This window comes from Corvus cornix, chromosome 2 (assembly GCF_000738735.6).
Source record: "Corvus cornix cornix isolate S_Up_H32 chromosome 2, ASM73873v5, whole genome shotgun sequence".
Lineage (NCBI taxonomy): Eukaryota > Metazoa > Chordata > Aves > Passeriformes > Corvidae > Corvus > Corvus cornix.
The window spans coordinates 112,391,321-112,452,268 of NC_046333.1; the positions used below are offsets into that span (position 1 = coordinate 112,391,321).

The following is a 60,948-nucleotide window of genomic DNA, read 5'->3' on the forward strand; positions in this document are numbered from 1 at the left end:
ATAAATTTAAGCAGAAACATTTTGATTTCTGTTAAGAGCTGCATATGTCTGTATGTACCTGCAAGCTATTTTGAATTGCAGACAGGTATATTGAGATTCCTTCCCCTTCAGTTTATAAGTGAAGAACTAAATGGATATACTACATTAACCTCAGAGGGAGTGCATTGATTTTTCAGATTTAGGACAATTACAAGGTGTTTAGAGCATTAGAAAGATGGAAGCTTTTGTTAGTAGAGCAGAATTGTGAAGAGATATACTAGCTCAATGCTAGCAAATTACTTTTTAATACAGAGTAGTGTAAAATAGATTCTATTTTGAAAAAAACAGCCTGAGGAAAGAAAACAATTTACTAATAGAATGCTGTGCCTTCTTTCTTATTTCTCAATATATTCTAAGAATTTAGAAAATTCTAAAGACCTAGAGCTGATAAACTAACTTTATATCTGTTGAGAACATATTCAGGAATAAAATCTAATTAAAAATCATGTTGCATGATTTTATAGAATAGTTACATGACTTACTTTCTCTTTATAATTTGTTTGCAATCTGGCTTTTGTTTTATGGCCAGGCTGTGTGGCATTTTTCATCAAACTATGAGAGTTACGCCGTTATTTTTCAGTGAGATAAAAAGAGGACTGCAGGTAGCTCACTGGCAGAGTGAAGTAATGGATTGCTAAGTGATTCTTTTCTGCATGAAATATTCAGACTCAGTTATGTCTCTTTCAGTAGGTAGTGTGCAGAAGATCTGACGACGGAATTGTTTTCTATTGGTTTCTTTATCTCTGAGTTATGCATAAGGTCATACACTCAGAGTAAAAGCATTAAACAAAGAGATATCTTGTCCCTCACTTGTAACACTCTAGGCTAAATAATGGACTCAGTACTGGCTTCACACTAGATCCTCGTGCTTCCTCTGTGCTGGACCAAACTATTTGCTGTGTTTCCCACAAAATGTCCAGCAGGTCCTGTGAAATTTGTTGTTCCCTGGTAACTTCACCCAGAAGGAATAAAAAAAGTTGCAGAGACAAAACAAAAAGGCAGGGAGAAAGCCAGGATTTCTGCCCCAAATTAAAGGGCATTTACAGATATGTGAAAATTTTAGTTACAGACAGCTTTTTTTGAATGATCCTGTAACTTAAAAGAGATAATGGCCATATGGATGACTTGAGAATCATAGGATATCCATCAACTAAAAGTTGTCATTTTTGGTTTTTTTTTAATCTTACACTTAGAATAGAGAATTCTAACTGTAGTGAATATATTCTATACAGATAATCAAGAGAAAAGTTTGATAGCGAAAGAAGATATCAGAAATACATCTGAGACAAATAATAGCTACTTATTTTAAGCCCAACCTGGTGAGCTGATTACAAATGCCATGTGTCCTGAAGTAACAGTAACAAGCACCATTGTCAAATGACTCAGTGAGTGATCTGAAGTATAATAATTTTTTTTCCATGTTTCAACAGCACAGCTCAAAATGATTGAATTTCAAACACTTAAATTTATAACCTGGATCACAAAAAAAAACCCCATTTTTTGGGGGAAAGGTTAGATTGATTGGTGGAATGCCATGAAACATCACTTGGAATAATATTTTATTAATTCTGATGCCTAAATTCTGTTTTTCATGAATCTTCAAAGAGATAATTATATTGAAATGCAACAATTGACAAATATTTGTTGGATATATATATTGATCATGTCTGAAATACATTTTATTAATGCCAAATTTTGGTCTATGAAAGTAATCTGCTGGTGAAAAGAATGCCCCCAATTTTCTTTAATAGTTTTACTGTGACAGTTCTGTCCCTCAGGAAAAATAATAGATTGGAATATCCAGATAGGAAAACACTAACTGTCTGTGTCCTCAGTCGTGTTGTGTGTGATTGTTTCTGGCTCATATCAATATCGACATCACCTCCATTTGCTCATGTTTAATTACCATATATGTGTTACAGTTGTCATCCACACTGCTGCTTCTGTATTGTAAGAACACAAGGTCTGCATTTTAAGGGCTGTCTCTGATTTCTTATTTTTGTAACACATTATGTCTTTTTAGAAACTATATTATGCTTATTTCTACATAAGGTAGAAATCTTTCAAGGCTCTAAGTAATGATGATACTTCAGAAGCTATGATGGTGGGTATTCTGGAACTGCAAGTACTTGACCACTGTCTCTTGGTTCTAACTAACTGGGTCACAATTTTGTTAGATAAAACTCTCCTGATTGAGGGCCATTTGTGCTGGGCGTGGTTGAAACTTGTTTGGGTTTTCTTGCCTTCTGAAACATGGAAAACTAGTGATCTCAGAAACTGAGAAATATAAACTAGACTGTGTAGACAGGATAGAGGCTATAACTGCTGCTGAAACATAATCACTACTGCAACATACACTTAAATTTTCATGATAAAACTGTATTATTCATAGAAATTTTGGGGTAAAGAATTATATGAGGAAATCTCAAGTCCCTCTTTTTGTCGTACATCATGCAGATTTATTTTGATCAGTTGGACCTTGGGAAAGAAAATACAATTACCATTGCCTCTTGTGTGCATTCTGAAAAATGAAGATAATGTAAAAATATCTTCACACTCACTGAGAGTCAAATAGGTGCATTCATATGAACCTGGCTTACTTGTAAGCACATTTGAAATTTGAAGCAAGTTTTTCCTAGGAAAAACCTGTTGTCAGGTTTTCTAAGGAATCTATACCAGCTCAAGGAAGAGAGAGTGTGGTTAAATATGGCATATGTGCATGCAACTTAGCTATGCAAGAGGATGTGAGGTAGTAACTGACTGCAAATGTTTGTGTTCCTTTCTTGATGATGCTTAATATAGAATCATGTGTATTCATTTTTTATACTTTTTGTAGATTTAGTTGTGAAATAAGTAGAGTGCTTAGGAGGACAGAACCATTGCAGGTTTTATGATTATTGTTCCTGGTTTATACTCTGGTCTGTCCAGGCTATAAATTTTCTTGATTTATATATTGTTTTGACAGTCATCATTTTTAAGGGAGTATTTCTGTCCTTGTGAGTCCCGATCCTTTGGAAACTCATAATGTAAGCATTAAATTGATTTGATCTTTCTATACTTTCATAAAACCTTCTTGCACAAACATGTCTATGTAATTCCAAGCAAGATATATGACAGCAACTGGGACTGCCTGCAAAAACAGCAGCTGTTTAAACATCAAGTATCACGAGAATACAAAAATTGTGTATTCAGAAGAGCTGATTGTAATGATTTGTGCAAATTTTCATGCTTTTGTGTTTTTGTGCTCTTTGAATGTAAATGGAGACACCAGCTGAAAAAGTTAAATAGGGAGAGGGGTAAACAGCTTTCACTCCTTAAAATAAACCTTGCTGTAACAATATTTGTTGCCTGTGGTGCTCCACTTTTTTTCCTTCCCCTTCCACTGGATGCATCCCATGTTCTACGTGATTACTTTACAGATGGAAAAATGCATAGAGACCATGGCACTCACGAAATTAAAAACATTTGAAATGGGCACTGTATTTTTGTGCAAAATAAATTATGGAACTCTAGTTTAGCTTGTAGTGGGTAGTCTGTAATAATTGGTTGTTACAGAAGGTGGACAAGAGAGCCCCTACAAATAGCAGTTCTGTCTTACCATGGTGCTTCAAACTAAAAATGAACATGTGATTTTATTGTCAAGAGCTACAGAATATGTACATGTCAAATTGGTGCTACATCTGCTACAGAGAAGCAAAGCTGTGGTTGAATGAGGTTTGATGAGATTTTGAGCGATGGCATAGGAGTGTCTGATTTCTCATGGTGTTTCTTTTGCTATTCTGGAATTCTTAAATTTTGTCAAATCAGGTCTTCCTTTTGATTTTATTTTTCACTGCTTTCTGTTCCCATAATCCACTTTTCTGTGGTTTATGCATGTTCTGCAGAGCTCATTGAGTCAGAGGTTTTATCACCTCATGTTACCACATCTCCCACAGACAGCCAACAGTCACTTGATGTTTCCTCCTACTTGTTGCAGACTTCAGACCATTTCAGTGTGTTTTTTCATCATCACTGAATTGGATCAAAGGCAAGTATCTAATTCTTTATAGCAAGGGCAAATTTTTAAAAAATTATTTGTCTATTTTGGCAATTTTCGTGACTGGGTTTTGGAAGGATTTAAAATGCTTTCTGAATAAAAATTCATCCCTCTGATTATGTAAAACAGATTGCAACTGGTGATGGCTACAAAAGATGTTAGGAAAAAATAATTTTAGCCTTGTGATACTGCTACAGAGGCTGTTTGATCCATTTTAAGCACTGGAGGCTAGTTTGTTGACCAATTCAATATAGAGCTGATATAGTTCTTCATTCTCTAGATAAAATTATGGTGTAGGAACATGTCCTTCAGATGTTCCTCCTTCTGGCTGCCGAGTGTGAATGTTCTTGTTGCTTGACAGAGCAGGGCTTAGTTGTATTTTCAGAGCCTAGGGCAGTGCAGAGTGAAATGAACAGATAAAATAATATAAAGTGCCATGCATTTTGCAAACAGAATGCATGGATGCCCATGGGAGCCTTGTTACTTCCAGCAGTATCTCAGAACAATCCACAGAATCCACATAAAGTTGTGAAAACTCTAGTGTAACCTACAGAAATTTAATAAGCAAATGCAAGGAAACGCTAAACAAGTTCAGAAAAACAATCTATGATATTGATACTGGAAAGAATCCAGAAAAGGGCCATGAAGATAAATAAGGGCCTGGAGCATATTTCCTATGAGGAGAGGCTGGAACTGCTCATCTTGGAGAAGAGAAGGCTCAAGAGGGGTCTCATCAATGTGTACAAATGTCTGAAGAGAGGTGGTAAAGAAGGCACAGCCAAACTCTTTTCAGTGGTGTCCAGTGACAGGATAAGAGGCACAAACGGAGAAACAGGAGGTTCTCTCTGAACATTTTCTCTGTTGCCCAGAGAAGTTTTGCATGCCCCCTTTTTGGAAGTGTTCAAGGCCTTGTTGCATGGGGCTTTGAGGAACCCGGTCTAGTGGAAGGTGTTCTTGCCCGTGCCAGGGGGGTTGCAACTGATGTCCTTTAAGGTCCATTCCAACCCAGGTCATCCAATGATTCTATGATCATCAAGCACTATTTTACTGTGAGGGTGACTGAGTACTGGCACAGGTTTCACAGAGAACCTGGGGAGCCTCCCTCTTTGAAGGTATTCAAAAGTTGTCTGGAATTTGTCCTGAAGAAGTGGTGCTAGGTGGCCCTGCCTAAGCAGGGTGTTTGAACCCTATGACCTCCAGATGCCTCTTCCAGCCTCAACCATTCTTTAATTCTTTGATTCTACTTCTACATTATTTTTCCATATATCATTCATTCAGTGTCAATATGCATACATTGTTAATATCTGTGAAATTCTGTTATGCCTTTTATTTGTGAATCTCAGCAGAGGGATGACGGGCATTGATTTATCTGGCTCACAATCACTTTTAGAGTTTTTTTAATTATACAGATAAAAAGCTGAAAAACCATACAGTAGAAACTGAGGGATTTATTTATACATCAGTACTCACTATATTTGTTAGAGCTTTGTTCACATGCCCTGACCCTCTATCTCTGTTGTAACCAAATATGGGTGATCTATTATCATGACTGCTTTTACTTGCAAAGTAGCAGAATAAGGGGCCAACATTCTTCTCTTTAGTTCCCTTTGCTTCCTGAATCTGGTGAATTTTGTAAGGTACAGATCAGTACAAATGTTGCTATTTTATGAGCAGAGGCATTTTTAAACTATTAATTTGTTAGGTAATTTTTTTTACTGTCAGGGTGCTAGAGGGAAGCTACAACATTCTTCATTTCCCTTTTTCCAGTCTGGGAGATTAGGAGATATAAATAGAATTTCTGACTTTGTTTCACAGCAGGTTTAAATTGTATCCCCAAATGATCTTTTCTGTTATTCATTCGTTCATTTTTCCCCCACCACTTCTTAAAAGGGAGCCCCTCCACATCCCTCATGTACATCTGATGGGAGATGGAGCATTTTTAGTTCAGGTACATGTTATTTATCTGTCATTACATAAACACACTTAAAAACATTTACCTTCCCAAATTTGATGATGAGAGCAGTTTTCTTAGCTAATTGTCTTTTTCCCTTATGAGTACTGGTAACTATATGGCCTACATATCTTTGAAGTCATGGGCTTTGCAGAAGACAGGAGAGTGTCATGGGATGCATCTATAAAAAGGCTACAGAAAGAACAGTTTTTGACATTTCCTTTTTGCCTCTAATTGACTGATAGCCTCTAAAAATGAGGCAGAGTGATTGATGTTTATGTAGCTTCTGCTGCGGCTTCAGAGTTTCTCCTCAATGAATACTTTACTTTCTGATCTTTCTGTATTTTTAGAGAAGATATTTCCTTCAGATGGAATGCAAACATCTGACATATAAAGGTTCGTCTCTCATGTAACTGCACTTATTTTTCTTCATTATTCCCAATGAGCAAAACTGTAGACAGCTGAAGAGTCTTTCAGAATTTACTGGTGACTCTTGCTCTTTTTTCAAGGTCCTTTATATGTCTCACCATCAAAAAAGAAAAAAGGTGTTTCCAGTAACTGCTGCCTTTTATCTGAGAGTCTTCATACAACTTCCACAAAATATTGGTTCTCTTTCTCTCCAGGGGTAGCTTTGACTTCTTCTGGCAAAGTGACTATAGCACAATGTAGTAGCATTTGAAATTCACTGTAGAGGATGTGTGAGGAAAATTAATGTGTAGTTTCTAAAAGTAAGCCTGTTCTTTACATTCCCTTTCCCGGGCAAGTATAAGTTACTGGCCTTATTCCTTGTCTATAAGATGAAAATATAAATCTAAGTATAGTTTCATTGCAAGGAGAAATTTGAGGTGTTGTCACAGTTTAAGTTTTTTACATTTTGCCAGCATAAAAAGCATGCCATATAGAGACATGTCAGTGTGAAAAAGGTGACGTGATACAGCTACAAAGACCTAGTTTTTCATAAACAAACATTGAAAAATGCAAGCCAGACTAAAACTTTTGCAGAAACAAAAGATTAAATTACTTTTTCTCATATGAAAATACAAGAATTACAAACAAGCAGTAATGCATACTTCCTGTCATAGAAAAGGCAGTGTTATTATATTGAATTTTTTGATGTATAAAAGTACATTTTGAGGAAAATTATATTAGTTTTTGACCTCTACTAGTTGTGCCATGCTATTCAGGTGCTAGAAAATAAATACATGGTAGAGTCATTTGTAGTCCAAATAAGGAAGTTTCATAGCACAATGTCCACAACAGAAGCAGTGGATTTCATATTTTTTCAGAATCAGAAGTACTTATTACACTGGCCAAAATAGATGGAATTGTTCTGTTGGCTATATGTTTTTCTCATTTAGGATTAAATATTTATCCTCAGAGTTACAGATATTGCCATATCCCAGCAGGTTAAACTGGTAGTGCTGCACTTCTGGCCAGTTAACAGAAGAATTAATCTTCAGTGTGCCAGAGCCACACAGTGTTTCAGAGGAAAAGTTTTCTGAAGGCATTATATTTGTTTTTTAATAAAGAATAAAATTAAGTCAAATCTTTCGGACAACTTAAATGAAATGAAAGAAGAAAGAGTAGAAATTACAAATGAAATAAACCACTTGCTGGAAAAGTTGAAATATTAAACTTTGGGAAAAGGAGACATTGTAGATGGAAATTCAGACTTCAGCATTTACATTTTAAATAACATTCTGTCAGACCGACTGCTTAAAGAAAGTTCTCTTGAGTCAATGGATCCTGGAAAGGGTCGGACCCACTGGCAGCCTGACATTAGGACTTGGAGACTATAAAGTCTCATCTTACTCTGTTATATATGTCCATAAATTTTAGGTCATATAAATGCCTAGGGAGGGCATATAATCCTTACTTTAATTACTAGAGCAGGTGAGTAATTCCACAAGATTGAAGACCTCAGAATGCATGTAAAGAATTATAAAAAGCATATAAAAGGCTAAGGTAAAGGAAGTACACTTACATCTTAAGGCATCTTCTCCAAGTCATATACTGGATTCAGAGATAATTAATGCATTACGAAAACTCCTGCTGTAAAATGGTGAGAAAAACCATCCATTCAAATCATATTTTAACACATTAAATTTTCACTCGGTTACTATTATAATCTTTATGAAGTTCAGGGTAAAATTTCAATGTCAGGTCTTGTCCTGTTTTATAACTCTTTTTTGCATATGTGTCTGGCAAAGGCATTGTCCCATTCTCTAACTTGTTTTAAGAAGTGTTCTGTGTTCACTGCTCTGAAAGGCTCATACTCTTTTCTTTCCAGGAGAGAGAAACCCTGCTCAATCCCCAATTAGCAACTGAGAGCCATTCTGCAAATGAAACAATTTCATCTTGTCTTTCTCCATAATCTTTCTTTTAAAACTCCTGATTTCATTCTTCCTTTTTTTAAAAGTCACAGATTTTGCCTCTGCTGCCACCCAAACTGAGGGTGGGATTTATCTGTTAAATTACATCTGTTACTGTGATATAACGTAATGTACAGTGTGAACGCCTAATCTATTGATGCCTTTCATAAGTCACTTGCAAAATGTCCTTTATTTGAAAATATTCTGACCAGAAAGTATGTCATTTTATTGGAGGAATTCTTGTCTTCAAGGAATTCATGCTACGAATTTCCACTACTACAATTCTGCAATTTTTTAGATATTAAGTTATATGAAAAAAAAAAAAGTCCAAAATTCTTCTATAAATTTTGTAAAATAAAAAGTTAATCTCTGCTATCCCATCAGAAGTATGTCAGGTCTAAATCTTTCATTGTCTCTGAAATTTTAGCTTCCAGCTCTTCTGTGCACAATCCAGTGTGTCTGTTTAAAAGCTTGGACAGTTAAAATCCTCTTCACAAAGAGCCTGAAGATTGATTCAACAACCTCATCATTAAATGCATATATGCACTTAAAATACATTTTTAAACTATATATATAAATATATGCAAATATATTTATTATTTTTCTCAATTATTGGTAATGATACAAATATAAGGTTTTATTAAGGTATATCCACTTTAATATTTAAAGGATCCTTAACATCTGTCATTTTTTGGTACTAGAAAGATGTGATTGTAAACATGCTTCTTCAGCCCTTCAATTCTTGGAGTCTCCTATATAATTTTCACAAGCATTGTTGCAACAACTGATGTTTGTATATTTAATTGCTCTGGAAAAATATTCTTGCTTTTAGAAAAAACATCAGGCGGCTATTTGAGAAAAAAGAAAAAATAAAAATTCTCTTTTCTTGCCTCTTTCTGGAGACTTTTACAGAGAATTCTTGGCTCCCAACACTCATCAGTTTGGAAAGATCTGTCAACTTTATGTGTAGGGCTTGCTTTCAGTAGGGAATATAATCCAAGTTAATTAGCATGAAATAAAGAAGAAAAAGTAACTGTAGGTACCTGCAACAACAAAGAATTCTCTTGCAGTCCTAAATCTTAGTGAAGACAAAATCATTTGCTCTTCCAATGGTGTGATAATGGCTGAAGGAAACCAGAGGATCTACAGTGCATTCCTGAATCACAATGAAATTGCAAATTGTTCTTTATTCACTCTGCTATTCAGTATATATGTAGAATTTTTGTCGTCATAAAATAAGCCTTGGTTTCTAAAGAGCCCACAGTCCCTGAGAGGAACCCCTCCTTGCACCTGTGTCTGGGGACTGCTTGTTATCCTCGGTGGTGCTGAGGAAAATTCACACTACAATTAGAGAATAAGAAATGCATGCAATGGAAGTATAACTGTTCATATAGCTATTAGGCTGTAATGGCTTCCCGTGTAATCTGCCACAACTTTGTATCTCTACCCACAGAAATTTGGGAGTGTTTATCTCCCAGACTGCATTTTTGTTCAGCAAGACGCAAGATTGAAGGCACCATCTGTAAGAGACGGTCTGAAGATCCCTCATCTGCCTCACGATCATCGCCAAGGACAGAGACTGAACACAGGAGTCCTGGCCTGGCTGAGGTGGGGTGTCTGCCAAGTGTTGCCTGCAGGTGTGCCCCTGGGAACTGGTACGCATTCCTGAGGAAAGTTAGTGCAGGTCACAAAGGACTGCGCCGTTCTTGCTGCCAAGGTGGGAAGGACTGCGCTGAAGCGAAAAGGTGTACCTGTCCTGAACACCTGTCCTGTCCCTGTTTCCCAAAGCAATGGGCCCCATAACAACGGCTGTAGATTTCCCCACCTCTTGGCCAGCTGCCCCTTGCTTTTGAAAAGGACTAAAAAGGGACTTTCTAAATTAACCGAGATGAGATCTCCCCACAGAAAGAAGGTGAATGCATTGGCAGAAGACCATGAGGACTTCATCCCATCCATTGGTAGCTATTCCCCCCCCCCCCTTTCTTCCTCTCTATCCTTTTACTTTGTTTTCTTTATCTCTCTCTCTCTCTCTCTCTCCCCTCTATCACATTACTGTGTTGTGGGCACTTAATAAAGGTGCACTGTTTTGATTAAAACTGAAATCTCTTGTGTCCTTTTGCACTCTGAGATCAATAAACGAACCATCACGACCCTCGCTTGTATTAGCGGATCGTGACACCATCAGAGCACCCTGAGGGCCAGTGGCTGCCTAAGTGTAGGAGCCAAGAGCCCAGCACCACAACAGCTCAGTGAGGAGCAGGGCAGCTGGGGGGTCCCAGCCTCAGGTGCCAGGTGGCATCCTCCTTGAGGATGGACTGAGGTTGGGCCAAGACATGGACCCATTGCAAGGCAGGGCAGGGCTGTGGGCAGCTGGAGAGCAGCACTTCTGCAACATTGCTCGGGGAGAGGCTGACAGCCCTGGTGCTGCCATGGGTTCTTGGGATCTGGGCAGGACAGGGGGAGCATAAGAAGGGCATTCTTTCATAAATTTGATGTAGTATTTCTGTAAACTTGATTGGTTTGATTTATGTCTGTCATGAGTCTAATTAGACTGTGTCTCTCCAAAGTGGGGGGAACCAAGAGCTTAGTAAAGCTTTCTGGGGAAGGGTATGTGAATTCTTCCATGTCTTGACAAAACCTTAACTTCTTTCTTTGATTATTTGGAATTGCTAAAGGCTTTCACAGGTTCGAGATTACAAAGATTCTAGATTCAACAGGATGTGATGTGACTCCAATAATATTTGGAAATTTTAGTCTCAGTTGTCTTCTGATTTCTTTCTACCAGCAGTAATCAGTGAAGAAGTGGTATTATGCATGCTATTATTCATGTCAGTGTAAGGTCTCACTGCATTTTAGTGGTAAATGCAGCTACCGTAAATAATGTATGTGTCTCTGTTACAGTAAACTGGTGACAGGACCAGTTAAGGTTGAACTTTCATGAAATAATATACTTACAGTCAGTAAGGTACTTGTTCTACTTAATTCGTTATACAATTAGTAAGATATATTCTTCTCTAATTTTCTTACAGTGAATCAGGTGATGGTTAATGGCAACAGCTAGACAGTAACTTAGGTTATTGCCCAAGCCACAACTTAATATGTGTTATAGAGGAAATTGAGGGAAAACCACCACTGCAAATCAGTGGAACCTCAAATGTTCTGGTTTTTTATATTGTTGAATGCAGTAATTTATTGTTTCCTGATGAAAACCACTTGGCAGTGCATTTAAAAATATCTTTAAAATTTTTATGTTCACACCATTTCTAAAATTTCTACCTGCTTATTAATGGTGCCAGTTTCTGCAGAATTTTGTTAGTTTTTTCATAATTTTAAGACTGTTAAATCCTTTTGCACTACATTAGGTACAAAGACATTGTGGACTTAATGGCTAATTCAGAAAAAGAAATTCCATGAATTGTTATAAACATGCATTAATGGCCTGCATTGCAATATAGGGAAACCCCATAAAGCAGAAAAAGCCATAGGAACATGAAATAAATGTAAAATTAGGAGGCGAGTTTACCAAACTCATAACGCATACAAAAGAATTGTATCTCTATCATTGTATCTCTCTCAATTGTATCTATACATACCCTATTACATGTATGTATATATGTATAAATATGTATGCATGTGTTTTAAATATTAAAAAAATCTGTAAAGTAGCTTCATAACTTTTCTATTACTTAATGAAATTTCTGTGCATTGCTTATTAGATTTATTAATAAGGGCTTGGCTTTGTCATGATAATGTCTCTGACTCCTGTTGACACGATGTTTTCGTTTTGCAAGTTAAAGATTGCATGCTTAATTAATTTTTATAATAGCTATGATAAGATTTTTTAAATCAATGTGTTAATCATTATACCTTCGGCAAAATGTCATTGGGAACATTTTCACTTAAAAACCAGAAATGTGAAGTGTTTCTCCGACATGTGAAATAAATGAAGTTTTTTCTCCTTACTCTGTACTGGCTTCAAAGAAAATTTTAAAGCCTCTATACTGCCTTACCTCCAATCTTGGGAGCAAGTATGACTTCACAGAAAAAAATCTTTTGGATTGGTAGCACAGAGATTGGTCTCAATGTCTTTTAAAAAGTGCTCTATTACTATCTGGTGGGAGTTAGCCTTGTTCTAAATAAAGTTTTTCAAGGTTTTTTTATTTCTCTGCAATTGCTGTTGAGTTCTTATGGTTACTCAGACTCGTGCAAATCAAACATGCTTTTGGATATATTTGTTCAAGATTTTAGGCGTCCATGATGAAAGGATAATTCATAAACCTCAGCTAATATACTTTTCTGCTATTATTGTTTTATGCTCAACAATGAGCTGAGGATATAAGCAACAGTTTTTCAAATACAAATACATCTTTATCCGGTAATACTTCATTTCTTAATATCTGCTCAAATTCTTGATTTAATATTTTCCACTCTTATAAAGAGTGAGAAATAGAAAGCAGCAGGCATGCAAAAGGACTGTCATGTTACTCTTGATATTTAAAAACTTTAATATTATTGATGTTTATTTTGTGAACTGTCATCTTAGCTAGAAAGCTATTGTTTAATAACTTAAGATTAAATATTGATTAAAAATATTTAAGTCCAGTAAAAGTCTTTTAAATAAAACCTTTAAAATGGCTAACAGGTTAAATGTTGTGTGACAATTTATGTTGGCTTTTGCTTCTCAAAGACATCATAGGAAGAGAAAAGTTTTAAGCTGCTTCTGAAACATAACAACATTCTAGTTTAGTTCAAGCTTTCAGAGAAATCTTCCCAAGCAAAGGGCAGTCAGGGAGAAAGCAAGAGAATTCTTGGTTGGAGCCTAAGAACTGGACAATTAAGTTTGGCAAATGCAATAAGCAAGGCAGGAGTTAGCAGCGTGTCTATGAACGAGAGAGATGGGATAAAACAGGGCATACCACGGAGGACAGCAAGCAAACAAGAGTAATGTAGCAGGTAAAGAGGAGTCAGTGGGGTGAGGCAAAAGAACTGACATAGTCAGCAATGTTTTTGGACTGGGAAATTGATTTTTTAATCAGCATTCTGAACTAAAATCATTTGGGCAAAAGGTATGAATACAAGGGCAGCAGTCCAAAAGTTCACAAAAGAGAAGATATAGGTGTTCCAATTCTATGTAAATCACTATATACAGCAGTATTAAACAGAAAACTCAGCAGTATAAAACTCTTAACATGGATCTTTAATCACTGTCCTGTATCCCATGAGGGTATAAATTTCATCAGAGTACGTGAGGAAAACCCTTTAAGTAATTGCTTGTCCTTTTAGTATTTTTTTTTTTTTGGTGGTTTTAGGACAAATCTGTACTTAATTAAGCACTTTGGATTTAAACACATAGTACCAGAATAATAATGTAAAAATGCAGCATTTTACATATTATAAAATACTTCTGCATTTTTTTGTGACAGCAGTGCTGTAACTGACAAGGAGGCTGTACCATAGAAGAAATTATTTATAGTACCTGTGTACATCAGAAAACATTGGTCCAGTATGGATGTGCATCATCACTTAACAGCTGAATGAAAATTTTATTATACCTAGCAACTTAAAGTAGATGGTAAAAGACCCAAATAACACACATTTATATTATTGGTGCATGAAACTGATAAAGGTCTAATCTTGACTGGACAGCATTTGACAATACTGTAAGAGAAAGACACATCAGTGAAAGAACTACCCTGATAAAAGCTATAAGCATAGCTCTCTGAACATTCAGTGGAAGTGTGAAATATTTAGTGGCAGATGATGCTTTCACACCAGAAGCTGTCAGATGAACCCTTATATCACATCTTGAAGCATCTATCGATAGATTTGGAGTAGTCCTAAAAGCCTCTTACAGTAAGATTTAATTAAACCTGGTAATACCCACTTTCCATCATGAGATATTCCATTTAGAGATTCAAATGTGTGTTTTATAACTCAGAGGTTGAAAATCACTGCTGCTAGGAGAAAAGCTGTGTGTTTATGGCATTGTAATTGCTAAAAATGTACATTAACAGTTTCATGCCAGTTTTCCCAGGGCTGCTAAAGGAAAACTTATATTAAATAAAAGATTATTCTTTCTGAAACCCTGTTTTAGTTTCCAATAATGTCTGTAAAAGACATTCCCTCCTTGAAGCCCACAAGAGGACTAGAATACAGCTGACAATTCTGCCCTCAGCCCCCAGATGCATGTTTGCAGCATATCAGGTATGGGCATGTATTCAGCTTACTCTTAAACAACACAGTCTCATTTGGCATCAACAGACAAACCATCTGTTCAGATGGGGAAAATAGGCAAAAAATCAGGGTGTTTCCTTGGCTTCTTGCTGAATGAGAGCTTCCAAATTCTGTTTCCTTTTTTAATTTGGGAAAACATGTACAGTATTTTCTAACAGAAGTAGAAAAACTTTATTGTCATAAAGCCTTACCATATTGGCATAAATAGATGAGCAAAACAAACAAAAAAAAAAAGCACCCTTTGGTGTTGTACTTAATAGAGTTGTCATGGAAAGATTGGCTCTATTTGATTTATTGGTTGAGATTGTCAGTTACAGAATCTGGAGGACAGTGACTAAACTCTGTAAAGGTGTGTGCAAACATGACTGAAAACGAGGACAACTGTAAAGATTTCAAGTAAAAGATATTGTGGCTACAAAGACAGTGTCAGTGCTCTGCTTTCCTCATAATTTCATTTTCTGTTTTTTTTTTTTTTCTGGTCCATCTGTTTAATTTATTCATACTTTTTTTTCTCTTCTCCTGCCAGGACCACTACAAAGGCATTACCCAAAACTTCAAAATATTTGCACCTGCAAACTAAGTCTAGAATTTGCATTTGCAATGAAGAATACTTTTCTCTGCTGGAATTTTGTTGTTCAGCATCAGTCAGTTTCTAATTAGGTAATGAGATTAACCAATCTTGCCTTAAAAGAGAGCACATTTAGGGCTAGGCCCACTTCCAGGTGGCATTTGGTTGGTGGTTGGGCTTTTTTTCTTCTATTTTTTTTCCTTATATAAATTTACAGAATTAAGGCCAATTTGTATTATTTTGAAGTTTGTTTGTTGAGGATTTGGGGAAGAGTGATAATTTATTGAAATACCAAAGGATAGAGAAACCTAGAAATTATGCAGATCAAAAGTCTCCAGAATTCTTTTAGGTAGGTCTAGGCATTCATGGACATGAAAAGCAACAGTAATTTACAGATTCTGTCTGATACATATATTTATGACTATTTATCAGTCACCTCATATGGTGAAAGTTTACCTGTCACCATTTTTAAAAGGTTATTCTTCTCCTTGAAACCAGAGGTTAACCACATACACTTAAAATAAAGAAAGATTTAATAAGCATGTCTCATGGTCTAACAGTATGTAAAAGACAGATCCTCCTTTTGGACACATTCACGGGGGAATTTTAAAAACTATAATCCCACAAATTGTATTCAAGTCACTAGAATGGGCTTTCAAATATCAGAACATATAATTCGTTTTAAAAGTAAAAGTAATACTGCTAATAAAACGGAAGGATACGGAAGAGGACAGTATTTATTCAATGGACAAAAGAGGAAACTGATTACACACCTGCAGTCCTTTCTTGCCTCTTTCCCCACCACATGGATCCCACTGAGAGGTGGAAATTGTGCCATTCCAATATTTCATGTGTTTCCATTAATGATCTTGCTTCTGTGTTCACTTGGCAAATGAGGACACTATAGGTACTGTGTTCCTGTTGCTTAACTAACTCCTTTCTTATCTTTTTGAAACTTTTGAAATGAAACTTTATGAATATCTCATTTTTGCTTCATATGAGAGAACTACAGCAAGAACCATCAGCTTTCTCCTCAGCCTTAAATGTCTAAGTCTACCTATGCAAGGCTGAGTCCTTTAGCTGTCAACATGGAGTGGCAGTGCATTGTGAGAGATACTTAGCAGGAGGGTGCTTTCCCCCTCCATTTGTTCACTCCATTGTTTGATTGCTGAGTTGTTCTAGACACTTGAACAGAGAATCGGTGTCTTCTGAAGAGCAGAAGGGCTCCTGGAAAGATCTATTTTTTTTAATAAAATGGGAAGTTGTCTATAACACATGCTCACTGCTCCTGTCTTAAAAAGCCTATAAAAGCAGGTATCCTGAACCATTTTGCAAAGTGGTTGTGCAGAAGCTCTGAAGTGTTACCGAAGCTTTGAAGTGTTACAGGGTTCAGCCAAAACAACAGCATATTCTGCTAAAAAGGCATAGAATATCTTCTTTTTTCAATCTGTTCAAAGCTGTGAAGTAGAAAATAGACATTCTTTAAAATACTTGCGTTGGTTTTGTGCAAGCTGTACAGCAGAGATGTTTCAGGGAGCTAAGAGCAGTACTGACATAATGAATTAAAGACAGGAGATCATCCTTTGTGTGGCCAGTAATGAACACTCATATATTTAGAAATCTAAAGCTTCCTTAACATCCTCAGGTTATGTAACAAATAGAAAATCAGTAAAACATACATCATTATCAGATGGTGAAAAATATTAACTTGGCTTTGGGGGACCAAATTGAATTTTACAATAAAATCACAGACACCATCATTCAAAAAGCTTCAACAGAGTGGTAATTAATGAATTTGATATGCAAAATAAAGAGTCAACTGAGTCCAACTAAGCTGAAGAACATTCAGTGTGTCTGTGAGGAAAAAAAAAAATCAAACCGAAAATATTGCAGTCATAAAGATTCAACCAGGAAGAAAAAAACATTGTAAAGAGGAGTCTATTGGAATTTAGTACATTCATAATCTACCTTGCAACCATGAAACCAAAATTGTTTTGACTATGTATTCTACACAAACATTTGTTTATTCAAACTACCTAAAATTGTCACAATAGCAGATTAAAATCACCAGAGCAAGCAAAATTATGAAGGACTGATGCAATTTCATTACCATACAGATATTATTTGGAAGAAAAAAAAGGCAGGTTTTCCACATTTAAGCTAACGGTTCTCTCTAATAGCAGGGATAATGGGATTGCAAAGCTACTCATATAGCCATTGCCAACAGATACTTGCTGTATAGCTCAGACTTTCTCTGATACAATAGGTACCAGTGTATATTGATAAAAGATGAATAATATTTGTATATAATGAATTGTTAGTGGAAAATACATCATACCAGATCTGACAGAATGAGAAAGGTGAGTCTGTCGCAGCTCCATGTCCCCAGGTTCAACCACTAGCAATGCTGAAGATGTATTCCTGGCAGACACATGCACACAGATACAACATGCATAAATAAATGTGTACGCCTATATACATAACTGGCCACAGAGATCACAGGCAGACACACAAGACACTCATGCAAACTCAGAAAGTACCAGTTTACTCATCCTCCTCCCCAGTTTGGCTGAGCAGGGGGAGCTCCATTAGTGAGAATATATTGTTTACATATGTATATTGCTCTCTACTTGCGCATCCACACATGACCTGGACAGGATTCCTCAGGTCCCATAGCCAGCTCCTTGGTGTTTCTATACATTAAGTTTATAGCCCAAAACCTCATGGTGCTACTACAGTCTGCTAAGTATCATGGATAAACAGTGACTTGATAGACTGCAAATAGTTTTTAAATTATTAAAATTATTGTTGGAGACAAATGAGCAACAAAAAAATTAGTTCAAACCGATTGTTCAGATTTCTTGGCTATGTTCCTTATCCTCTTTTGAGAATGCTGAATAATGACACACATCAGAATGTAAATTTAAAAGAAATTTCCCTGAACAGTCATTCTGTCTGCATTCATATTCCCATTATCCTGATCTGTGTTCATTACAGTTTCATACAAACTTTACTTGTAGTGCTGTTGCAGCAGGTCAATGCCTTGTGACAGCTTCTGTTCCACAGCTGCAGTTTCTTATTGATGAAAATGTAAACTGTTCTCAGTACATAGACATCCATTTTGTTTAGATGAAGAACAGTAAAATTCCAATTTGCCCAAAGACCTTGAATGCAGATTGTGTGTTTCATACACAGGCGCAATGGTTGCTTTGCTGCAAGGGGAAAGGCCTGCAGCTGGAGACTGATTACTTTTATGGTGTTTTCGTGCTCTCAACAGGGAGATAGGACATGGGGTGTACATCTTTCAGATATTGCAGCTCTGTAGGCTGGCAGGTTAGGTAAGATGGAAACCTGAACCAACAGTTCCACTCTCAGTCTTTCTTCATCATTTCTTGACCAGAGGAAAAAACACTGCAGAGCTGTGTGGCTCTCTAATCGTCTTCTTATAACATCCATGCAGCATCAGGATAATGGACGGGGAACTCAACAAGTTTAGACTGAAGTGAGAACTAAAGTGACTGGTGCTCTCTTCCTTCTCCCCAGATGTTTCCTGACAGGATATGAGGGTTCTTAAACCCTGTGACACACTTTCAGCCAATCAACCCCCCAAATCTTTCCTCTTTAACCTCTATTGAGGGCCTACCTCTTTACTTCTTTTCTTTGCACAGTTTTCTTGGCATACCATCTAGCCCTTGAAGTCATAACTTGAACTCCTTCTTCCTAAAATAATCACAAAACTAACAGTATCCTGGTTCATTCCTCTATAATAGCTGTGAGGTCAAAACCAGCTTGGATTGTAATAATGTACTATGAAAATCAAAATGAGCAGGACCAATCATATGGACAAGTCCCCCTGTGCAGGAAATGTGCATGGAACAGATCTTCCAGCCTCTTGGTTTTCATCAGGGATTGAATATGGCAAGCTCTTCAACATTGCATTTCTGTCTATTTGATACAAGCCAGATCAATTATTCTACAATTCTGCATATAGCCTACAACTAAGAACAGACATGAAAAAACATCATGCAAATGGTCTGCAGTGTATATTATATTTACATTGTCATAAAACTGCATGTGCAAGCTTGCTTTCATATAAAGATCTATGAGTGTATTTGGTTTCATAATGTTACTGGGAAGCTGTTACAGATGATCTGGAATGTTATGTTGCTATGGAGGAGATTTAACAATAAAAAATTAACGTAACCCTGGAACAAACAGAAAACATGCTTTGCCTACATTCAAGTCCCAAACACTAGCGAATATTGGAGATGACCAATCTTTCATGCAAACCTAAATTTTTCTTTACCAGTACGAAGATGATAACTTCCTTTATGAATGTGCTGTACTGATCAAGAATAATGAATACAGACTATAAAACAGACCATCTGCTTAAGAAAGGAAAGGGGAATATTACTACCTAATAATTCATCATTTAGAGATGACTAACAAAAGATAGTTGACTTTATTGTTGCATAAACACAAGAAGATTACTATGTGTTATAAAAGAAATAATAGGATAAGGAAAACAGAAACTATTTTCCTTCATTTCCTGTTGCTTGTGGTTGTCATGGATTTCATAGACTCTTTACAACACAAAATTCAAGGTAGATGAAAATTTTGGGAAGTTTCATGGATAAACAGTAGCTGCTTTTGTAATTTTTATTTATTTTTATTTTTAAATTATTTTTAATTCCAGGAACTTAAAATTATGTCAGTAAATATTCTGAGTATAGACAAAAACCAGAGGTCAGCATGTGGTAGTTTTTCTACATAGAGTTCTCTGACCAATCGCCAGGAAAAGAAAATTAAAAAATAGAAAGCCAAGTACCTCATAACTATATACAAATTAGTTAAATTAAATTTTCACTAAATTTAACTGTGTGAGACAGCTGCAACTGTAAGGTAAAGATAAGTTCGATCCCTCCAGGCATCCTCCAAGCAAATTTTTGCAGTGACTCAGAATTTTTAATTTTGTAAATTTGGACTGCCTCCAAAGCAAAGGAATTTTCTGTATTTTTCACATGATTGTACATGTCTATCCACAAAAAATAGAACCTTTTTCCATAGGCCAAAAAAATATCCTACCTGTTCATGCCTTAACTCAAGTCACATTGAGATGATTATAGTGTGCTATAAAAATGAGGCAAAATTGGATGCTCAAACAGTACGCATGTGTGCACAGGAACATCAGCATTATAAAATAGTGTGTTTGCAATTAGAATACTTCCTGTTAATGGAAGTAGCATCGCTGCTCTGCTCTGCTGAGCAGATAAGAGGATTTGCCACTAATCCACCAGTCCCTACCCTACTTCCCTATCCACTCACTTGTTACTATAAAGTACTTTTCACCTGAGCCTGCTGGGATAATGTACTGGCCAAGGAGCAAAAGAAATATGTTCTTCAGGATGCATGTTCAGTTTTTCCATACATCTCACTGATGTACCATCCCTTCTGTTGAAAGTTACCCTTAGATTTCCCTCAGACACCTGTATCTGTCTGGAAAATATCCGGCTTAGTAACTAAGGAATATGTATATAATGCTTAGTGTACGGCTAAATGCCGGGGGGAAGAAGTGGACTAGATCATTCTGACAACACAATAAATGCATTAAGCAGCATATCTTCAAACTCCTCATAGTGATGAAATGCTATAAAGATTCTACTGAAGAAGGCAAAAATATGAAGGGTTTTCTCCCCTTCATCTTTTGATTAAAAATTTATTCAAAACACTGTATGCACCACATTTTGGGAAGCTCCTAGCTCTCCTCAAGACTTACAATATCAGTACCTTAAGTTAATTTTAAGGAACAAAAAGGAGCTATGTTAATCATCAGAGCTGTGTTTTATTCAAAACCAGCAGGTATTAATCAGTTAGATTTGCTTAACAGGTGAATCTCATTAACATAGCGTGTGGGAACAATTTCATCTACTGATATTTTCTGCACCAGGGATTTAGCTATAAAGACCATTTTAGGTTTTTAATTATTCATATTTAGCACGCAGACAACCTGCATGTTCTGTTGCAGTCCATATCGTCAGAGTGCACTTTCTAATGTGTTATGGTTTTCTTTCTTCTAAAACTCCTGCTTTTTAATGTTTATAAGGAAATAACTGCATCAAGAGCTTATTTTAAAAAGTTAGTATTATGTCTTTCTAGTGTGACTGGTTCTATAAACAATTGAAATACAGCATATTAGAAAGGGAACATTTTGTTTCTTTGTTTTTAATGCAGAGGAGTCTGGTGTGGCCTGAGGACTGAAGTTGGAGTCATTCTAATAAGGTGAGTCAAGGAAATATCAATAAATGGCTACAGTAATCTAATTATATGTTTCTTAGTACAGTTTGAATTCATTATATAAAATAAAATGTAGCTGGGAAGAGAACTGAGAATGTATACCCCTTTTAGCTCTTGAAACCTGAACAGTTTTATTTGTTGGATCATCTCCTAATATAAATTTCATTTAACGTGCATTTACAAAAAGAAGGAGTAATATGGTTTTATAGTCTTTAGAAAAAGTATAAGTGCTATCTTCTCTTTCTTTAAAAATGGGGAGGGACTGAATCATACCACACAGATGCTCTGGGAAGATGAACCAAACCACAGAACTATAAAATGCTTTAGTGTATTTAGTAGTAGAGATTAGAGCACAAGAGATGTTCTGCTTGAAGAATTAAATCAAGGACAAATAAGGCAGGCTAAATATGCATCTTGTTTTCATAAATCCATGTTGAAAGGAGAAAGAATTACAAGAAGCTGGAAATGTAAAGTGGAACTTTAAAACCAGATATTTCAGCAGACCCAGCTGCTTCCTCGTCGTTGAAATTCTTGGCATTCTTAGGTGTAGGTATTTATGAACACTGTCTGTTCAGACTAGAAGACTTTGGGAATTTAAACTGGATTAAGCTGATTAGTATCCAATGTAAGATAATGTTATGTTGGAATAATAAAAAAATTCTGATAAACTGGAAGTTTATTTGGTGAATATGGTTTGCTTCATCTATCAAGGTCAACCTGTGTGACCATATTTTCTGTACACAATTTAAAAAGTATATACTTAAATTAAGCATCACAAGTGGAGTAAGTGAAAGCAGGTGAAATTTGGTTACACAAATGTTACACTGGAAATGAAAATGAGTAATTTTCTTGTTTGTGTAGTTGTTATTTGAGATAGTACTCAGAGCTATGAAAAGTCTTTATCTTTTGTTCACCTTCTTATTCTACTATTAAACAAAAGGTCTTACAAGTGAGTGGGACCTCCGGTTCTATCAAGTTGTAATAGTAACACATGTGAATACAGATGACTATATAAATATTTGACAAGAAGCTTTTGAAAGAGTTGATTATCTTTGAAGTGAAAGTAACCAGCATTTTTAGGTCCTGATAACATCTGTGTTAACTTTACCCCGCACGAAGCCAGCACAATTTCTTCTGCAAAATTTTTATATATATCTGTAGTTTATATCATATTTCTACGTACTTTTAGCATATCCTTCAGAATTACATACGCAATGTTTAAATATACATAATTGTACACTATATATTGCATGTAATATGAATACTTTAGATACTACATAGATGTAATATGTATACAATATAGATTACAATACATGTAACATGCATGCATCTATATTATATACACACATATAAATATCTGGATATAAACATGTATTTAGGAGTACATTGATATTCCCTAGATTTGGGTGCCTCAAATAAGGTTGTCTCATCCAATTATAATAACCTGTGAGCAGTAGTGCCAGCCTTGGCACTCACAAATTTGATTTGGAGTCAAGAGTGTTTTAGAAATATAACTGTAAATAAATTATCACCTGGACAACAAGATCAGTAATTTTTGAAGCCTAATTTAATTTTGGTCTCACCTGCAGTTGTGCTTATGATTTCTGAAGACTGCCTGTGTCCAAACCTTTTGACTTGCTCTATGGGAATAATTTTAAAGTATCTGACATAACAGGCCAATATGAGAATGCCCTCTCCTGTCTTTACCTAATAATTACTTGTTTAAATGCAAAGTAACTGATTGCTTTTTCTGTTGCAATGTATGTCTTGAATTTCTGGGCAAAACCTTGCTTTACTAAATGCAGTGCAAGGGGCTTTCAGTGGAAATTTTATTTAATTACTTTTTTTTTTTGTTATCAGAGATGTAAGCTTAATATCAAAGGATTAAATCAGAAATAATGTGAAGAAGGGGCAGGATTTTGTATGCATTGTTACACATTATGTGCCTAATACTGTGCTATAAAGCTTTCTGTCACAGTGACCTTCACACTCTGTCATATGAAAGGAGTTACTCCACATAAGGAGAAGGCATTGCCTTCTGAGTTTCCTCCAGAATGTCACATTCAGAACACTTTTCCAAACTTCTTGATTCTGAGTCATATTATTGCTGAATATTTGTGTAAATCTTTGAAGTTACCACGTCAGTATGCAAAGCTCCCTTTCAGTCATGTTGACAGTACAGGTATTCTTGTGACCACTTAGGGTCTGTAACATTAGTTGATTATAAAACATTTTTCCTCAAATATCTTATGCGAGATGGTGCCCCTTGCATTAAATGTTCCTGGGGACAGCTTTACCAAAAATGGTTCTGTTATTTTTTTTTTCCTGAAAACTGGATAATTTAAGGAAATTATTTCAATTTTCCAGGCACTGTGAAGCTGCAAGAGATTTACATTTTTGGGCCTAGGATTTGAAAAAAAATCAGAATTCATCTTATGGGCTTACGGTTTAAAATATGAGCTCTAAGACTGAAAGAAATGTCATTTTTTATGTGCCAAGTAGAGTTTGAGAAGAAAAATTGCAAAACTCCAACAAGAGTTAAATACATTCTATACCTGCATGTTATGCTGGGAAAAGCCTTCTGTACATTATCATTTGTTTTCTGCAGTTCACAGCCTGTTTTTGCCGAGTTGGGCATGTGGAAATTTTATATTCTTACAGCTGTGCAGATAAAGTCATCGCTTAGCCTTTCATAGAGTCCTTCAAAATATAGCTCCTTCATTCAAGTTTTAGCCTAATCTCTTACACTTATGTCCTTGAAGATATTTTGGCAGCAAACACTGAAATAGAATAATTCTTAAATTCATTTCTTTTAGAAGGCGGTAAAAGACCTGTGCCTTCTCTGCCTTTGGACCCATCTACAAAATGAACATCATTGTGTCACATCATCTCACAAAAGCAGTCAATTGGGAGAGAATTTTTTTTTTTTGAGTATGATTTAGCAAGGTAGAGAGTAAAAAGGTCTAAGTCTTAAAAACTGAAGAAAGAGAAAAATCAGTAAAGTCATTCCTAACTGAGCATTAACCTTTTGATGTATAGGACTGCTGTGGTCGTGGAATTAAGTTTGCATCCTAATACTTATGCAGAAGGGAATGAGATCAAGACAATACTCTTTCTAAATAGTTAATTTAGAAACTTTGGGTTCTCTGAAGTATGATTGTATGGATTAATCTCTATATATATAACATAACTGTACAGTTATGGATAAATATGTGCACTTGGATTGAGCTTCTTTTGTGCTTCTACGTGTCACTGCTTGCTTGACATAATTATATGTGGAACAAGAGGAATATTATCTAGACAGCTAAAATTACTACAGTGGAAAATTTACCTGCGGTTGACAAATGTATCTTCAAAAATAGTGTATTTGAATTCTTGAGAAATGAAATGGATGTTTTGCATGAAATCATAGAATCTATTTTATATATATATTTTTTTAAAATCTTAGTTACTGCATTTTTGAATATGCAGAAATATTTGTTCTTTGATAAGTAATAGAAAAGATAAACCTTTGGACCAAGGCAAAGTTATGATGAGCGCTTTCAAAGTTCTTTGATAAAGCTACTCTGCTTTTCAAACAGCTAAGGATAAAATGTATTAAGTGAAAACACACTTGGCAATTAAATGAATAACACTTTGGTTTCAATTGCAATTCATATTCTTTTGACCAAATATGAATTATAGAACTTTCCAATTTATTTTAATTATATTCTTTAATTAAGTCTCAATTGTCTGCATAATGAATATCATGATCAAAATATATGCTGACTTAACTAGATAACAAACATTTATAGATATTAATTGTATTGGTTTGGTGTTTCATTTTTGGCAATGTGTTGCTAAAACCCCTAAAAAGGAATGTATCAAAGGACTAGATGTGATAGGGCCCTGAGCAACCTATTACAGTGAAAGGTGTCCCTGCCCAAGGCTAGGATGTTGGAAATAGATGATCTTTAAGGTCACTTCAATCCAAACAATTCTATGACTATGGTTCTATTTATATGAGTTTCTCCCCATTTAACAGTAAGAAGTAATTGTCCACAACTTCATATAAGGTCATGGAGTAATAATGCACATGCAACTCTTTTAAAAAAGGCAAAATAATCTAGGTCTTTTAACTGTGGATATGGATGTCCTTTAAAACGCAGCTCTTATAAAATTGAAACACCTCACCTTGAAATGCGGTTCACTATAGAGAACTGTATCTTCTGCAAAATTTATTATAAAAAAAAGTCCTTGAGGATATTTATTGGCTTTTAAAAACTTAGTGCAAGTAAGGACTTCAGTCTCTTCTCCATCTGTTCTCGAGACCTAAGACTGAGGCTAACTCCCACCTAATCCCATTTTCATGGAGCTTCATATTCCAAATTTTTTTCTTCTTTGATATCAAAAAGGTAAATGTTGACTTAATAAAGTTTATTGCTATTCATGTCTGAATTCTGAGTTTAAGTTCCAGAAGTAGAAACTATTAAAATTATACTAAAAGAACATGATAGGTGATACAATGGATATAGGTGGTATAATCCATCATGGATTCCTAATTGCATAACCCTGACTCTAGGCTTGCCTATTCTTCAGGCATCTATGGTACCAAAAGTGTCTTTGACAGTGCAGAAGGTGACAGCAGGATGGAGACCATGAAATGTCTATTATTTTTCTTGACAGTGGAATCCAAGGATTTCCAGAGCTTGGAGGGGGTTCTGGTTTTTATTGCTGAATTTTCTTTAAGAAGATGGGAATTATTTGACCAGTGTAATTTTTATCAGCATATATGCTATAATCACCAATATTTTAAGGAAATAAATTATATTGTATTGGAAAAAATATGTAAAAACAAATCTCCTCCACCTGCCCACTCTCTCTCTGAGTGAAGCTTTTCTTCTGAGTTTACTGACACTCTAAGCTTATCCATCTTGGTAACCAACTAGGTAATATGACATTATTTTTGGCAGTATTACTTTTAGGAAAACAGTCAGTGCTGGTGCCATGAGCAGACAGCTTGAAGGTAGTCCTAACATTGATTGGGACTATGAACAGTGGTACATTTGCAGCTGAGGCTTCTCTGAATGACTGTATGGATTCAATGGTGCTCAGCAAGGAGCAAGCTTGTCCTGTTTGGCACAGCTGTATCAAGTCGCTGTGGATGTAACCAGAGATAGTTTAAAGCAGTCCTGCCAATACCATCAGCTACCTCTAATGACCCAAGTCAATCCTAGTCTCATAAAACTTAAACTTTGTTTGCCCTTTCATTGATTCTATAAAAACTTTAGAAATTAATAATCCCATTCTGTCTTTACTCAGCTTCTAATAGAGAACTGTTAATTGAGGGCTTAATGACTAATTTTATCTCTTTCCTTAAGAAAAGTTAATTCTCCAGGGCCTTCAACAAAGAAGAAATAGTTCTCCTACAGTAATCTTTTGTTTAAATCTTTTAATACTGCTTCTAGAGGCAATTCAGACAGTTGAACATTACTGCTGTAAATTCCTGATTCTTTTTGAATTTCCCACACAAAAATTAGCATACTAGTAAATTGCATACTAGTAAATTACATACTTAACAAAACAGGATTTATGTTAATTTAACTTTCATCATTCTTCTCTATAGACTTATGACAGTCAGGAAAATTTCCTGTCTTTTCTACACTCTGACAGATACAGAAAGAAAATCAGGTAAACATTTATATAACTAAAATATGTGACTTCTTAAGCCATAGAATTCTGAATTTTACCTTTACAGTAAGGTTCCTTGAACATATTAAAATATATTAAAAATAATCATCTTATTTGTTTATATGTCTAAAAGTTGATCAAATCCTATTTAGCATAAGATTGAAAAGACATGGGGTTATTTCTGTATAAAATATTCTCTTTGGTTTTTTAGGGTTTCTTTTTGATTGTTAGTACATGTCAGGGTAGCTTTGGCAGAAACAGATAGAACTTGTCTTGCTATAAAATAATTAAAAAACAGAACAAAAAAGAAGTACACTGGAGACAAGGAAACTCCGCTTCTGGATACTAATAAAATGTGCTTTGACATTTGCAAAAAGCATGCAGAAATAGCTTAGCCTACCCTTGTCCTTTATTTTAAACAGCAGGTGCTGCAGTGAGAAGAGCTCTTACCTGCAAAAACCAAGTTTTATTAGAACAGAAACAGGCAATGAGTAATACTTTGAAGAAGCTCACTTTTAAAGTACTCATAAAAAGAAAACTCAAGGTGAAACAGAACAGGAATAAAAGATTTTGTAAGTAAATCTTTCCAAGCATGTTCTTTTGTGTATGATTACTGTGAGGGTGGTGAGGCACCAGAACAGGTTGCCCAGAGAAGCTGTGGATGCCTGTCATGATCCAGTTTTAAGGTTCTTAACAATACCTCTGCCCAAATTAAGGTGCAAACAAGACCATATGCCAGTGACAATAGTAAGGGTTTTATTTGATGGTAAATATGAGAGAGATAGAGAGAGAAAGAAAGAAAGAAGTAGAAAATAGGTGGTGGGGGGGACAGAAACACAGGGACAGAATAAGGAAAATATCACCACTCTGTGGAGCCCAAGATGTTCGTTGATCCTCTGCGGCTGGTCTTCTTGGTGGTGAAGGTCCCCCCGGGAGGCACTGATGGGTGTACATGCTCAGGCTGGGTGGGCATGTCCAGGGCAGTCTCTCACAGCAGACTCTGGGTCTGTTGCATCACGTGCAGCCCTGTAGGGCCAAGCCTCTCACGTGAAAGTCCCGTGGATGTGCCCTGTGGGGTTGGGGGTTCCACAGCTGGGCCAGTTTGTGTAATCAGAGGATGGGTGTTTAGTGCCTCTCACCAGAGGTTGTGCCATGCACCCAAAATCTTCTCCTCCCCCCTCGGCTGGGGGGAGTCTGTGTAAACCTGGCTTCTGTCAGCTGTGCTCTCCCCCACCCCAAACTCAGCCAGGGATAGTTGCAGCTGGTGGCTTTGGCCGTTTGTGGATGCAAACCTTTCCCTCAGCCTGGGATGATTGAACAATGCATTTCCCTTTATCCCTTCAATCAACAGTTTGACTTTCAGTTCAAAGTCCCACTCTTCAGGGAAACTTCTTCGGTTGTGGCTTCTTTATAATGAGCAAAACTTTATATCAATGTTTGAGGCATGAACTATTGTCAGTCTCTGACAATGCCCCATCCCTGGCAGGGTGCAAAGTCAAGTTGGATGGGGCTCTGAGCAATCTGGTCTAGTGGAAAGTGTCCCTGTCCATGACAGAGGGGTTGGAACTAGATGGTCTTTAAGGTCCCTTCCAACCCAAAACATTTTGTTTCTTTTCATGAGTTTATTCCCAGTTTTACTGACTTGTGCATTGCAACAAAGTTCAATTTCTTCCATCCCAAATAACTTTTTCTCTCCATCTGCTTCTTTGCTGCACACAGGAAGACTTCTTCCCAAAGGAGCAAGAGAACACAAGAGGAGGAAGGTAGTTCTCCTCTGCTGCTTTATGGAGATTGCTCTTTGACATGTGGTGTGGAAAACTGGTTGCAACTTATTCAATCTAATATGAATCTAAACAAAATAGCAAAATCGTTACTGTTTACCTCAAGGTTAAACTGAAAACCTGGATATTTTCTTTTAAATAATCATAGAAATATTTTCCCTGGAAAAAAAAATCCTCATGATTTCTGCTTCTCAAATTTACATCTATTGGCAAAGAATTTAACAAATAACTGCAAAGATAAAGATCAAATCACTAGAAATGTACTACTTATAACTAACTTTGAAGCTCTAGAGAAATTCAGATTTAAATTTTCACTTTCCAGGCATCTGTTGCACTATCTTCAGTACAACCAAGTTTTTGCAGAGGAGCATCTATGTGAATGTACTTTTTATAAAATGCTATTAGCTGATTGTTGGTTTGGAAGGGGGTTTTGTTGTTGCTGTTTTAAGGCTGATTACTAACAAGTTAAGCAAATTATTAAGTTATACTAACAAGTTAAGCAAATTATTAAGTTATTTTTTAAAATATAATATGAGATTGTTGGTATGATTATTTTATGTCTACCTCTGCTTCTATTTCTGCCAGTATTTGATGATTTGACGCAAGCATGATTCTCTGTGAGTCTTTGGAAAGTTGCCAAAGAAGATATCAGTTTGAGTGACTAAATATATCTAGTAAAATAGCTTGACAGTCTTTCTGTTTTTCTTCTATTAGTTTTTCTTCCATAAAACCTTGCAGGACAAAGGACGCCTCCAAACATCCTTGAAGAGGGGATTTTTTTCCACAAAGTGTGAAATTTAGATTTAATTTTGAAAAAGGGTATAGCTAACTAAATGGAAAAACCTTAGCTGTCATTGATCCTACCATAAACCTAAAAATGTAGGAATTTTTTCTCAAAATCATTGAAAATCCAACCACCTTAACCACTTTACAGTACTTTTATCTAATAATTTCTCGCTTTGGGTGACACACAGAAAAGAAAATTATAAATCATAGCTATACATTTTAGAGTCTAGGAATTATACTCAGGTTAGAGTTCTCTTTATGGCTTCTCTATCCAAGCATGGTGAATCTCCAAGACATGAGTTTAGACACAGCTTTGGTTTTAGATATTCTGAAAATAAATTATATTGAAAGTAATTAGGAGTGTGGAAGCTACTGGCAAAGTAGTCATGCCTTGTTGTAAAATAAAATAAGACACATAGATCATACTACACTGGAGTGTTTGGAAAGGAAGCTTGTTTCTAATTTCAGTAAAAACGTGGTAAAGGACATTTTTCAATCTGTAAGCTTTTTGTGAGAAAACCTGAGCAATATCTCGTTTACAATGCCTTTCCATTATAAGTTCTTGGACTTCCTCTCTACCAGCAGCCTGCAGCAGGCTGATTAAAAGAACTCTTTAGAACATATTACATATTAATAGAGAAATAAATTTTTGTTTTAATAAGATTTTAATAAAAAATGTTATTTTAATTAAAAATTACTGTTGTTTCAAAACTGGAGGGGTTTTTGACAAATTTCACATAAAATTTGTAACTTTGACCTCTTTGTGTATTGCATATTTTCATATCACATACTCTGAAACACTGAAAACCTCAAGTCATTTATCTATATGCTTGCTTATTAGATAAAATATGATATTTAGGGTTTTTAAATTAGTTATGTATTCTACAGAAGATGATGTCTTTGAAATAACTGCTGCTTCTAAAGTAAGCTTTTAAACACCTTAAACTGGCTAGATTTCCTTCATTGAGGTTACTTAAAACTGATGTAGTTCTGCAAGTCTTTCCCCAAAATGGTTATACTTCACAGAGAGAAACAGTTCTCTTGATTATTACAAAACCCACCATTGAAATCCTACTGATTCCCTTTTTTGTGTGTTAAAATGTGCTGGACTAAAGAACCTAGGAATTGTACTTTCAACAAAGGTTACCTTTCAACTTGGATTTTCATTTCCTGTTTTTCATGTTGATCAGTTATTATGAGAATGAATAGGTGAACTTAAAAGCCTGTGCTAAAACTGTTCCCCCTCCTATGTCTACCCATAGAGGAAAAAGCAGGACTAAGGTAAGGGAATTATTATGACCATCAAGTTAGCAGCTTCTAGTCTGGCCATTCCTGATTGTAATCAAGCTCCTTATGTTGACAGAAAAAAAAAAAAAAAAGGGGCAAAACTGTGTCTTTTCAAAGAAACTGTGATTTTATGATTTTTTTTTAACATACATTTATGTTAAAATGTCTATTTATATGAAAGAAAGCTTTCTGATTTTCTATTAGTAATGCTGCATGCTTTAGCCCTTTCCTAAACTGTAAGCCACTGTCCAAATCTAATAGCTTGTTTAGGGATTCCATAGAGTTCACATAGGCAAAATAGTTTCCTTGCATCAGAAAGGCTCTTCTCAAGAAATAGGGTTAAATGGGAAGTAGGAAGAGATTAATGAGGACATGAGTTCATATTCTTTGACAAAATTTGCTCACTATTTAATTGTTGGACAAGTACAATTTCACTGTCCAGACAGTAGCTTTCCTAGCTAATTCAGCTTAGCTTTCCCCTGTAAAGGCAAAGCATTTGTATATAGCATCCCTCACTTTCTTCAGCCATTGGACTGATAATATTTAATATTGAAGTTGTCAGCTTTCAGGGTCAGCCAGCTCTCTGGCTTTTGTAAAACATTGCTCAAGAACAGATGATAGCAACTCATACTGTATTTGTAGACTTTAAAAATGTTTTTAAATATGATACCTGACAGTCATTAATTTGGGATATTCTGCAGCCTTGTCTCTAAATTGCAGGATATGTCAGACATACATAGAAAAAAAACCATTAACTCTTCCTCATTAATGAAATTAAAGTGCAGATAAAGAGGAAGAAAAATACCATGCTATCATGAAAATAAAGAGCTTACAGTTTCAACATTTTTTTTACCTTTGAGCAAGTCCTTTCCAACTCAACACAAACTAGAAGCTTAGACTACTAGTCAAGGTAGTCAATACAGCCCATTGCTTAGTCACAGAGACCAAAGTCATGAAAGTAAACATACAGTTATCCTAATCAATCACTGTAAATAGTAAATCCTTGAGTAACAAATTATGTCTATTCATTAAGTACATTATATTCTTCAAGTTCAGTTTCTTTAGTGACAAAGACTTGTTAGACTCTGACTGGAAGAAATGACACCATGATTGTCATGTATAGAATGTAAGTCAATGGAATGTCAGTGTAAAACAGCATGTGGTAGAACTTCTAAAAGTTCAAATTCAAAAGTAAAATATATGCATTCATAATTAAATTAAATTCTTTTCACCCTGTCTTTCCTAATGCCAGAAGTGATTAAAGTGTTTGCTTAGTACCTCAGATACCAGATAATGTTTGATTACCTGTGAATTAATTGAAGTGTGCTTTTAATGAAATTTACACTGCCAGGAGCATTTAGGTTCAACCCATTTGTTCATAGGAGACATCAGTGTGTCCCACACCTTGAAGAAGGTATTATTGTTAATTATATATTATATTGTAATAATATATAATTATGTCTGGTATTATTGCATATTTTTCTTTCTTATTATGTACTGAATCTGTATTTAGTAATCCTAAGCCCACGGTACAGTGTACATCTTTACACCAGGGTGAATCCCATACATTCAGTTTTTGTTTTGTCACTTATTTTTTTCCAAAATAAAGGTGGTACTTGATGCAATATGCCTTTTCTTCATGACCCAGGGTTTTGCCACTTGTCTTCTCCTTTGAAAGAGGACTGCCTCCTGCAGTCTAGTTAGAAGAGCAAACAGTGCAAGATAATTCTCTCAGTTTTTGGGTAAAAGGGGTGGCCATATTACCTATAATGAAAGAAAGCAACAGACAACCTCAAAGAACTGCCTTGACATGAATGTTTTTTGGAATTTCTTGTTTGGCAGGAACTCTTTATTGCTGGATTTCATCTCAGATGCCTATTCATCTTCTAATATTGCTGTAAATGCAGCTATTGTAACTGTTACTTGACCACCTTGGGTAAGATTCTACATGTATACACATGAACAGTTACTTGTCTCTTTGAGGTTTTTGTTTTATAGTTTTTATTCTTTTGCCCTTTAATCAACTAAAATGTACTTATTACTATTATGATTTTTTTCTACACATGATCCATTTATATAAAAGAAAACGTTCCAATTTTTTTTTAGCAATGTTACATACCTTAGTCCTTACAACATGTAGAGCTGCCATATACTATACTCCTCTTTGTTCTGAATTATCAAAGTTCCTTGGGTGCAGATTAGTAGTATTTCACTACACTGTGTTTTATTTTACTTTATGTGTACCTTTTGTGCAGTTAGTGCTAAATTTTTGCTTGAACTTGATATTCATGCGTATTTAGTTTGACCAAAACCTTTAGAAAAACACACAATGAAAAAAGTGGCTGAAAAATATCAAAACAAAAAATATTTGAAAGTTTTTATTTCTCAGGAAAACAAACAATATTTTGGAACTAGGTTTTGTTTTATTAACTATCAAAATCTGTTAATATCTCAGTCTTACTTGTAAGATATTAAATTGTCTTGCTTTCTCTTTTCCGTGTTTTCATTTTTCCCCCTGTAAATCTTTGCACTTACCACACTTATGATTACGACAATGAACTACAGAGCCAGCAAAGTTTATCCTCTACCTGTTTTCTCTACTAAGAATATGTAGACATAAGATCAAGGATATCTGTTCTATCTTTGATGCATGAGCATAAATTCTGTAAAGTTTATAGGAATTATGTGCATACTAAGTGAAAAATACCCTTGTGGGGTAATAAAAAGGAGTCTGGTAAGCTCAGTGGAGAGACAAATGTCAGTGCCGTACATTTAAAGAGTTCTGAATTGTCTGGAAAAAAATACATCTCACTTCTTATAGAATATTGTGAATTCCCTTCCCAGATTACCAAATCCTGTGTTTTTCTCCTTTAGGAAGGATTTCCTCATAATGGCTTTTCTCTGCAACTTCTCCAAGGGAGATAATCTGTATTTTATGTCCAGATTTCTACATCACATAAAATGAGGTCATGAATCGTTCAGAATGTTTATTCTACTTCTGTGGGAGACTGTTGCTTTCCCATCTACGGTAAGTCACTTGCCAGTATAGCAGCAGTAATAAAAATAAGAGGGTTTCAGTCTATCTTTTCGTTCTGTTTTTATCATATGCTATCTTCTGCCCTCATGTTGCTTTCTGAAGGCAAACTATTTCACAGAAATGTTCAGCTTCACCATTTGTCAGAACTTAAGATTTCATTAAAGAAAACTCAAACTAAAACTTGGAGATGATGTCTAATAAATAGAAATGCAGGTATCTTCTGGGTCATATGTTGGTTTTCAGTAGAAATATATAATTGGTTTCTTTTATTTCAGGCTTTTTCTTTTTTTTTTTTAAATTCAATTTTCTACTGAAAAATAGCTTATAATATTATATGTGACACTGCTGTTCAAGAAAATTATTTTCTTTTGGCATTCTACCCTCATTCTACATTATTATTGTCTCTTTTTGGCATTTCTTTTGCATAATTCAGCAGTACAGTCTGCAGTGGATAAACTATATTTCAAGAAAAGAGAACATCCAAATCCCTCTGCTCAGGGATGTTTTACAAGAATTAGACTGCAGGCTGTGTTCTGTAAGTTAAAACCAGGAAATACAGAGCAATGAGTAGTTGTGATCGTAAAGTACATCTAAATTAGACTTCCCTGGTCTGAGTCAGAGCCTCATGCAGCCAATGTTGTCCACACTGGACAACAGGAGAGTTTATGCGACAGAACTTCTATACGTGTGGCTTTCCCAAAGTTCCCAGGCTGAAACATCCACATAGCCATCATCTGTTTGGTCCAAAAAAGTCACAGGAGATGTTTTGTAAGTAGGATAACTATCCTGCTGATGCTGCCCGTTTGAGAGAGGCACTGAGGGGTATTTGTAATATTTCAATATGTGCCAAGACCTTTTTCACTTTACACAAAGTGGGTAACTTTATGTCGTACACCTACTTCTGAAGAGGTAATAAGAAAGGACACCTAACAGCAGTTTGAGTTTCTTATGCTAGTGACCTTCTTTGAAAGGGGATAAGTATGTACCAAACTGAAAGAGAACCAGAGAGAAAACAGAAATTCAATAGTGTTCTCCTGAATTTTTATCTGTCCTAAGCTAACCTTTCCATAGTATTTGCTTAGGCTAATAAGAACAAACCACACAGATTTGAAAGATGATTCCTCAAGGATGCAACAAGGTAAGACTCAATCCTCCTTTGTCAGGCAGCTGAGGACACAGCAGAATTCCACCAAGCTCTATCAAGGGCAGACTGCTCCAGAGATCAAGGTCAGCCAACAGCTGAGGATGACAATGAGGCAGCCAAGGATGGAGATATGATGGCCAAACTCTGTCCCCACAGCCCCCTCACCTGCTCATGGTGAGCAGAGCAGGTCTGGTGTCAGCAGGAGTTGAGAGCACCACACAGGTCTGTGGCAGAGAGGTGCCAGCACTGCTGTGGCACAGCTTGGACAGGACAAGGGACAAGCAGCCCAGCCAAACACAACTGCAAAGCAGGGCAGGGCAGACCTCACTTCTCATGGCTCATGCTGCACAGCTCTTTCTGCACAGCTGTCTGACCTGAGGTCACACAGCTGCACCAAAATCTAGGCTTAAGCCCAGGAAGCCAAACCCCTGGGGCTTTGAAGGAAGATAAAATTACACTCATGGCTTAAAGACATTTGGATTTCAAAAGTTACAACAGAATTTAATTTCAAGTCATGTTAGTAGATACTAAGAACAAACAAATGTATCCTGTCCTTCAGTTTTTATATAAGTGTATAACCCCAACCAAGCTGAAGGTGCTGGCAATTTCAGATAGTTTGTAGTGCTTGTTACAAAGAGATGTCAATTGATGGCACGAGGGGGAAGATGTGCAGCTCTATTTTGTAAATAATAAAGGGAGAATATTTCTGTGAAGTCATCTCTGCAAATCATGCCTGAAAATTCTTACACAAATTTACAAGTTACTAATTATAGATCTGCTCCAAAGATATTTACCTTTTCAATTTGTATTATTAGGAGACAAAGATACATTGGTTTTGCATATTTTTCATGCTTCAAGTTAATAGGTACAAAACAGTCAGGATACTTGGTAAAGCTGCTGAAAACTTTGTGATCAAACTCAGGTTCAAACTGGGATATTTGGCACAGTTTATATGAAATACAAATTTAGATAGGATTTACTGGCTCAAGGAAATAGGATGATCTCTTCAGGGCTGCATACCATTTTAATGTGTGACACTTTTTTTCAGCTCAGAGAAAGATGAGAACTTGTATGTATTCTCTTTGCAAATCAAAAGACATATTTATGAAAAAAAAAAAAGGAGGGGGGAATTTTGCCAAGGCTATTCTAAAGGACTGTTGAAATTCAAGTAATCTGCACACCTGTATAAAAGGAACAGCTGATATAATTGAATGTGTTTTTCAACTCATCTGCTTCAACGGATGAAACTGATTCCAGCCAGCTTCAGCCACGGACTTAACTATGTACCACATGCAAATTCCCAAACAGAGGATTCAAGAACATTCATACAATATGAACCTGTTTTTCACAGTCCAGTGCATTTATTGCTGAATAACAGATGTTAAAAGGAAATTTAGGCACTGAGGGCCAGGGCTGGATTATCAGCTCCAAAAACTGGCCTATGCAACCATGCTCCTGCCAAGTCAGTGAATGTATGATATGCATTTGGCTTGTGTTCAAGTCTTACTGTGTGAAAGCCAACAATCTGTGTCAATCAAATGACTGGTGGATTGCAAAATGGTGTGCAATTTTAAACTGATGAGAGGTTGGAGATGAATTTTGATGTCTGAAGTATACACTTACTGTTTTAAGGCAATCTAACACTGAACATGAGAGGATTAGAAAGAAAAATACAAATGTGTTCAGGCATACTAAGGTAATTGGTGAGTCTGTACTTCTATTAAGTTCTTTATAAACAATAATGAAATGTGGTAAATGCAAAAGCATGTTCATACTCAGACTGGAAGGGAAGACTGTCACAAAAAATACAGACACCACTACTATGCTTCCCATCATTAGCATTTTAATAGTAGGCACAGAGTCTTTAGTTTAGATACTGCTACATTTGAAAATTATTGCTAAAATTTGTCAATTCAGGTGGTAAATTCTGTTACCTGTATTCAGGAACCACTTTTAGTGTACCTTTGTTGTATAACAACAGTAGAAAGAAATTTGCCTCTGCTGACACAATTTCCTCCTACCACTTTTCTTCTTGCTGTCCTTCAGATTCCTCCTCTAGGATTTATTGACCAGAGATCCTGGTTGGGAATATGCTTTCCAGGCTATCTTAGCTACTTCCATTAGTGATCCAGGCTCATAATGTAGAACAATGGGAACAATAACCTGTATGTATTGTCACTTCATACTGAGGAAAGTTGATTTTTTTGAGATTTTTAGACAAAGGCAGTTTTAAGTATAGTATTTCCATTTCTGGTTAGGCATAAAGGCTTAACTACAAATGCTTGGATCCTTTCACTCAATTTTTATAGCATAAGAAGTGCTAACAGGTGACCATGTATTGCAGCTAGTAGCTTTTTCAGGGGGGAGGTGTGGATGGAGGCAGATGGTTATGTTCCTGAAGCTGTAGAGAAAAGAAGAAATCCATTAGGTAGTGTAATTTTCTATCCCAGTTCTTTTGAAATTATTGTAATGAGAAAAAAGTCCAAATTGCTTTACCATATATTGCAAATATTTCCTCATAAAAAAAGTTCAGTGTTAACTATATGAGTAGTAATCCTACTCAAAATATTTGATAAGGCATTTAACAGCAGTTTTGGAAAGACAGTAAGTATCCTTGGCTTGGCTTTTCCTTCTGTTCATTCAGCAACAAATCAGCCAAATAATCATAACTGTTAATTCACACATCCATATACTCAGGATAAGAGTATATATGCTAAAAAGTTTTTAGGATGGCTCAAGCCTAACTTAATTATCCTCATCTAAGCATTACTGTATTTGCATTTTTCAAATGCATACTTTAGTGCAGGCAACAAATAATTAAAGTCATTGGTTACACTGTGATCTGTTGTAGTGATTTTTAAAAAGCCTCATCTAAAATGTACTGATGTCCTCAAGAGGCTCTGCAGTATTTTTGATGAAATGATTGCTCTTAATATATTTTAGGGCAAAGTCTAAAGGAATAGTTTAATTCATTGGCAGCCCTTGTTTAGGTTAAGAAAGTTCTGATATTTGCTTTGTTTTGAACTAGAACCTGGGTAGAGTTAGAACTCAGCTGTGAGGGTGTGAATTACAGCTGACTGATGTTATGGCCTCAGAAAGGACAATAATTGAGATACTTTAAACCTAATCTCCTGTATGCTAAGGCTAAAATCCAGTAAATTAGTATATGATTTGCCGGCTAATTATGGAGCTTAATTAGAGTATTTAAAATACAGAATACAGAAAAAAAAATTCCTAATGAAATTCGTGAAAATACTCATAACAGCTCATTCAAGAAACCAAACCAAATAGAATCTTGTAATGTTTTAAATGGTACTGCTCAGCCTCCTATAAACATAGGAAAAAACCCCAAGCAAATCAGTTGATTTAGAATCTCCTTGGCTTTGTAATGCCATTCTCCTTGACTTTATACCATCATTTCTATGTGCGTGTATTTATGAAAAGATAAACCAAAATTTTTATGTTCTGAGCAGGTACTTTGCTACTTGTCTTCATATGTCAACTGTGCAACAGTTTTTATAATTTCAAACACTGTGTAAGTTTTGTAAAAACATTCCAAATGCTCATATAAAAGTTTTAAATAAAAGCCTGAGTGTTCTGTTTAAAGAAAGACTCTTTAAGGTAACCTCTCCATGTAACAATTAAAAGATGTCCATTTCGGAGAGGAGTCTTATCCTACAATTCTAAGAGGTGTCACTTTTCTAGCCAAGGCAAAGCATGTTCTAGTGAGGCCCTGAGTTAAAGAGTTTGTTTGTTAAAGAGAGATAGTGCTATTGGATGAAAATGCCTCAGAACAGTTCCTCAGACAGCTAAATCCCAAAATGGAAAAAGAAAAGTTATGCTGCACTCAGAAGGACATGCCTTATCGATTTTATCTGCATGGGATAAAAGGATTGTTATCAAAATAATGAAAATAATTAACAAAACCTAAAACATACTCCAAACAAATTTGCTCAGCGTAGAAACTATAAACTTCCATATTCTATTTAAAAGTAGAGCATAATTTTAATTTCTTGAAACCATAGTATTTATATGTACTTTGATGTTAACACTACGTTACTCTAGAAACTAATCTTTAGTTGTAAACACATTATGAGTTATGGTGAGCACTTTTGTTGAAGAACTGTGCCCAGTATGTACTGAGGTGCAATGAAGAGAGTCTAAGAAAGAGAACAATAGGAGCTATTAAACTTTGTTAATGACTGTGTTCTTTTTTGAAGGTTCCCCATGTGAAATTTTAAAAGAAACAAAATTCCCTTTTTGGTTAGTTTAGTATATGACTCAACATTAGAAGACTATTTTTTAACATCATTTTATTGAGCCTTTTTCATTAGTTTTCATTACAGTGGGATTATTCAACCAATCTTCAGGTAATTAACCTCTTTTTACCTTTGTAAACTTCTGCATTGGAACTCACGACAAGGAGATGGAGATATTGTCTCTCTCTAATCACAGACTATCAGGGGGTGAGTTATTACATGACAAATATTAAGTGTAAAAGTTATGATGACTTAAATTTAGAGCTATCTAATCAGAAACAATAGTATAAAGACAACTTTTCAAAGAAGTGTACCCAGAGTTGTTAAAAAGAGCTGATTTTTGAAAGAATTGTTTCTTTATGCACAATCCTGAAACTACAGAGTAGCAAAGGCAGAAGTTTTGTATTAGTTTACATCATATCAGTGGGGCTATAGAAAGCCAAATCAGGTGACAACATTTAGAAATTAAGGGCCAGATTCACTAATCTAAATATGGTCTCTGTGTGCCATTCAGCTGATGATAAGTGGGTGAGATGCAGAAAAAACCTTTAAGCAAAGATCCCTGACATAAGGCAAACTAACCAGTTTGCCAGGACACTTGAAGAGGTGGGGTGGTGTAGGGTGTGTGTGTGTGGGGGTGAGATGCTGCAGTGTTTCTCAACCCTTCTTTGCACTGGAAAATGTAGCAGTCAGCTGATTAAGGGTCCTTTAAGAATCCTGCAATGCTCTATGAGCAAAGCTACTAAATAAGAGCTCTAAATGGTGAATAATCACAATGGAAGAACTTGGTTCTGGATTTCCCACTGAGCTCTGAGCACAGGCAAATATCATGTTGCAATTTGGTAGTTACTATTCTTTGTGGTTTCACTGTACTGGACATTGCATTACTCTCTCAGCATGAATTCCATCTGCCCAGTGGCTAATGTTTATTCTTGACACTTCAGTAGAATATAATGTGCCTGAAAACATCTTAGACATAGGGTATTACTCTTTTCTTGGACAGGTGTATCACTACTTTTTTTTTAATAAGTATCACTCAAACAACTGCATATGATCTGTTCTCTGCCCTTCCTGAAATGGACCTGTATGGATTTCTTGGTGGTGTTTCTGAACAGCTAAAAGCTTTTTAGAGCTTCCCAGTATCTGAGGGAATGTATTAACTTAGATTTTTCTGTGATTTTGAATGCTTTTCCCCCCTCCTGTGAAGGAAGAAAGGAGGAGGAATGGCAGAAGATGGATTCTGGTACTTGAGTGCTACGAGAACTAGGGTTGATTCTCTCCTTGCACAGGCTTCCTTACACCACCCTGTTGGGAAAGCAGAAAACACTGGTATCAAAGCTGATGTTGTTACAGCCTCAATTATTTCTCCCTTGATTTTTGATTGCCTCTGATTGCAAATCTTGAAAATGATTTGATTTCATCTCACAGCTCTGAAACCCTGTGAGAGGGTTACTCTGAGTTTCAAGCATCTTTACTTGGATTTGAAAATCTTGTAGGTTTGACAAGAAGACATTTTGAAGTAATTTTGTTAAAAACCTGTAAAGCCCTGTGGATATTTAGGAAAGATTTACAATATTGTTTTAAACTAAAATTAAACCAATTTACATTGATATGGCCTAGATATAGATTGAAATCACAATGTCCATGCAAGGTTTTGTTGTGGTTTAACAATGCATTACTAAGCTAATATAAAAAGTGAATTTGCTTAGGTTTAATCATAGAAGAAACATGGTTTAAAGCTGTATAAGCTCTGAAATTTAGGTTAGGTGCTTAGATTCTCTATTGTTTTTCAGCTCACATTTTCCTCACTCAATATATCAACATATTCCTTAAATAGCCTACTTTACAAATTAGCATTGAGTAAATACTAAGAGTTGTTGGAAATAACTACAGGTGATTTACAAGGGAAGCCATAGTGTAATAATTCTGGGGAACAGGGTAAGAATGTTAAGAAAGTTAGTATTTTTCCAGATAAACTATTTCATAAAACTCTGTAGTAGGAAAATTGACTCATTTTTGCAATTTTTTCATTACAGAGAATTAATTTAATTCTGCAGAAAAATCATCAGCCAGCTGAAATTGCTTCCATTAGAGAAAAAACATCTTAATGACTTACAGTGTCTAACACTTAGTGAAGAATTAACAGCACTATTTATCTTTACAGCACCTCTATGTCATTTACAGTTCTAACAGTTGTAATATTAAGTTGCTTTGTTTCTCAGTGTTATCTCTAGCTTCCATTTAAAATCAGAAACTCCATTTTATATATTTTTAATTTGAACTATCCTTGTTCTAAATTAGTCATCCATGAAGATTGAAACAAATAGGTGAGCAAACACCCCCCAAATAAACATATTTTTATGTTTACATATTAACATAAAAATAAAAGTAAAATAAATTTACATTTTAAGAAATCCTTGTGAACGTGACTCACTACGAGTGTTTTTAAAAACCAGTATAGGTTGGGATCCTTAGCCTGGAGTTCACCAAGACCTCATCACATGGAGAAAGGAGCACCATGTTGCTGGAAGAGGGGATAAATGTGAAACCAGTGAAATGACAGCCTCAGTTTGTTCCCATTAATTTCATGTAGCTTCCTGACTGAAGCTGTTGGGAGCTATAGCTCCCGAAAAACTCATACACAGGTTACAGCTGGTGGGTTTCCAACATGCCTTGGAGAAAAACCAGCAGAGCCTTGAAGGTCAAAGCTAAAGCCTTGAGGTGAACTTCCTCCATCTGTAGCTTTCTTGATGCATACCTGAGTGACAGGTCTGTATTGCTTGGACTTTGAAACCCCCTGATGTGTGGAAGGAAAGTCCTGGCTCTGGTAAGGCTGCCCAAGCTTTTTAGATGGTGATTACAAATCTAGAAGATGATGGCCTTTTGAGAAGTCCCTATGTTAGTATGGCTCCAAGGGTGGGAACAGCTTGTCAGGAAGCTTCCTTTTGTTGCAGGAGCTTTCAATCTTGTGTTCTTCAGTGCTGTGTGATACAAAACCAGTTCTTTTGGGGTCTCATGTTACAAAACAAGTTCATTATAATAAGACAGCTGATTTTCCCTTTCCTTAACTCCCAGCCCAACCTGAACAATCAATTTTAATGTAAAAAATAAATAGATGACATTGTTACCAGAAGGTAGAATTGTATTTTAGGCCTGAATCAGGGATAAAATCTTGCAGGCAGGCTACAATCAGAAAAGAATAGCTGCATTCCTGTGATGCAATGTTATTTAATCATTGACTTTTGAACTATATTGGCTGTTACATTACCATTTCCTTGGCTGAGTCAATTCTTCCTTAGCTGGGGAATAGAGAAGGGCATGGGTACATAAATGCAGGATCTTATTTAATCTTCCAAGACATAGTGAGGCTGTGGGGAGCATGGAGTGCTGTAGGGAATCTCATGCCCCTTCAGTCAGAATATGAAAGTAGGATGGGTGTTTTTACTGCATGGAGGCTGGGTGAGCAGAAAAAGATGATCTCACTGGGAAAATTACTATTTCACTGTGAGGAGGTAGCCACCTCCAGAAATGTATTTGTGTCATAGTAGTCTATATTAGAATAATACCTGATTCAGACTGAATTGCTGTCATTAATGATGATTCTGAGAATGTAAAAAGTAGTAAAGTCATAAGTCCCATATAATGATTGCAGAATGGTCAACTACTCTCACTGCAATGGTGTTATCTAATCCAACACATAATTTGTTTGAATATATTAGGCCATTCTAAATCTATTACGTTTATTATGGTTGCCTGTAATCTAGCTGACTTATAACTTGACTCTCAATTTAACTTTGTTGTATTGTGTAGTATAAATCTACTGTGCTAAATAAGCATCTATTTGAAAAAAAAGTCTCTGAAACCAGAATAATGGACACATTTCTGCTGTTGGATATTATTTAATATTACTTCTAGAGACAGGAAGTGTACAGAGTTCATTCTAGATATGGTGTAAATAGGAAACCAAGATGAAATCCAGATGTCCAGAAAATCTGAACTCAAGCAATTACTTAGTATATTGAGCAAGGTGATGCAGTTCTCATTAATTCATTCCCTTTAGCTGACAGCTGATTGTGGCAGCTAAACATCACTTGTTTAATGATATCTCTCTTTTTTCATTCCAAAATTTCATATTTGACATTGATCCAACTAATTCACCAACATTTTATTCTGGGAAAGGATGAGTTTTCTACGTAAATCTTTCCCATAGTTTCAGCTGCGGGCAGAATAAAGTAGAAACTTCCTTTCCATATTAGTGGGTGATGATCTGTTCATTTACACTCCTGTCTTCTAGCTGTAACCATGTGCTAGTATGGGTAATTTTTTTTTTTTTCCAAGAGACTGCCTTTCAGCAGTAAAAGAAAATAACAGCAAGCCATCTCACCTTGGTAGTAAAGTGTCTCCTTATAATTCCCCTGCTGAAGAACTGCTACACATCGGAAAAAAACATCTTGAAAGGAAAGTTCTCTATCCTTTTAATATTTTTTTGTGTAATTCTCGCCTGTATACCCTTTTTTTCAAGGGATACCCAAGCAAGAGTTACAACTCGCTTTCGCAGGCTGACGTTAATTATAATTGCAACTAAACCTATGGCTTATTTAAAAGAACAGAAATCTCTACAAATAAGAAAAAACCACACAACTGCAGCCCTGTGAGAAGGCAAAGTTTGTGCTGCAGTGGGTTTGAAATTGAAAATTATAATGTAAGGAAAAGGAGTTGATGGGTATCAAAGAAACTACTACTCTTTGTCAGTGTGAATCGAATACATATACAATAAAATGTACTTTGCACATTCTTATTGTGACTTACCACTGAGTAATCTACACTCTGCTAAATTCTGGGTATTTTCCATACAACTTAATTTACTGATAGTAAAGTTTAGCTAAACTTTAACTGCAATCAAAGCTATATGAGGCTTTCACATTTTGCCAGTCACTTCTTTTGACTAGGAATTTGTAATCTTTTTTTTCTCATGGCAGCCTAAATAACCACCTTTCTTCGCACTCACTCTTTAAATAAAACATTAATGACATTTCACACTCCTCTAACAGGAGTCCTCTTTTTCTAATGTGGCTCTATGGAACCAAACTCAGTAACTGCTTTGTGCTTTATACTGAAGACGAACTCATGTCTGAATGTCACCATCTGTACTCGTTTCTGCCTGGTCAGGATCATAAAAAGATCATCTAAATTGCAAACTTGCTTGTGATCTTCTATCCCAAAGATCCTGTATGAGTTCAATAATGTCTTTGTAAAATACAGAGAAGTAAGCAAATCACCCTTAAATCCTTATAAATCTCTGTCAAGGAAGTATATCTCTATTACATGAAGACTTTCCTGGTGATTTCAGGGTGTTGGAATGGAAGTTTTTTCTTTTGTTTTCAATGGATTCACCAGACATATTTGTGTCATATAGAAGTATATTCAATTTATGTTGTGTCAACATTTCTTTGCTATTTATATTAAAGGATTTGTTATATTATCAACACTGCTGTCATCTTATTATACCTTATTGACTTTCTCTCACAGTCTAGGAGTTGTTCAATAAAACTTGTCACTCTTTAAAACTTATATTCTTCCACGTATAGCATTTCATTGAACGAGACAAAGTGGAAGAACAGCTCTATTTTTGATAGCACAGTAAATACATCGCACAAGAAAGACTGTAGAAAGTATCCAAGAAATGAAATAACACTCTCTTTTAGAAGCTGTTTTTTTAAACTACTCTTCAGTTTGCCAAAAGAAAGTATCCATATCTGTTGCTGTGCAAGCAGAGAGGTGCAGAAACAATTAAAACCCTTAACAGTGGTACTCTGTGTTACTGAATCAGCCTGAATGATGCTGAGAGAAACAAGAAATTAAAAGCCACCATAAATGGTGCATGAATTATTAATTTAAAAAATAATCGATGGGATTTATTAGCCAAAAATTTAGAAAGTAAAATTCTTAATAATTCCATTTTATTCTCTGGGGGCATTGGTCAGCTTTATGCCTGTCCCCAGGCACGATATCCTGCCAGAACTTCAGTGAGAACTTCTTGCTGGGCAGTGGCTTACACACAGCACACACAATGCTCTGATATAAATTATTGCTATACAATTTAAGTTTAAATGTATATAAACAAGCAGAAGAGGGAAGAGGCTAATTTTTTGTTCTTGTGGAATGCAAGACTTTTCCTCCTTCAGCAGAAGCCCGGAATTTGAAGATGTCCTTCTCAGTAACTTAGTCTGACTCTCCCTTGCAAGGACCTGATTTACCCATTGAAACTGAAAATTATTCTTTTCAGTACTTTGCAACAAAGAAAAAGCCTTACCTGTATTTGAAAGCTGAATGCACACACTTCTTTCCCCTCCTGCCTCCCCATTAAGAAACATACCTGTTCAACAAGAGGTGACTCAGTGTACTTAACTCAGTACTTGAGCACGTATCTTACATGTTAGGCTGAAAGAAATCCAGGCCTGAGAATGAGACTAGGAGCCATCTGCTCTTATTTGAAATATCCACAATAAAATGATCATATAAACTGTTTTTATGCTCAGTGGAACAAAATGCGCACCCTAAGAGGGCTATTCCTGAAAATTTTTACAAATTACTCTTCATGATACGAAACTCTTCCTTCCAGTTTCTGTTAATTTCCCTCATGAGACCAATGTGCTTTTCATCAGCAAATACATCCTTTCTCCTCGTGTTTCCTGTGCAGGACCCGCTGTCGTTAGACCATGGAGCACATGCTCACTTGTAGGCTCCCTTCAGGTACTGGAAGGCTGCAATGGGGTCACCCCAAAGTCTTCTCTTCCCTAGGCTGAACAAACCCAATTTTCTCAGCCTTCCTTTGTAGGAGAGGTGCTCCATCCCTCTGATCATCTCTGTGGCCTCCTCTGGACTCGCTCCAGGATGTCAGTGTCCTTTCTGTCCTTCCTGTGCTGGGGACCCCAGAGCTGGATGCAGCACTCCACTGGGGTCTCACCAGAGAGGAACAGAGAGGCAGCATCTTCTCCCTCACCCTGCTGGCCACACTGCTTTGGATGCAGCCCAGGGTACAATTGGCTGTCTGGACTGTGAGCACGCATTGACAGATCATGTGCAACCTCTCATTCCCCAGCACCTCCAAGTCTGTCTCAGCAGGGCTGCTCTCAGTCTGTTCATCCCCAGCCTGTATTGGTATTGCTGTGCCAACCCAGGTGGAGCACCTCACACCTGGCCTTGTTAAACCTCATGAGATTCCCATGGGCCCACTTCCCAAGCTTCTCCATGTCCCTCTGGATGGCATCCTGCCCTTCACGTGTGTCAACTATACCACTCAGCTTGGTGTTACCTATGAATTTGCTGAGGGTGCACTTGATCCCTTCATCTATGTCATTAATGAAGATATTAAATAACATTGGTCCCAATACAGACCCCTGAGGGACACTACTTGTCACATTCTTTACTATTAATCAGAAAAAAAGTTACTTCTTCCCTTTTCCTATAAATAGCAAAAAGATACTAGATTTTGAGGCAGACTGAAATTACTAAGTAATTTGAAGGGTCAGTAGTTGAAGTGGTTCAGTTCAAAATATCCATTACTTACTTATTTTGCTTCTCTGAGATAAGAATTAGGAGAAAGCAAAGCAGCCACAAAACTTAAAGGAATATAAAGAAGTTTATTAACAGACCTAAAAGAAAGAAAGAAAAAAAAAACAGACTAAAGCTTCAGAACAAGTTTCCTCCCCCCACCTTTCTCCCTTCTCCCACTGACAATGTAAAAAGACAACCCTTGAGATTGTCAGTCAGTTTACCACCTCTGTAATAATCTTTTTCAGTTCACATAGGGAGAGGAGTCTCTCTTGCTCATGCTATGGAGACATCTCCACAGGAAACAATTCTCTCATGGCTTCAATGTCACAGTGAGACAGCCGCCCGGGTTGGTTCTCTGCTCACATGTGAAAGTCCCTTCCCTCGACTTACAGCTCTCCCCACAACTGCTTTTGAGGGTTCAGTCTTTAGCTAATGAGGTACCATTTTAAGGATGAGCTGTTCAGAAGCAAAGGTTCTCTTCACCTGTCTCTGGGAGCATCTTCAGCTCCAGGAATAGAGGCCTTCCTCCTCCCCTGGGAGCAAGGGTCCGCATCACTTTCATCTCTCTCTGTTGAAGCTTCTCATCAAATCACAGCTATTTCAACATTTGCTTATTTCAGCACAGGTACTTTTGCTCACAATTGCAGTTTGAACTCTTCACCCCCCCATACTTTCATGAAATTACAATGGGTACTCTGATGTATCATAGTCCATCACCATAGCTTTGCAACAGAATTTCAGCTTCTAAGCTTGAAGCATCTCCTCTTTTTCCTCTCTCAGGGTTTCAGCTCTTCCTTCTTCACTGACTTTGGTGTCTTTATGGTGTTTTCTTCATGTGCCTTCACCTTTCCTCTTCCTCTGACTCGGGAGAGGATTGATGTCTGCAGGCTTCATCTGTTCTGGAGAATCCTACAGCACTAAAAGGGTTAATCTCACCCGGGCCTTGCAGCTGGAATTTGCCTCTCGCTGTTGGTCACATCATCTTTGCCGGGCAGCAGCCTCAGATGAACCTTTGGCCTCACTGGAGGGGGTGGGGGGGCCTGGCGAGCCGCGCCGCGGGCCGCCTGCAGGGAGCAGGGCTGCGGGGCCGGCCCGCACGGGGGACAGCAGGTGGAACAGGCCCGCACGGCTCCGGGATGGCTGTGTCCCTGCTGGGCCGCCTGCAGCCCCCCCCCAGTTACCTGTCCAAAAGCTGGAAGCAAGAGAGCTTTCCCAGGGTTTGTTCGTTCTTAAGTGTGTATCACAGAGGTGTGTCAAGCTTCTTAGGTGGCTTTAAAAAGTTGCCAATATTCAAACTAGCCAGTTGATTGGTTCTATTGCGTCTAGAGGAAGCTGTAAGCACCTCTTCCCAAAAAATCACTTCCGTGGCTGGAGCCCTCTCTAACTATGCTAAATCATTGTTCCGGTTTGGCCAAATTTAGAAATATATACTCTGAGAGAAGGCACAACCACCCCTCCCCCACCGGGTTCGGGAAAAATAAATTTTCCTCGAAGGAAAGTGAAGGAGATAAAACTATTTATTTAACAAACACACAGGAAAAGGAAAATAATGCTAAATAATAAAATCTCTCGCTGTGGAGAAAAAACCTGGGAAGAAGTGTTAGAGTCCTCCCTTTGGTCTCCTCAGAGCTGGGGCTTGGCCCAGGGCCAGGCCCTCTGTGCCCGGTGGAAAGTCCTCCTGATGTGCTCTGAGGTTGAAAGCAGTCCAGTAGAAAAGGGAGAAAATCCGGAATTCCAGAGAAGGAAAAGCAAAGTTCAACTCTCCGTCTCTCTCCAGAGAAAAGGAAACTGAAAAAAAACTGGCCAAAAGCTGACTGGAAAGCAGCAAGCTGGGTGCCTCCTCACTCCCCTGCGGCAGCTGGGAAAAACTGCTATCTCTGTGTGACCTTGAACAAGCTGCAAACTGCTTTGAAAAAGTTTTGCTCTGTTTTTCCTTCCCCCTCTCAGGCTCAGTTTAGAGGCATAGAAAGGCACAAAGTTAATTTCTGGGCATAGGGCAGCGACATGGGATACACATCATAAAGTCACCCCAGGACAATCATGACAGTAGTGATTGTTTTAGACTTTTAAAAATGTCAGTATTTAAAAATTACCTTGAATAACTTAAGGTGGATCTGTGAAGTCAAACATAGTCTTTTATCTCAGGTGTCAGTAAAGTCAACTGCTAAGCAATAAAGAATTCTGCCATGCCCTTCTCTTACTCTCTTCTCAGATAAGTATTTTGCCATGAATTAAATAATTTAGGCAAAATGAATGGTACAAAGGAGGATCCTGTATCCTTGTCGCTGGTAAATACAAGAGGGTAAAAATAGGTTATCAACTTTGCTTAAGGGAGTATTTAATTATTTATACAGAATGTAACAAGGTGAAGGGGAGACTGAGAGCCTCTGCACCAGTTCCAGAGTATCCAGTATGACTATTGCATTTATGAGAGGTGTACACCAGTGTTCACATACTCATAAGAAAGGGAAAAATTAATACAGATTTTCTAGCTACAAGTTTGATCCCCATACAGGGCATTCACTTAGGAGACAGACTTGATGACCCTTGTGGGTCCCTTCCAGCTCAGAATATTCTGTGATTCTGTATCAAAGGCTGAAAATCAACTCATTTTGTAATACACATGTCAACTTCTCTACAGGGACTACCATACACAGAACTCTCAAATAGAAGAAATGCATTCCAATCTTGGGAAACATTTTTGATCCTGATAAAAAGCATTTGGTAAACAATTACCGAATTCACAATCCTGTGATTGCTAAAGCAATGACTTTCAACAAACCTATAATTCAGCTTCTTTGAAATTAACCTACTTGTATTAATAGAAATCTTGTAAGGAATACCATGCCACTCAGAGAAAACTCAATTGCTCTAAAGTTGATTGCAAACAGAAGTAGACTTTAAATAATACAATTTTAATCCAAAATATGTAGCATATATCATAGAAAATGTACAAAATAATGATGCGTTAGCTGCAATATATATTATTTTAAATTATTGGTGTATATTTAAGCATTAAGATTTTAATAAGTTATTCAATAAACTTTACTTTAGTGTCCTTCTAAAGGCATATTTGAAAATTATTTTATTACAGTAATAAAATATTATGTAAAAGAATTATGTGAAAGATAAATAGTATTTTGTCAGGTGAGCACACGATAACATTATATATAAAGTTTCAGTTGTTCAGGTACATTTAGCATCAGCAAAGAATTAACATCTGTGCTAGACCCTCAAATCTTTGATAATGATATTTCTTGGGTAAAACCTTGAAATTCTAATGTTGCTTATAAGCAAACTATACACTATTACACATGCATAATAATTTTTTTTTAATTGACATAAATGGGAATCTTTACAGGTTGCTTGCAATACACTACAAATTTGTAAACAGTTTATTTCAGATTTATGTTTCTGGAAACTTTAAAATCATTTATGTGTGAATAAGAATAAAGGTTTTCTGAGTTCCTTCATGAAACAATACAGAATATGTATTTAAACATTATCATCCCCTACTTCTGTTGTAAAATAGGCCATGGTATTTTTCTATGAAATCAAGATGTTTTTCTTTTTAAATGGGAAGTTCATTAGGATCTGTGAATGTGTATCTCTAAAAAGATAGGAGAGGCTGGCTATTTTCAAGCAAAGGTTGGTGGTGTAGTGTAATGTAATAGGAAGTCTGCCCCAGAAACACTCAAAATAGTGGGGATTTTGCCTCTGAGAGAGGGAACAACCAATAGAGATTTCTATTTATGTCCTGTTTTCAGTGTGGCACGTATCTAAGTTTTGATGAATGTTCCAGGCTTCTTCCCAGAGTTTACCAGCCCTGACTGCTGTTTCTGTGTTATACCATCCTTGGATGAGCTAGTGACTTACAGAGAACTGTGTCTGCTTGGGAAAAAAGCAAAGCAACATGTTTAACAGAACTCATGCCAAGAATTTTCATTCAAGATTCCTGAGATTTTTATTCTTCACTAAATCTCTCCCTGTGCTTTCTGTTTGTTACAAAATATCAACATTTTGTACAATGAGCTTCAAAATTTGGTAAAATGCTATGGGGAATGTAGTACCTTGAGATTTATAATGAACTATTGCAGTTTAATTATTAAATCATTAATTTTAAAAAAAGGGAAGGAAAGGAATATCAAATAATCTCTGTATAATGTTTTCAATTGTCCATCCTGGAAAAGAATCACAGGTGAGCAGCAGTCTATGAAGTGTTATTAATTATTACTTGTCAAAAAATATGCTGTGATCATTCACAAATCAGTAGGTACAGATCTCCTGTTTGAAAATACACGTGCAATTTCATTCATAAAGTGAGGATGCTACTATTGCCTTTTGCAATTTTGGTGAAGCTAATGTAAGTATAATAACTATATCAGAACATGTTAACTGCTTCAATAATTTTACCATTAGGAGATGAGGACATATACATGGTGTGGTAGATATAAGGGATCATATTAGGTATAACAAACCATGTTATGGATGAGAATTAATTCATTCAGTGTTGTTGTATGCTATTAAAAAAAAATTAAAACAAGGGCACTGTTTCTAGCTCTCTCCTACACTAGCAAGTTTTAAAGGCTCATCTTTAAAATTCTTCTTTCCATAATTCATAATTCTGACAATGCAACCAGCAGTCACAAGATAACAAATTTTTCTTTGTTTTTTTAACACTGAGCAGAGTAATATTTTAAAGGTTAAAGATGGACAAGAGCCTACAAATTGCATTTCTTCTATTCCTTGGCTCCATTATTCTAAAATGAAGAACATAACCAAATACCTCCCTTTTTGGATTCCATAAATATATAAAATAATAATGAAATTAAAATTTATAGGCAAATAACACTATGAAGATACTAATTTTCAACTAGAGTACATAAGATTTGAAGGTTGATCTGTTGCAGTTATCTCCATACTTTCTCTTTGCTTGCTCATATTTCTGCTGCTATCATCCAAGTTTTTGTTCCTTTCTTGGTATAAACAAAATTCATCACATTATGACAGCAGTCATAAATACATTTGACCATATATTATGATAGCTTAAGTAAGTAATGTTGCCATTCTCCATAAGATAGTTTTTCATGTTTAAAAAGCAACAATTTATTTATATACATTTTGACAGTTATTACATAAAGGTATTAACCTTTCTTTTAATCAGAAAAAATTCTTAAACTCTGACTCCCTTACTGTTTTTAATGTGACTTCTTGTCCATCATTTCAATGAGTAAGGAAAAACTTTGCTAGTTTTGTTAGTAATAATGTACTATCACAACTGTGCCTTACTGGATCATCAGTCTTTGGTCTAGCAAATAGATAACTGTCGTGGTTTGACGCAGCTAAGCTTCAAGCACACGAAATCTGTTATTTTTATAAGGAGAAAATAGGAAAATGTTGAGGAAAACTAGAGAGCTGCAAGGCAAAACAGGTTCAAACTTAAACAGTTGCGGTACAAAGAGTTTTATTACTAATAGAATTAAAAGTAAAAAGAAATAACAAGAAATTAAAGCCAACCCCCTCCCCCCCTTCCAGCACTTCCATCCTCTTACCCAACTCACACAAAGAATAACAGAACATGGCATTTTAGTCAGTGCTGCAGTTCTTGAAAAGTCTCTTTCTTATGCTTAAGGAAAAAAGGGTTTTCTTCTGCTTCACATGGCTCCCAAACTGCCACAAACAGCAGACCCACTCAGAAAGAAACAATTTGCTGTGGTGTAAAACATCTCTTCCATGAGAATCTCACAGTTCCTTCACACTGCCAAACATAGGCTATCACATGGGGTTATTAATCTTTTTAAGGATGAGTTACTTTGGCCTGAACACAAAGGCTTTCTTCGCCACAAGTCTCTAAAAGCCTCTCACTGCTTCTATATAGCCTGGTGTAGGCACTCTTCACAATTTTCACGGGCCACACGTGAATTTTTCATCCCCCCATGTACTTCAAATGGATTAAAGAGACAAACAGTTTGTGATATTACAGTTTCTTACCACAGCATGCAAAAAGTTTTTTTAAGCTGCGCGTGAGAATCGTGGCACCGCCCTCTTTTCTCCCGTCGCCATTTCCAGCTCCGTCCCACGTGACTCACTTCTCGTTCTCTCTGACTCTGAAGCCGCCACGTTGAAGGGTGTTCTTGTTCAGGCTTTACGGTGGAGAAAGCCTCGCTCCCTTTGTGCTGCTGGCTGCATGGTGTCTTCTTCAGTTCAGCGCAAAGTGTGCTGGCTGCAAAAAAGAGGCTCCACCAGCTTCCGCTGGCTCCACCAGCTCTGCATGGAGAGGAGAAGGACCTGCTGGTCCCAAGAAGCTGTGCCAGATGGGTTTAGCTGTGGCAGTCCATGGCTGGTTTTAGCTGCCTGTGGCTCTGGGACAGTTCCCCCCCCACAGCGACCCAGGATCTGTGCCACAGTGTTGGGAAAGGGGGGAAGGGGGCAGGGGCCCCAGCCTGGTCCGGCGGGTCCTGGAGGCTTCCCCCACCTTCCCGGAGGTGAGCTGAAACAAAAAGCAATTCCCGCCTTTCTGAGAGGTTTAAATATGTAAATTGCGAGAAGCATCATTAGTCTAAAAGACTGTCCATCAATTCAGGTTCAACCCACTACAATAACAATCTAGATATCTTTCCATAGCAACTCTTTCAAACAAAACATGAAGAACAGCCAACATTTAGTTGTTGACGATATTCAGTAGCTTGCCTGAGTGATCACAGGTCAGTTTTCAGTCACACCTTTAACCTATTGTACTTTTCCATAATGAATTTGAGCTTTAATAGTTCTTTATACAGAAGGTTTTTTTATAGCAGGTAAAACAGCGTATTTTCCACAAGGCAATTTTTAGTTCCTAATAGCAAATCACTATTTCCCCTTTTAAAAAGCAAGTTATTCTGGAATTGAATTATACGAGGTGACTCAGTACTAAATTTTATCTTCTCTAAAGTGGAGTGCTTTCAAAAAGAAGTAGCTGAGAAGGTGTAATTGCACATACTTTATTTTTAACCCATTTTCTTCTAATTTCTTTGCCCACACTTCTCTGCTCTGAATAAGCACTGTTGCTTCTACACTATCTATAACTTTAATCTCTTTAATATCTAAATGTTAGAATATTTGACACAGGGACTTAGTTAGGAAAAATTTCTTAAATAAGTGCTCTGTGAACAGTTCGGGTGAATGCTATATTACATTGCCCAAATGCTAACTTTCTATCCACTTGTTTAATTCAAATAACACCCTTGGTCTTGAGCTTTATTTATATCTTTGTTCTAATATTTTTGAGACATCATTAAAAAGAGAAATTAAGACTTACATGGAAAACAGTATATGGTCAGTCTTTACATTTAAATATAGTTCCAGGCTTTTGGGGATGTCAAATATTTTGCTGGTAGATAATTTCTTTCATATACATCTTCCTGCCATTGATCTTTGCCCTTCCATTTTCACTAATTTGAAGAGCTTCAGTGGTTTTCAAAGGCTGCTAAAGCCTACATCTGTGCACAGGTAACAATACAAAAATGCAAATTTTCAAACTAAAATGAATGAATCTGCCTAAGGAAAGGGTTTATTGCTGTCTTTTATGACTACAGGTGATTTAAACTTAGCTGTGATTTACAGAGGAGATGACATTGACAAATGAGAGCCTTCCTCTGGATAAACCATGTAGTAAAATCTTACCAACTACTGTTGTACGTCAGCAATAATGTGGGAAATAATTGTAGGCCCATGCATAGAAAATGCTTCTATTACTCCAAGGATCTGGTAGGACAATAACTACCTCTAAAGAAGAGAAAAATAGTGATGTTTCAATGAGTCAATTCCTGTCCTGATATTTAATTTTTAAAAGCTGAGCCACAAATAATAGCAGTAAGGTAACTTTGTAATTTTCTGGTTCTTTCTACTTTTCTTTACCTTTCAACTTCCTAAGTCTGTACAATTAATGTTACTTGTGTTAATAATGGAATTGTGCTTTCAAAGGATTGCCCACTGCCTTCAATATACCATTGTTCCCAATACAGATTTAACTCCTAACAGGTATGAGTCAAGAGGTGCTTTTCTGACTCACCTTTCAGTTATTTCAGCGTATTATTTAATTTAAAAAATGTTATACTCTGTGAGAATTTCTCAGATGAGACCCAAAGTCTTTCTAATGGTCTTCCAGAATGATGTGTGCTTTTAGCTGTTAAATAGTTGATCACAGCTGCTAAAATAGTTAACTAGGCTGCACCTAAACCAACATCCCTCAATAAAAATGTCTTTGCTGTTACCTAAACTTCAATAATTGTAACAAGTAAATCTTGGCATTTTGCTGAATTTATAAATAAAGGAATATACAATCTGCCTTTATGATGCTAACTTTGTGCTTGAGAAAAATTTTGTTGCAGGAGATGTAAATTCCACATAAATTTCCCTACTTTAGCTTGTGATCTTGCAGGCTTTGGCTACCTGCACAAAAGAGCTCCATTACCCAACATTCATTTTCTTTTAGTGTCTTCATATTATGTAAATGTTTGGGTTCCTCATACATGTGCATATCAGTCTTATAACTGAATCTTGGAATTTCAGAGTCAGAATGTACATGCAACAAGGGGACAGGGGGTTTTGTCGTTCTTTTCGTGAGGCATAGTCTTTTCGTGTTTAGTATAATGCCATGCTTGTTATCATCAATACAGACTACAGGCAGTGGTATAATAGTGCTGTCTTTGGTGGTGGTGTTTGCAAAGTTTGTCACCATTTCAAGTTCAGCTTGTTTTCAGTCATCCTCTGGTTTGGTTTTTTTGTTGTTCTTGCTGGGTGTCTTTTTTATTTTTTATTTCAATAAGTTTTCTGGTATACTTAAATAGCAATGTGTGGGTAGAAGATTTGGGGGCAATTGCTCCTCAACCCTCCCAATTTGAAGAGTGGTGCTTGTTTTAATACATGCGACGCCTTAGGTCTAAGAGTCGTCTCTAAATCACTCTTCACACCCTTCTCAAATAGAAATACCCCCTTGGAAAAGGTGCTATTTTACCCGTCCATATAGCATTTCTAGATTTCTTATTCTGCTTTTCCTCCCTTCTGACCATAATACTGAACTACTTTCCCACATCCAGCTTGAACTTCTCCATTGTGCCCTTCGTTTGGAATTTGAAAGAGCTTTACTTTACATGTAAAGTACTATGCAGTGGGTAGCTATACTGTATAAACAACTCTCTATATACTGTACATTGTACAAAGAAAACATGTTGGTTTTTTTTATTCCTTGCTGCTGGCTCTAAACCCTACCAAGTACTGCCTTAAATGTTTCTCAAGTGGTTCTGATTTCAGAGTTGAAGTTCCGCATAATTTTGTGACCTACTGAACTCTGCTTCCCCAGCTTTCTATCTGATTAAAGGTTCCTTACATGTTCCCATCAATATTTCTAGTCTTTCCTGGCCAGCCTTGTTGCTTGTCTCTTGAATTTCTTCTGTCACAATGTTTTATCCCCTAATTTTCTGCACTGATGAGCTGCCCATTTCTGCCTCACCAGAACCAAAAAAGACAACTCATGCGATTGTCCCTTTTGTCCTGTGTACCTACATAGAGAGCAGAATGATAAACTATTTCCTTCTAAGTAAATAAAATAGTGGGTTATTTGAACTGATTTTAATACACTGTAAAACTGACTAAATTATCTGTGTGTGTGAATGACTCAAGCACCTGCCAAGTGTCTTCATTCCTCTTGGGGACATGGTTGTGTGTTTTTTTGTCAATGTTTTATGACTTGTAAAGACTAGATAAAGAAAATTTTAAAACCCTTCAATTTCCATTAATGTTTTTATACCATAGGTGCTTGAAAAAAATCATGTGTTATTAAATAAAAATTATTTTTTCATATTTTCTCACACCTGTGGGGTTTATTTACTTGGAAATTTTTTCCCCCATTGCTTATGGACCATAGTTTCTGTATTGGTTTTATGCATCTAAACCTTCAGGGCACAGAAAGACAATGGTACATATTAAAAATAAAGTAGATTTACATGCCATGCTTTCTCAGTTAAAGCTTCCCTCGCAGAGGAAGAAATTACAGATTCACCTTCCCCAATACTCTGGGTTCTCTTTAGTTTGGAAGGTTAAGTTCAAGGATGTAAATTAATGAAAATTTAAGAGTGTGCTTCTTCTTTGGAGGGGTTATTTTTGTCATCTTTTGCAGCTGAGAGAGGTATGCTTTAATGACTTAAATTTGAATTAGGGAAACAGGAATTTCAGCTGATAGCTAATGACTTGTGAAACTGACTTGAACAAATCTTTTATGATGTCCCCATGACAACTCTTGGCTTTAACTTTGAGTAACATTAACAAGTGCTTTGGAGAGATGTCATCAGATTACTGGCTGTGGCTCTGAGTGGAATTGGTAGACTTCACTTTACAGGTCTTTCTCTACTTATTGACTGGTGGCCAAAGTCTGGCTCAGAATCCAAGATAAATAAAGCTGTAAGGAGGTGGCCAAGAACACACAAAATAGTTCTACCTTTGAATAATTCCTGTGGACTTTACAGTCACCGAAGCTGGTACAGAGACAAAATGCACTCCTGGTCTGAGCAGTGGAGCTTGCAGATATGCCTTCTTTTCACTTGCAGAGTACTGCAGCTGTGGGAGGCAACCTACAGCCCCTTGTGATTGCCTCCATTTTTCACTGGCAAATCAGTACCTAAAGATGTGTGTCTTCTATTCTAGCTCTTAATTTGTGGGGAGAGATGCCACTGAAATAGAACTCTGATGTCAGACCAATAAAGAACATTGTCCTTTTCATCTGCATTCCATGTTCCTATGTTATAAATCCTTGATTTTTCACTTGAAAGTGTTCATATAAAAGGCAGTGCAAACCCTCTTTAATTTTACATTTTTGTCTTGCCCTGCAGCTGTACTGCAAAATCACTGTTCTACAATTAAAACTATTTTCCTTGGTGGCATGCTTTAAGAGTCTGGTTCTTTTGTTGGCAAAAGTTTCTTGTATATGAACATGTATTTCTAGGTGAGTCATTACTCAGTTGAATGAAGCTCACAATTATGTGGAACACCCAGTGACACAGCTCTTTGAGAATAATATTTCTGGAAATGCATTTAGTATTTAGCTCTCAGCCAACATGACATGAGACTTTACTGGTTTGCAGTTTAGAGCTTGGGCCTTTATTTCAGCTATGGTATAACTGATGTTATGAAGAGTTACTAGGAATAATGTAAATGTAAAATGTAAAATTTAAAATGTAAAACTTTTAATACATTGGAGGGAAGGAACCTTATTATGGCAAAACATGGTTAATACAATATAGTCTGCATTTTTCAAAATTAAAATATGAAGATTAAAAAAAATGAACTAGTCGTTCTCAGAGTGGTTTAGGTTGCACTGATTGGGGCTGGTAATGTCATGCAGTACATATGAAAATGGATGTGCTGCCTCTGAGTAAAAATTGCTGCAATATTTCAGGTGTTTCTACAGCTGCTGGGCAAGAATAGCGCTCTGAATGCCCAGGTGGAACTGGGGAATGCTTGAATGGGAGAATGGTTTGTGCCTTCTCTTTTCTTTCTCCAGTAATTTGTTAAGGAAGACTTAAGTCAGCTTTTATATTTCACCCTGGCCAAATACACAATAGAGCACTTTGACAGCCAAAGTGGTTAACTTTATTCAATTTCATAGTTTTAAGACAAGAATTTCAGTGGAATCTACAGCAATCAAAACTAAGCCCAGGCTGGTTTGCCTCGGAGTGATGGAGAGGCACGCGTTGAGTCTAGGGGTAGCCCAGACTGTTGGAAGAAAAGCTGTGTCCTTTAGACGAGAAACACCAAGGCTACAAATGGAGCTTCCGTGAAAATCTGACACTTTCAAAAACTGTATTTAAAAGCACATTTAAGGATTCCACAGTAGGTATAAAAAGGCAATGGGAAATAATTAATTCTTTTGAAAGTGTGCAACCTTATGCTGGCATTGAAGTTGGTTATAATTTGCCTCTTTAATAACATTTATTATATTTGCCTCAGCCATTATATGGAAAGAGAGAAAATTCCTTCTGGATTACAAGAAGAAATAATTGAAATAACTCAGACATATTTTTAGCTGAAATATTAAAAGTGCAAGATTTTTCATTTCAGGTAATTGCCAATTTAGCTTAACACAGTTACCATTTTAATAATTAGACATTATAACTGATAGTATAGAATAAAATTTGGCAGAAAATTTGAAAACTGAGTAAGAAATTATGCTAAGTCCTTTGTACACAAATCCTTACCTATATGCAGCATTGTATGTTCAATCTTTTCAGGCTCTGGCTTTTGAAATCGCTGCTCTGGAAACATGATAGTAACCTTTTTCCCTAAGACTGTTAGATATTCCATGCATTTCTGATATTGTTCTAAAATCTCTTTCTAGAGAAATAGATAAATGAATATTCCAGCTGTGTCCTGGCTTAGTTCCTGGGCATAACTTCATGAAGAAAAGAACACCTGTTCAGTTTCTTTTAACAGTGATGAATTTTTGTGGCAGGACAGGATGTCTTAGTCCTGTGGTTCAGTACCACATTTGTAGTTGACTTCTGCTCTTTCTGGTTCTGTTAATTTAATGCAAAAATTACCTCTGCCCTATGAAAATAATTTTTATAGGCTAAATTCTGTTTAGACACAATATTTTGCAGCTGTTGTCATTCTAGACTTTCCTAACAATAGTTTTGCAAATGCTCTAACCCTTTATGTTTAATACGTTCTTGTTTTCTCTTTGCTTAACATTAGAATGTATAATACTTTGTATTTTGCATGTACAGTAAGGGTAAACCTGAAGGAACCAACATATAATCTTTAATTGAAAACACACAGAAACACATGCATAGAAGACTGGAAGTGTCATTTTAGAATAAACCATTTTTAATAAACTTCAAGTCTTTTGGAGGGGCTTGACTGTCTGTGATGTTGAAAACCAATAATACTTTTGAACCAGGCTTTTCAGTGTGCTTAGGAAATAGTCTAAAATTTGTGAACAGAATGCTCTACTTCTGTCTAAATCTCATTTCAGGGCATTTTGAGAAAGTGATACAGGTATACTTGGTAGGATATTTTGTTTGTTTAGCAACTGAGGATGATCTTCCTGTCTTTACCAGGACATTCAGAAACTATCAGCTAACAACCTCTGTGTCTCCTAAGTGAAGAGCCTTGAAAGAAAATCAGGAATCCTGAAAATCTGAGTTCTAAAAGGAAGGTAAGAAAATGGATGCAATCTGAAAAAGGAGATAGAAAAAGATGAAGATGTGGCTATTTATAGAAAAGGATCTACTGGAGAACCTGACTGTAAAATTGACCTTGCGAAGTGTGAAGTGTAAAAGCTTAGGAATGGGTAGTCTTTTCCCATTCTCCAGGGAAAAAACCCAACTGAAATAATAGAAATTACTTAATCTTTCATCTCATCTTTCCATCCCAGGGCAGACCAGGGGCACATATTCTTTCTCTTTCTAACCCAACATGACGTTTTTAGAATTACAAAAATCTGAAACCCCTGTAATTGATATATTGGGTTCATATGGGGATTTATGAACCACATAGATGAGCTGGCAGGAAACAATATATGCCCTTTGTTCTGATGGAGGATTTGTTGAAAAGGAGTTTGAAACTGAAAAGTTGTGGATCTGAAAAATCACCTTCCAAGTTTCCAGTGTGATGTAAATAGGACGTGCTTTTCAGCATGACTGAGCAAAAGCCTATGCCACTGCATGATCCTTTTTTCCTTGTGTTAAGTGCAATCAATAACAAGCTTGTAAAAATGGCTGGTGACAGAAGTGTGAGGAGAACATATCAATCAGTTTCTGAGTATAATGGCTCTATGTTATGAGAAATTAAGTACAGTAAACCTCAAAATCATTTAAATTAACTTGATTCTTATTGCTTCTCAATACTAGGTTAAACCATCAATACAATAGAAACAGCATGCAAACTACAATAAAAAAAA

At 36.4% G+C, this 60,948-nt stretch overlaps 1 long non-coding RNA gene across 2 annotated transcripts; it reads left to right on the plus strand.

Annotated features, from left to right (window-relative positions):
• The first annotated feature begins 21,247 nt into the window (after positions 1–21,247).
• LOC120409821 lies at positions 21,248–60,198 on the plus strand. 2 transcript variants are annotated; one of them, XR_005601633.1, is made up of 5 exons: positions 21,248–21,335; positions 21,432–21,479; positions 32,861–32,954; positions 33,893–34,046; positions 60,107–60,198. It is a non-coding gene; the product is annotated as an uncharacterized LOC120409821 (long non-coding RNA). The 2 variants fall into 2 exon arrangements; XR_005601634.1 differs by lacking the exons at positions 21,248–21,335; positions 21,432–21,479 and adding exons at positions 27,587–27,736; positions 28,884–28,927.
• The last annotated feature ends 750 nt before the right edge of the window (positions 60,199–60,948 follow it).